The sequence below is a fragment of the Podarcis cretensis genome, assembly GCF_951804945.1.
Source record: "Podarcis cretensis genome assembly, chromosome: 18".
NCBI classification, from domain to species: domain Eukaryota; kingdom Metazoa; phylum Chordata; class Lepidosauria; order Squamata; family Lacertidae; genus Podarcis; species Podarcis cretensis.
The window spans coordinates 14060287-14121695 of record NC_137188.1 but is presented as its reverse complement, the minus strand read 5'-3'; the positions used below and the strand labels follow the sequence as shown (position 1 = coordinate 14121695).

At 53.0% G+C, this 61409-nt stretch overlaps 2 protein-coding genes across 2 annotated transcripts; one reads left to right on the top strand and one right to left on the bottom strand.

Moving 5' to 3' along the window:
• The first annotated feature begins 875 nt into the window (after nucleotides 1–875).
• On the top strand, nucleotides 876–53347 carry ARHGEF18 (Rho/Rac guanine nucleotide exchange factor 18). The gene is made up of 31 exons (XM_079960419.1): nucleotides 876–980; nucleotides 8060–8199; nucleotides 8627–9120; nucleotides 11287–11491; nucleotides 11760–11877; nucleotides 12921–12978; nucleotides 13804–13848; nucleotides 14084–14164; nucleotides 14282–14387; nucleotides 15191–15347; nucleotides 25594–25661; nucleotides 26865–26928; nucleotides 30878–31016; nucleotides 33186–33298; nucleotides 33634–33774; nucleotides 34590–34840; nucleotides 35220–35345; nucleotides 35967–36084; nucleotides 37074–37322; nucleotides 38537–38613; nucleotides 42283–42461; nucleotides 42962–43053; nucleotides 43280–43468; nucleotides 43613–43759; nucleotides 44393–44499; nucleotides 45416–45469; nucleotides 46234–46281; nucleotides 47578–48042; nucleotides 49680–50010; nucleotides 51800–51919; nucleotides 52002–53347. The coding sequence occupies exons 1-31, from the start codon at nucleotides 905–907 to the stop codon at nucleotides 52127–52129; spliced, it is 4686 nt and encodes a 1561-aa protein (XP_079816545.1). The 5' UTR covers nucleotides 876–904; the 3' UTR covers nucleotides 52130–53347.
• A 347-nt stretch (nucleotides 53348–53694) lies between these two features.
• PEX11G (peroxisomal biogenesis factor 11 gamma) lies at nucleotides 53695–60620 on the bottom strand. Its single transcript, XM_079960973.1, has 5 exons — nucleotides 60525–60620; nucleotides 57544–57735; nucleotides 54963–55141; nucleotides 54736–54786; nucleotides 53695–54109 (listed from the first exon to the last, which is right to left on the bottom strand). The coding sequence occupies exons 1-5, from the start codon at nucleotides 60597–60599 to the stop codon at nucleotides 53902–53904; spliced, it is 705 nt and encodes a 234-aa protein (XP_079817099.1). The 5' UTR covers nucleotides 60600–60620; the 3' UTR covers nucleotides 53695–53901.
• Nucleotides 60621–61409: the final 789 nt, after the last annotated feature.

Here is a 61409-nt window from a genome sequence, read left to right as displayed (position 1 = left end):
GGAAGTCCATAAAACCCCCAAACCCAAGTTTTGGAAGAGGGAGGGAGGGAGGGAGGCTCTATTCCACAAGGCAGAACAACATCCCCACTGGGTGGTAGCCTGGCGCCGGGGGGGGGTGTGGGGTGTCAGTCGCTCAGTCTCTGCCTGACCTTCCTCACAGGGTTGTTGGGGGGATAAAATGGGAAGGAGGGGAATTGCGTAGGCAGCCTTGAGCTCCAGGGAAGGAAAACGGCGGGGCACGAATTGAACAAATGGATGAAATGGGTGATGAGAGCCCTGCCCCTTCTGTGCCCCAGAGTCGTCTCCTGACCCCTCCGGCCCCGCTTCCAAAGTGACAGCGACACCGACACCCTCTGGCCCCCTTTAAGTGGGGCAGTTGCTACAAAGCCTGCCTTTTATTTAGGCTCGAGGTGTGTGCGTCGTGTGTGTGTGTGTGTTCAGGTATTTCTTGTGCTGTGCGCTGATCCCCGAGGCTTCGCCAAGTCGCTCTGAGCCACTTTCATGCCAGGAGGAAAACGGGGGTTCCGAGTTAAGGCTGGAGATCCCATCCTCACAATGCCATGGCCGTGCACAAAGGGCGAAAGACGCAGGATTTCACTGGAGGGAGTTAAGCAAAATGCCAAGGCAGCGGGCGTCCCGATTTGCCTCTCCAGAGCTGCCTGTGCGCTCCGGTGGGCGCGCCCGAGCAGGTGCCAAGGCGGCCGGCTTGCCTCTACTCCTGTGCTCCTCCTCTTCCATCATCAGCTGATGCCTTTGACAAAGTCCTTGCCTGTCTCCTCTCTCCCAGTCCTCCTCGCTGGCTTCCCCGGGAAGAAGCTGCCTCCCTCTTTCTTTTCCTTTCTTTCTTTCTTTCTTTCTTCCTTTCTTTCTTTCACAGCTTCTCCCCTGCAAAGCCCCCCCCCCCATGGCCGACTCCCTCCTCAACCACTCCTGGCCGTCTTTCTCCAGGCGATGGATGAAAAGGTGGTCCTTCAAGCGAGGTAACCTGGCCAAAGGGCAGCGCCAAGCGGGGTGGGGTGGGGGGTGGAGGCTGCCTTTGCAAAGGGTGGCAGAGTGGGGCAGGCGTGTGTGTGCGCGCTAGGATTTGCTTTGACCCCCGCCAGCACCCGGGGCTTCCTGCTTCCAGGGAGGAGAAAGGGGCGGCACAGCGAGGGTCCTCCGGCCTCAGGAGACTTCTCTTTGAAGTGGGTTCCGTTGAATAAATCGATGCAACCCCATTAATCAACTGTTGACCTGCTCTGCTATTTCTGCCTGCACGGTTTTAATTAGGGGCGAGGTTGGTTCGACATGCATGCTGCGTGGTTTTTACATTGTGCCCGGAGTTCTACAGTATGCCGTAACCCCGGGGGTAGCAGGTTTGGTATTTCAGGCTGGAAATTGCAATAATAAATAGCCGGTGCATAAAATGTGGGTTGGATGTAGCTGGCAGGATTGGGCTGTGCCTGTTGAACCTCCACCTGCCCTGTTCAATGGACCAGCTGCTTCTGAGGCAGGAGCCAACCTCTCCAGGTAGCCAGGAACCCCTCCTGTGCCTCAACTCCTTTTCCTGGACCCCGTTTTACTCCATTGCCCCCAAATCTTGACTCTGTCTTTTGCAAAGGGAGGTGTTGTAGCTCAAGACTCTCTCCCTGGAGAGCCCTGGTGCTGCCAGTCAGTGTTGGCGGCCCTGCGCTCTGGCACCGGTTCAGGGCAGCTTCCTCTGTTCCTGAGCAAACCGATCCTTTTGTCGCAGCCGTAGGGGCTGAAACCTCCAAGGACAGGCCCATCGCTGGCTGGCAAGAGGCGCTGTTTTTCAGGAAGAAGGTCCCAGGCTCAGTTTCTGATGGCGGCATCTCCACCCCCTGCCTGACCCTCTGCTGCCAGTCAGTGCAGACTAAGCCTCTGACTCCACAGGAGGCAGCTCCCCATGGCCCTATTTAAACCAGCACCTTTTTCACGGGTGTCCCCTGCCCAAAATCCTGGAGAGCTGCTACCCGGTGCCTGGGCCCTGGGGCAGAGGCCGTTCTGCTTCCGTGCTGCAGCCATAGCCTTTTATGGTTCACCGTTGGAGATGGGCAATTTGCAGGATCTGTTTCATGTCCCCAGGAGCTTATTAAGAACATCGGAAGCGTCCTGAAGCAGGATGTTTGTCATGCCAAAAGGGGCCCATGGGGTCCGGCCTGCTGTCCTCGTGATGGCCAGACATGAGTCCCCAGGGGAAGAATGTCCCCAAGGAGGACTGAGCGCAGCAGCAGCAACTCACTGCTTGCGATTCCAGTCTTATCCTCTGTGAATTTCTCTAATACCTTTTTAAGGCCATGCTTCCGAAAAGCCCTGCGGCTGGATCAGGCCACGGGGGCCCCTGCCTAGTCCAGCACCCTGTCCTCACATGCCCCCAAAGGGAAGCCCCGGTAAGCCAGGGCCTGAGAGCAACAGCCTCTTCCCACTCTGGTTCTCCACTGTTCTAAGGTAGGCTGGCTCTGCCCATGGAGGCTCCGTGGAGGAATCAGAATCACAGCAATGCAGGAATCTCAGTTAATGCATCCATGACTGCTGACCGTCCAACCCACAACCTCTCGAGGGAGACCGTTCCCCCGTCCAACAGCTCTGACTGTCAGAAAGTCCTTCCTGATGTTTAGTTGGAATCTCCTTCCTCGTCACTTGAAGCCATGGGTTCGAGTTCTACTCTCTGGAGCAGGGGAAAACAGCCCTTCAGATATTGGAAGATGGCTCTCCTATCTCCTCTCAGCCTCCTCTTTTCCATGCTAAACATACCCAGCTCCTTCAACCCTTCCTCGTCAGGTTTCCAGACCCTTGATCCTCTTGGTCGCCGTCCTCCTTAAATTGTGGCGCCCAGAAATGGTCTTCCTAGAAGAAACTAGGAAGAGTCCTTCAGCAGCTGGGTCAGGCCAGGGGGGGGGGGCTTGGTTCAGCACCCCGTTCTCACAGTGGCCGACCAGGTGTCCCAATGGGAAGCAGCCCTCAAGCAAGGCCTGAATACAGCAGCAGGGACCCTCCTTTTGAGGTTCCCTGCAGCCTTTTGCTCAGAGTCATGAGAACTTGCTTCATTGTAAAGGGGAGGACCATGTCTCAGTCGCATGCTTCTCCTGGGTTCAGTCCTCTCTGGGTAGGCTAGACTGAAGAGCTGCTGCCAGCCAGTGTGGACAGTACAAAGCTGGGTGGGGCTGGTGGTTAGAGGACCACAACTCCTTCAGGGAGAAGCCATCTGGCCTGTCCCTTTCGCCTTCTCGATTCACACGCCCCGCTTCTCTAGGTGCCCTGATAGATTTGCACCCCACATTTTCCTCCAAAGGGGCCTCTCCCCTCCCCCCCCCCCGTTAGTTTTCTTCTCACAACAGACCTGTGAAGGAAGGCCAGGCTGAGGAGAGGGGCTGAACATTGTTCACTGGGGCTCCTGGCTGAATTCAAACGCTGACCTGAGCATGCACACCCATCCCCAGCCCACTGCTGAATTGGGTTGTGGATGGGAGGAGAGTGGGCCCTATTCTAGTCTGTGGGCTGCATTCCCTTTCTGGGGGCCGCACAGAGAGCCTTGGAGGGCCACATTCTGCCTCGGGGTGCATGTGCTGAGGATCCCCTCCTGCCCTTTTGAGACTGTCCTTTTTCCAAGAAGGCTTCAATAGCCGAGGCTCTCGTCCTGGTTTCTATCTGGTTCAGGTTGTTTTTATGCCTGGTTTTATACTGTTGATATAGATGCATCTGTTGTTAAGGTTTTTTATTGCTAATTGCTTTAGGATGTCTTTTATGGGAAGTGACTCATAAACCGAAGTAAACCAAGGAGAGGGCCTGGGAGGGTGTTGTTTTCCTGGGAGGGAGAGCTTTCCCCGGTGCTTGTATCTCGGCCAGGAGGGCGGCCCTCTTGGAAGCCTGGAGACAAGGTGGCAGGAATCTGGGAAAGAGGGAGAACTCCCCATTGAGAGGGGAGGTGGGCAGAGGCCCCTTGCGTCTCCCATCTTCTTCTCTCCCCTCCAGATCCTCTGCGTTCTGCATTGTCTCACTGATGCAATAACTGTGGGACGTCCACACAGCTGTTCCGCTTTGTGAGTTTGCTTCCCCAAGGTTGCCACCCTATTGCTATCTGGGGAGGGGTCAACTCTTGTGCTACACAGCAAAGGAAGCGGGGCACAAAATTAAATTCAGGTTAACTGGAACTCTTGTGGCGTGGGAAGTTTCAGGAAGTCAGCAGCTATAGGGAATGAAAGTCAGAAGAGCACGCGGGATCAGGCCAAATGCCCCCCCACTCTCTTGGCCCCCCCCCCAAAAAAAATTTAAAGGGAAAAAAGACTGGATGTACATTTCCAAAATATAAGATAAAAAACAAATGAAATAAAACCTACATCCAGCAACCGTGTTTTGTGTTGTGTAGGCTCCAAGGATGTGAGTCCTGGGCCCCGCCTGCTCCCTCAAATATCCCTGCTTTGCTCCTTTCTATATATAGGGTGCCGACATTCTGCAGGGACTGGTTGAACGGCAACATGTGCAAATGGCTTGAGATACTTAGTAGGTCCATAAATTACCGTATAGCATATGTTCAACACAAAAAACAGTGACAATTTGTTGTTGACAAAGGACAGCTGGACATTTAAAGGGCCCCGTTACCTTCAGGAACTTAGGGCCTCATCCAGCCTAAATCCGGCCCTGGTCAACATGGTACTGAAAGTGGGGTGGGAAGGGCTGCCTTATGGGGTGCTGCGCACTTCTGTTAATAGGCTGCTGAGCAGGATTTGTTTTCAGGGCGATGTCCACTCGTTTAAGGAGTGTCCCCCTGCCTCCCATTGTTTTATGGGGAACTTAGAGGACGCAACGGAGAGGCGAGATGACGGGGCGGTGGCTGCTGCAAGGCAAGCGATGCCCCGGAGCAACTTCCCCACCGCCCTCCTCGTCACAACCCCCACCCTCCGAAGGACCTTTGGAGGAAGTGGGTTTTCGCTGCGCAAGGCACCCCCCCCCCCGTCACCCCTGATTGCACAACCTGAGCTTGCTGCTGGCCTGTGAAGCGAAAGATCCAATAAGGGCCTCCTCCCGTGTCTGGTCTTGATCCAGCATTTGTTGTTGTCCTTATTTTTACCAACGTTGCCATTTATTACCTGCCCTCCATCCTAATGCCCTGCAGGCTGTGGCTGGCTTGCGGGAGGGGTCACCAGACAGGAGCATTTCATCCTGGTTGCCTTGCAGGCTGCCTAGAGCTCTTCCTGTTGATCTGCCGGACGCTTTTCGATGCATTTACTCCCCTGTCGCTTTCTCAGCTGCAAGGGCTCTGCTTCTCTTTGTGCACGCCTGTTTTTAAACAGAGCGGATCTGATGCCACAATCTGCTGGAAATGTTCAGCCCCGAGGTTCTGGTTTCCTCCTGACTCCCTCCTGAGAAACAACAGCAATCTGGAGCAGGAACTGCGGTGGGCACTCTTATGCAGTGGCTCTGCTCCTTCCTCCTGGGCCGTGTCCAGAAAGTGGTGTTGGAAGATGAGTGTTCAGACCCCTGGGCTCTCACTTGTGGGGTGCTTCAGGGCTCCATCCTCTCCCCCATGCTTTTTAACATCTCTATGAAGCCGCTGGGAGAGATCATCAGGGGGTTTGGGCTGGGTGTTCATCAGTATGCAGATGATACACAGCTCTACATCTCTTGTAAATCGGAACCAGTGAAGGCGGTGAAGATCCGGTGTGAGTATCTGGAGGCAATTGAAGGATGGATGGCAACTTAATGGATTGAGGTTGAATCCTGACAAGACAGAAGTACTGCTTAGGGGAACAGGGGTGGGGGACTCCCTGGTCCTGAAAGGGGTAACTGCGCCCTAAAGGACGAGGTGTACAGCCTGGGGGTCATTATGGACTCACAGCTGTCCATGGAGGTGCAGGTCAATTCTGTGTCCAGAGCGGCTGTCTACCAGCTCCATTTGAGACCCCACCTGCCTGCTCCCTGTCTAGCCAGGGTGGTACGTATTCTGGTTATCTCCTGCTTGGAGTACTGCCATGTGCTCTACATGGGGCTATCCTTGAAGGTGACTTGGAAACGACAGCTAATCCAGAACGTGGCTGCCAGACTGGTGACTGGGAGTGGCTGCCGGGACCACACAACACCGGTCCTGAAGGATCTTCACTGGCTCCCAGTGCTTTTCCAAGAACGATTTAAAGTGTTGGTGCTGACACTGAAAGCCCTAAATGGACTTAGCCCTGTATCCCTGAAGGAGCGTCTCCATCCTGGACACCGGGGTCCAGCTCCAAGGGCCTTCTGGCAGTTCTCTTCACTTGCAAAAAGTGAAGCTACAGGGAACCAGGCAGAGGGTCTTCTCGGTGATGGTGTCTCCTAGAGCCATTCGAAAGTGGAACAGGCTCCCTCGGAAGGTGGTGGGGTCTGCTTCTTGGAGGTTTTTAAGAGGCTGGGGTGGCCACCTGTCAAAGGATGCTTTAGCTGTGAATCCTGCCTTGCCAGGGGTTGGACCCGATGACCCTTGGCGGCTCCCTTTCAACTCTACAGTCCTGTGATTCTACAAAACGGTTTGCCAAAAAAAAGGTGCTTATTGGGAGAATTTAGCACTAAAATGCTAATGCATCTTCACAAGGATTTTGTTGCAGAAATGTGGAAAAGGGAAAAGCTGGAGTTTGACAGCTCCTTCCTCCACCTGGGCTGGAGGGACGGGTGAGGCCAGAGGTGACCTGCCTGGCCTTCCTTGATGGAGGGGGGGGTGTCTCCCCATCCCCTCCTGCCTCTGGTGCTCCTTCACTGCCTCTCTCCATGGTACTAACTAGGGATTGCCAAGCAGACCAGACGCGCAGAGGGCCTTGTGTCTGTTGTTGGTGCTGCGTGTGAGAGCGAGCCAACGAGAGCGCCTGGTGTTCTCATCCATGGCAGCCCGCACATTGCCTAAAATGGTCTCCCTGCAGCCTCGGGCGCTTCCTCTCCCCTCGAAGCAGCCGCCCCTCCTGCGCACGGCATGTCCCGGAGCCCACAGGGCCTGATTTATCGCCTGTTGAGGCTGGAGCATCTCCCATCTCTCGGGTGGCGGGGGGGAGAGGTTCGGGTTTATGGATCAATGTTAGAGAGGCCCTGGGTGAGCCTAGGACAGCACATCTGGGGCTGCAAAACAGCCGGGTGTTTCTCTTCTCCCCACCTCTCACTTGAAACAGCAGCAGTTGCAAGCACAGCTGCTCTTCTGTGAAGAGAGTAGAGCTGTGGAACTCCCTCCCACAGGAAGCTCTAAAGAGGAGAGGGCAAATTCACGGTGGATCTCATGCCCTGTACCTTCCTGCTGAAATCCAGCAACTTCCCACGCCGCAAGAGTTCCGGGGTGGTGGTTCTTGCCCCCGTTTCTGTTTCCTCTCTACTGCGAGTCGCGGGGGACAAGGGCTGTCAATGGCTACTGCCAACGGATAGTAGGGGAGAAGGGTTCAGGTCCTGCCTACAGTTAGTGCCGCACCTTGTTTCTCCAAAGGCCTCAGTTCAGACAAGAGCTGTTTGCCCCTCTTCTCAGGTGGGCAGAGGGGAAGAGGATGGCCAGAAGGTTCCCTGTAAGTGGGAAAGCAATAGAGCCCCTTGGAGGCTCGCTAGTTGGGGAGGAAGCCGGACAGAGAGGAGGGGGTGTAGGGAAGAGGTTGGCACTGGGAAGCTGCCCCTCTGCAGCGGAGAACGTGGCCCTCGGCCCTGCCTCCTCTCATGCCTGCTTGGCACGGCAATGGAGTACAGTTGAAGCTCAGAAAGAAGAAAATATGGAGAGAGAGAGATAGTCTGGAACAAAGGTTCTGGAGTCTTAATCTTTGTGACTTGGAGTTTGCGACCACACTTTGTAGGATGTATGAACTGCCATGCTTTTCTTAATCCAGGGGTGGCAAACATCAGTTACAGGGGCTGAATGCGGCCCCCAGGCTCCTCTTTCTGGCCCACAGAACCTTCCTGAGGCCACACACCCTTCCCCCATCTTCCTGGACTGTTTCTGTCCAGTTGGAAAGTGCCCTTGAATATCGAGAATGTCTCTTTCTGGCCCAGATGGAGGACACAAACTCCTCACTCGGTTGGGAGATTCTTTTTCATGGGGGCCGCAGTTAACTCCCTCCTTCCTCTTCAGGGTCTGAGTGCAAGCCGGCAGCGCAGGATTTCCACGGCAGCCGGACCATCCCGGCCTCAGGTTGCAGCAGCCCAGACGCCTTGTCCCCGTCCTTGACCGCTGAGGATGAGGTCTTCTTCGGCAGCATGGCGGAAGAGAGGGTAAGGAAGCACCATGGGATCCATCCCAGCAGTGGGCTGGTTGCATGGGTGAGGAGTCTTGGGCCAGGGAGCGGGATGCGGCCCACAAAACCCCCTCTGCCGGACCCTTCGGCCTCCATGCCTCTTGCCAGCCCTCCTTGAGAGTTTCTGCCTCTGGGCTCCAGGGATGCCTCTCATTTGTCCGGACGGAGGGCAGAGAGCAGCCTGCAGTCAACATCATGGACTGGTTGCAGGCAGAGGAATGATGAGAGGCACCAGCTGGGGAACTCCCAAGTGAAGAAGGAGGCAAATGAATGTAATAAATATAATATTTACTGTGCCCCAGTCTCTGTTGCCTTTCTGTCCCTCTAGGGAGCACCCTCACAGCACCCCTGCGAGGTAGGCTAGGCCTTTTGCCACTCTGACCCCTCCCTCCCTCTCTCGGCAGGAGGACGCCTCCTCTCCAGAACAGGACGCCTCCCCGGGCACGATCCACAGCAGTGCGGAGGACCTCCTCTCGATAGACTCGGCTCTGCAGGGCTCAGAGTATTACAAGGACTTGGGACTCTCCTGGCCGCCCATGGAGGCTGCTGTGGCTGGCGGTGTGGCTTCCGCAGCAGCCTTGTCCCTCGAACAGACATCCCCGGGGGCCGCCGGCTGTTGCACATTGGCTGAGAGGCCCAGGGGCCACGGTGGGGTGCTTCCCCAGACCCCTTGCCCCTGTGGCCCCGAGGGGCAGGCCAGCTTGGACGCGACACCTCACTACCTGGATGCGGACTGTGCCTGCTCGTGTGGAGCCGGGGGCCGGGGGGCCTTCTCCGGGGAGGAGTCGGGAGCCGCCTTGGAGGGCACGGAAGCATTTCCCATTTTGGCCCGGTCCATGTCCACCTCTCGGAGGCACAGCTGGGAGGCGCCCTTGTCTCCGACGGACGGCCAGCGCAGGTGAGTCTGGCTAGGGTCATTCCAAAGAGCCCCTTCTCCATACCAGCTGGTGAGGCCTTGCTGGGGGTGGTTGACTTGCAACAGGGCCTTTTTGGTAGTGGCTCCCCAAGTGTGAAATTGTCCTCTGCAGTGAGGCCTGAAGGAGCCATTCAACGGGTCGGAAGAGTTGGGGGAAAGCCACCCCTACTGGAGCCTTCTGCTCAGGGACACACTTTGCGTGTGTTCAGATGAATAGGCTTGCCTGGGCCGAGCCTTTGGCTCTGTCGGGTGTTTCTTTTTTCCATGAGATTTTCTGGGGCAGCCTTGACAAAGGAGACGGTCTCTGTTCTTTCTCTCTCTCTCTCCCCAACTCTCTCTGACCTGCTGTCAAGTTGCTGCTTCTCATCACCCTTAAGAGCTTTGCGGACGCTGTGCGGTTGTGGGAAAATAGCTCCACTCAGACAAAAAATAAACAGTGGAAGGGGGGCGGGAAGAAGCCTCCTCCTTCCATGGTTTTGCATCTATTTGGAAACAGGCCCGCTGAAGTTAATGGGCCTAAGTTAGTCATCTCTCCATGGAAGTCAATGGCTTTTTAAAAAGGATGGGACAAATTCCTGGAGGAGGAGAGGGCTAGCGATGGCTGCTAGCCAGGACGGCTCTGAATATCAGCTGGAGGGGAGAGCTGCTCTTGCGCTTTAGCTGGGAATGGGGGCATCTGGTCAGCCATTGTGGGCTAGAGGGGCCCCTGGCCCGATCCAGCAGCTTCCCTGATGCTCCAGTTGGCCACCCCTGCCTATGCCGTTACTCAGCTCTTGCCTTGCCACGGAATGTGCCCTTGATTCAGCTGCCTTGGGTGAATGCCTGAATATTCTGCCAAGTGCCCCCAGTTTGCTCCGGTGACCCCAGGCCTCGCAAAGCCGGCTTGGCTCCTGTTTCTCGTTCCCAAAGTGACGCCGCTCAAAAGCCATCTCATTTAGGGTGCCAAGCACCAGCGACAGAGACAGAGACAGCTTTTGGGCTTTAAACCTGCCCTGCCACTTCTGCAGAGTGGAAACGTTGGCAGGGCCTGCAAAGGAGAATTAAAAATACATTTTGTTCCGCGGGGCTAGGGAACTGATGCCAGGCGGCCACCCTTTTTAAGGCTGCGGCTGAGCAGATCTCTCGCGGGGAGATTGCCCTCCCCTGCGGCTCCGAAGGGGCACTATTGATCGGCCAGGAGAGAGAGGGGCTATTTTTAACTCTCCCCTCCTTATAAGGTGCCAGGGCAGGGTGGGGGTGGGGAAAACAATCTCCGTTGGCGATCTTGGCAGGTCTCTTGTCGAAAAGGAGCAGGAGCTGCGCTGCTTGTGTCTGAGGCCTGGCAGACGGGGCAACACTGGTGGCAACCTGAGCCAAACTTGCACATAGATGATTTTTTGATTATTTTTTTGCAAAGGGGCTGGAACCCCTCCCTGCCCCACATCTGACCAGCCCTCACCAGCGAGCACAAAGGGGTAGAAGTATCTGTACATTTCCTTCTGTCAGTTTCTGTCAAGCTCCCTGCATTTCTTTATAAATTCTTTATAAATCCTCATTTTAGGGCAAATTCTGCCAATACGCACTTTCTTTGGTGACTGTACAAGCAATCCCTCTTCCTCTAATGAATTGTTGTGTATTATTTTCCACGAACAACATATTCATTTCCATGCCCGCTTCCCTCTCCAATATGCCCGTTTTCCACAAAAGGTTCTCTGCTTGGAAAACGGCCTCGCAGGTTTCAGAGGAGCGTGGACTGTGGAGGGAGTCCTGCATTTCGGTCCTCACGGTGTCCTGGAAAGAGTGGATTTGATCAGCCCGGCTTTAAATGTGAACCGGTTCGAATTCCTCCCCCATCCCTCACCACCACTTCCTCTCCAGCATTAGAGAACGACTGAAATTGACCATGCCCATTGATTTCAAAGAGGGCTTTGCCTCCCTGGCTGTCGAGTCTGAAATTTCGAGGGGGAAACTTGAGCAAGGAGCTGTAAGGGGTGGGGAGAGTCAGGGCCTGTTTTGTCTTAGGACTCGTCACTTCCTCCAGGGAACCTCTGACTAGGATGGCTTCAGAAACAGATGATGAGACGAACCCAAGGAGGACATTGGTGACTCCTAACTGCAGAGTTTCTCTCATTGCCGCCAAAGCTCTCCTTCCTTCCCCAAAACAACCAGGTTCAGCCTGGACGCCTCCGAAATGGGAAGCGACGCGGAGCAGGACGACGACGAAAAGGAGAAGCCACCTCCTGATCCACCACACGCACCTCTAACAGGACTAGCAGCTTGGAGCGGCGTCGGCAGCAGCAGCAGCACAGTGATCAAAGTGGAGATCGAGCCCTTGCGCCTGGACCTGGGCCTCGTCCAGAAGCCTGGCAAAGACGTGAGTCGCCTTAGGTGGTAGCGATAACACAGAGACTCATCTGGCGTACGAGATGAGATTCCGGGTATTAAATAAGAATAATAACACTATTTTGCAGCACAAAGTTTTCTATGGAAAGGGATTCCACCAGATTTGTGGTTTGGGGATGGTTTTGGAATAGGATTCAAAGCCCTACAGGGCCCTTCATGCTAACAGAATCTCCTTCCTTCCTTCCTTCCTTCCTTCCTTCCTTCCTTCCTTCCTCCTCCTCTTCCTTTGCTTTTCCCAGGGTTTCAGCAGTGCTGGAGGGAAGCGGCTGAGGTCCAAGTCTGTCCCAGCCCCCTGCGATGGCGCCTCCTCCTTGCGCATGTCCCGCAGCCTGGAGGTCTCGCTTCCGGTCACCATGGGTCAGTGGTCCTCGTGGGACATGGTCTTTATTGCATGCAGGCACAGTGACCGGAGTGGGAGAGGGCTTCTTGTCCAGCCCCAAATTTGGTGGGACTCATTTATGTCCCAGGCTGATGGGTCCAGACCCAAAGAAAAGGGAACTCTCCGTTTTTCCTTAGAAGTTGTTTTTGGGAGAGAGGTTCTCCCAGGCTTCTCCCTACGGCAAAACCATCCCAGGGAGTCTATAGGCCTTGAGCTGGAATTCTTGGGCCCTTCTGGAGACTGCTGCTATTTCATTCCATTCATTTCATTTATATAATGCACCTCTATCCAAGGGCCACAGGGCGGTTTCCAGTATGAAAACACCAAACCGTGTTTGTGGATGGGGATGCAAATCACACAGCGGCAAATTTGGCTTGCTTGAGCAAAGCTGCTTTGGCCATCTGGCGCAATGACCCCATTCCCACACCTATCCCACCCCAAAAATATATCAGCCTCCCTTTCTCTTTTGCCAAGAAGATGCACAAGAAAACGTGGGGGTGATAGCACTTTGCTCTGGTGCCGTGTTGTTTTAACTTCCCTGTGCAAGTAAGTCGGAACAGATGCTCGAGAAGCGCGAGACGTCGTCTAATCCACATGTCTCCCTACCACCCCCGCCGCAAACTTTCATGCAGACAAATCAGGATGTGGGGCTGTTGTGGTTTTGTTTTTTTAAAACACAAAGGCTGATCGCTTTACAATGTGATCAATTTATCCATCTTTTCAAATAATAAGCACCGTACTTTTCCATGTACAAGACTAGGTTTTTTTCTTTAAAAACGAAACTAAAAAGTGGGGGTCATCTTATACGTGGATAGTGCATAGGGTGGATAATTAATTGGCTGCTGCCACGGCTGTAAGCAGCTATTGGGCGTGTTAGTGGCAGCTTCTGCTGGCAAGGGGACAGACGAGAGGCGGATTTTTTAACACGTGCGGGTGAGTGATTTTCAGCAAACCCCCCCCCCCCAATATACATGGAAAAGTACAGTGAACAAATGTTGCTGCTTCTGGTGTTGCATTTCAGGGATAGCGCCCCCGGTGCTGGAGCTGATTGAAAAGGACCAGGTAGCCCCGGAGCAAGTGTAAGTGGCCTCTGCCCTTTGCCCCCAGTTCACACACCCCACAGACTCTGAGGATGCCCCCCAAACGCTTCCACCACCGTCTGCTCTGAAGCGCTGCGTAGTGCAGAACTGGAGAGCCCCCTCCCGCAAGGACCCAGGTCCGTTTGAAACGGAGCTGTGAGGAATCTCCCACCGGGAAAATTGGCCTGATGTATTTTCTTTAGGGACGCAGGTGGCGCTGTGGGTTAAACCACAGAGCCTAGCAGTTGCTGATCAGAAGGTCGGCAGTTCAAATCCCCGCAACGTGGTGAGCTCCCGTTGCTCAGTCCCTGCTCCTGCCAACCTAGCAGTTCAAAAGCACAAAGTGCAAGTAGATAAATAGGTACCGCTCCGGCAGGAAGGTAAACGACGTTTCTGTGCGCTGCTCTGGTTCGCCAAAGCGGCTTAGTCCTGCTGGCCACATGACCTGGAAGCTGTACATCGGCTCCCTTGGCCAGTAAAGCGAGATGAGCGCCGCAACCCTAGAGTCGGCCACGACTGGACCTAAGGGTCAGCTGGGTATTTTCTTTACACGATAGAATTGCAGAGTTGAAAAGGGACCATGGGGGTCATTTAATACAACCCCCTGCAGTGCAGGGATCTTCTTTTGCACTTGAACCCACGACCCTGAGATGAAGGGTCTTGTGCTCTACCAACTGAGCTGCCCATGGGTCCCAGGAAAAGATCCAGGGCTGTGGACATAGCTGTACCCCTGACGATGGCGGGGAGGGGGGCAGATGGACATGACACGGGCATCAATTCTCGCCTCAGCCCCGTCTCTGACGTTATCCCTTCTCTCAATAACAGGCTGATGGTGCAACAGGTGCTGAAGGAGCTGACTCAGTACCACGGGTGAGTCTTGGTGGTTGTGGGAATGAATCATCATCTCAGAGTGGGACAGGGGGGAGGCTGGAAAATGGTGGCGGCAGAGCATGTGCTTTGAATGCAGAAGGCCCCAGCTTCTGAGCACCAGGGCTGAGCCTGTTCCCTGAAGCATCTCTGTTTTGTAGCCACCATTTTGACGCTCAGCTCAGAGGAGCCACACCCCCCCCTCCTGACATATTTCCACGCCTGGTTCCCGTTCCAGGGCAAAGCACGGGCTGTGCGCCCCCGAAGGCAACGGCGAAGCCCCGCAGAACCTGACCTGGTTCGAGTTCCTGTCTAACGAGTGAGTGATCCACTCTTGCGGGGGGGGGGAGCGTGCTCCGAAGGTGTAAGAAATGAATTTAATAAAGCTTCACACGAGCCCCCTGAACCACCCTCCGCCCTTTCTTTCCCGACCCAGGACTGAAGACAGTGGGAAGAGCGACAAGGCCGAGAGAGGGACCAAGGTGAGGCGCCGCTTGAGCAACCTCCGCAACCGGGTCACCGGATCGTGGCAGAAGGAGAAGGTGAGGGGCAGAGCCGGGCAGAGGTTTGGGTGGTCTTTGCTGGTTGGCTCGGGAGGGAGAGCTCTCTCCTGCTCCACCCCAACCAATGGAGGTGGGTGCCCACGGGAGATGTGCGGGGTGGGAAGCAGGGAGCCTGGAAAGGAGGCGGAGCCAGAGGCAGGGAGAGGCGGAGCTAAGGCTTCCCAAAAAGGCAGTGGCGGCTGGTGCCCAGAAAGGAGGCGGAGCCAGAGGCAGGGAGAGGCGGAGCTAAGGCTTCCCAAAAAGGCAGTGGCACCTGGTGCCCATAAAGGAGGCGGAGCCAGAGGCAGGGAGAGGCAGAGCCAAGACTTCCCCAAAGGGCAGTGGTGGTTGGTGCCCATTGGAGCCCATGAAGGAGGCAGAGCCAGAGGCAAGGAGAGGCAGAGCTAAGGCTTCCCTGAAAGGCAGTGGTGGCAGGTGCCCACTGGGAAAGCAGGGAGCTCCAAAGGGAGGCGGAGCTAGAAACAACAAGAAGTGGAGCTAAGGCTTTCCCAAAGGGCAGTGGCGGCTGGTGCCCACTGGAGCCCGGGAAGGAGGCAGAGCCAGAGGCAATGAAAGGTGGAGCCAACTAGTTCTAGCTTTGACCCCCCCTTCTTGAGTTCTGCAAGGGGCAGCAATGAGCTGGAGGAGGAGGGTCACCCCCTTGACCGGTTGTAAGCAAGGAGGCGGGCAGGTGGGGGGCAGGCTGAGAGGTGCGGAGGGCCACCTCCGGCCCCTGGACCTGAGCTTGCCTGCATTTGGCCCTGGTGGTTCCCACGGTCTGAATTTTCTGCTCTTCTTTTCAGGGTAAGAGCAAAGGCCGCGAGAAGGAGGCGGTGGAGGTGAAGGAGCAGCTGCGGGCACTGCATGGGCATGAGCTGACGCCGGGCGCCTTCTCGGCCACTGCCTGCTGCTCCCTCTGTGGCAAGAGCTTGTGGAACAAAGCAGGGCTGCAGTGCTTGAGTGAGTAGTGCCCCCCCCCGAGGTCACCGGGGGCTCCCCTGGCCCATGCACGCCTGCTTGGCGGGGCGGGTGGGTCCCGGGCACCGTTGCACCCTGGCTTGGCACCTGCTCCCTGCAAACTCCTCTCCCTCTTCACATGCGATTCCCAGCCACGGGCAGAACTGCTTTCGGACAAAGCTGCAAGTTTTGTGGCCAATCGGAAATAGGTTCGGTTTGGGCATCGATTGCTCAGTTTTGCGGGATGGCACGGAAAGCGGCACAAAACAGCGCCAAACCCAGCACACACAACCCTGGCACTGGTTTGGGGTCAGGTTGGGTTCGGGGGCCATTTGCTTGTGGACCCAGTTTGAGTGTCGATCGCTCGGTTTTTGGTGGGGAGGTGGCACAAAACATAGGGTTGGCAGTACAAAACCGGCACAAAAATTTGGCGCCTGTTTGGAGTCCATCAGAGGACCGGCATTAATTAACTTGTGACCCCGATTTGCTGCGCCAACTTCTCCACTTGGAGGGGAGGCACGAGAAATGCAAGGTTTTCAGCACAAAACAAGCGCATTTCGGGGTCGCCCGTTAACGGAGCTGGCAGCCGTTGAAATATTGCCTTACCATCAGGGTGGATTTGATTTGATTCACGATTTAAAGCACTAGTTAGTAAGAGTTGATTCAAATCACTTTTTTTACAGAAAAACTCAGCCTTGCTGGTATAATCTTAATATTTACAACCAGATGCAGGTTTCATTTTTGGAATAATAAATTTTCAGAGTAGTTTTTACAGTTGTATCAAAAATTGCAGATTTGGTTATACTTTTAGAAATACACTGACAGATAATTATGAAATTACGGTGAGTTTTAATAAGTTAACTGTTTATATTTGGACAACTTTTCTGCTGTACTTTATTTCCTTAGTAACAATTCAAACATGTTGTATCCATTTTTGTTAACTGTATCCATGTTTGTTAACTGATGTGGTTAAATGGATTTTTTTTTTTTTAAAAAAAAAGCTTAGACTGAGTTTTAGCGCACATGAAAAACTTAAAACAAATCATCATTTCCTGATGAATAGCCTTTGGTCTATAATGTAACTTAAATAGAAAAGATTTTTCCTCCGAAAGCATTTTATTTTTAAAATCTGATTTAAATGAAAAAACCCCAGATTTAACCCAGAAAAAAACCTGAATTTTAAATTATTCTTTAAAAAAATCATTGATTTTTATTCACCCTACTTACCATCCACCAGGAATCCACATCTTAAAGCCTTTCTGTTGGTATCTGTCCTTCATCCGAGCGACTTCTAGGCGTGGGAACGGCAGCTAGGGAGACAAATAAGAGCAAATAAATGGAATGACTGAGCGCAGAATTCTATTTTGGAATTGGAATAGGGTTGGGAGAAAGGGACCCCTGTGGGTCATCTAGTCCAGCCCGCCAACATTGCGACACATAAAAAATATTATTTGTTTGTTTGCCCGAAGGTTGCAGCATTGGAAACAATTTGAAACAGCTCAATGAGCTTATTTATGCAGCTTATTTACGCAGTGTAAAAAAGATGACATAAAATGATGACTAAAAGATTGTTTTATTTTGTTTTATTTTTGTTTGTGAAAAATTTAATAAAAAGCCATTTTTCTAAAAAAAATGGAACAGCTGAATGAAACCAATGGCTGTAAACATATATTTTGAATGCAAATTAACAGTGATTTAAATAAAAATTAAAAGAATATTATTATTTTTGTAAACATTTACAACTAAGAAAACAAGAGTAAAGGTTAATAAATAACAATCTGGGAATTAATTAAATGCAAGATGTAATTGGAAGAAAATTGGGTATAAAAATGGTAAGAAGATAAGAGCATTAAGTTTAAAGATGGAAAATAAGACAAAAGTTAAGCAGAAGTAGCAAATAGTTAAAGAACCAGAAGGGGAAGCCGAGGGACGTTATGGGGTGGGGGAGTTGTGCTTTATTTTTCTCTTTATTTTTCTCTTTTATATGTTAAATGTGTCGAATATTAAATTGCAAAATCTAATTTAAAAATAAAATTAATAATATTAAAAAAACATTATTAGTTTTCAATTACCATCCAATAATATCCTCATTATAACAATACCAATTTATAATACATTAATACTGATTAAAATATTAATAGAAAAATCAAATATTTGTTAGCCAAGCCAGACATTTTTTTTTTAATTGAGCGGGTTTTTTAAATGTTTGATCAGACTTTGTGAACCGAACAGTTCAAGCAGAAAACACCTAACGTTGTAGAATTTAATTTAAATCCAAGGGGAAATAGGTTTTATACTCAGAGCAATGAAAGATCATGACTATTAATTTCAGAGTAGAATTGAGGTGGATCTGCTAAAACGCTAATTTATTTCCTCAGGACTTTGATGGACAAAGACGCCAGCCAAAGGCGGACATTCAATTCAAATTTTATTACATTAAGTTTAAAGGCGCTTTGACTTTAAAGCTGAGGTGATTTTAATGTTCAAACACTAAAACATTAAAATAACCTCAGCTTAAGGGTTTCAAGGCAGCCTGTCAAACGGCCTTTAATCAATGTAATAAAATTTGAATTTTGTGTGGTTAAAAATGATTTTGCGTATATTAAATTGATATAAAACACGTCTGCATTCTCCTCCTCCTTTGTTAAAACCAAGCTCTGTGTGGGGTGTTTTTTTAATATATAAATTTCATAAAATTTAGACACGGCCTGATTGTTAAAAATGATAATAAAAAATCCCTCAAAGCATTTTGTGAGGAGATAAAAAGACGACACTGAGGAAAATTCGCAAAACTGCTTTAAAATTACCTCAGCTTTTCTTTTTTTCTCAAAGGCAGCCTCTCAAACTGCCTTTAACTTTAATATTAAATAGTGAATTATCACAGTCCACGAATTCCCACGAATTACAAAGGGGCGGTGTGAGGAAATAATAAAAATTGAAGGAGATATATATAAATTCAATAAATAAATAAATAGTCGGCTGAAACTAGAAAATCGAATTAAAATACAAATAAATGAAATTGAAATTGAAATAAATTGAAATTGAAACACAAATAAATGAAACGTATTCCCCCCCCCCCTTATTTTGCACTGACGGAAAAAAATGCGAATTAATTAAAATAAAATAAAATAAAATAAAATGAAGGGGGAAATGTAAAAAAACCCTATAAAGTAGTGAGAAAAAGGAGCGTGTGTTGTTTTATCACGATATTATGACTATTATTATGTGATTTGCCGGTATTCTTTTCCCCGCCAAAATAATAAGACCTCGAAAGGCCGACGCGGTTGCCATAGCGACCAACCGTCGCGAGAGGGAGGAGCAGAGGCGAAGTCTCGCGATACCTTGAGCCGCCGCCTCTGCTCCTCTCTCTACCGAGCCGCGGGAGCTTTCGAAAGGACAGCCGTGGGATCTCGCGAGATCCCGGGTGGGGGGGGGCGGGGCCGACCTATCCCTGCTCTCCGTGGCCTGAGGGGAGGCGCGCCTCGCGAGAGCCTGCGGGAATGGGCGGGGAAGTCTCGCGAGATGGAGGGCCGAGGGGGAAGTGGCTTAGCGAGGAGGAGGAGGAGGAGGAGGAGGAGGAAGAAGAGGAGGCTGCGCCGGTCGGGCTTCCTCGGGGCGCCAGGAGAACCCGCCGCCGCCGCCGCCGCCGAGAGAGAGCCGGGTAGGCGACGCGGGCCCCTCCCGATGACGTCTGGCTCCTTCTGATGACGTCAGAGGTCAGTGGTTGCCAACCTGTTATGCCAAAGCGAGGGGGGGGTGTTGTTCTGTGTGTGTAGAGCTGCATGGAGCTGGGTGTCTTGAACGTCAAGTTGCTAGTCCTCATGCATCTAAAGTGAGGATTGGAAAGCCTGTGGCCCTCCCAGATGGGGAAAGTCAAGTTGCTAGTCCTCTTGAGGAAACAAGCTCCTAGTCCTCCTGCATCTAAAACGAGGAGGGGGAGCCTGTGGCCCTCCCAGATGGGGAAACTCAAGTTCCTAGTCCTCTTGCAGAAAATCAAGTTGCTAGTCCTCTTGTATCTAAAATGAGGGTGAGGTGCCTGTGGCCCTCCCAAATGCAGAAGGTCAAGTTGCTAGTCCTCTTGCAGAAAATCCTAGTCCTCGTGCGTCTAAAACGAGGAGGGGGAGCCTGTGGCTCTCACAGAGGTGGGAAGTCAAGATCCTAGTCCTCTTGAGGAAACAAGCTCCTAGTCCTCCTGCATCTAAAACGAGGAGGGGGAGCCTGTGGGCCCTCCCAGATGGGAAAAGTCGTTCCTAGTCCTTTTGTACCTAAAACGAGGGTGGGGGGAGACTGTGGCTCTTGCAGAGGTGGGAAGTCACGATCCTAGTCCTCTTGTATCTAAAATGAGGATGGGGGAGTCTATGGCCCTCCCAAATGCAGAAAGTCAAGTTCCTAGTCCTCTTGCAGAAAATCAAGTTGCTAGTCCTCATGCATCTGAAACGAGGATTGGAAAGCCTATGGCTCTCCCAGATGGGGAAAGTCAAGTTGCTAATCCTCTTGAGGAAACAAGCTCCTAGTCCTCCTGCATCTAAAACGAGGAGGGGGAGCCTGTTGCTCTTGCAGAGGTGGGAAGTCAAGTTCCTAGTCCTCTTGAGGAAACAAGTTCCTAGTCCTCTTACATCTGAAATGAGGAGGGGGAGCCTGTGGCTCTTGCAGAGGTGGGAAGTCAAGATTCTAGTCCTCTTGAGGAAACAAATTCCTAGTCTTCCTGCATCTAAAACAAGGAGGGGGAGCCTATGGCCCTCCCAGATGCAGAAAGTCTAGTTCCTAGTCCTCTTGCAGAAAATCAAGTTTCTAGTCCTCATGCAAGATCAACGCCCCTTCTGTAGTTTGCAGCAACCAGTGGGGGGGGGGGAGTTCCACCGTTTAACACCGTGCTGCATGAAGGACCCTCCCACTGTCTCTGACCGCTGGCTGGGTTGCCTGAGACGGCCGCCTCTTTTGACTGGGGCGAGCAAAGCCCTGCCTCTCCCTAGGTGTGGTTTGGCATCTTGCCTCTGACCAATTCCCTCCGGCCGCTTCTGGTTACCTTTCAACGGATGTTTTGGCCGAGAGCGTTTTGGGCGAAGGGGAAGAAGGGAGCGAACGCCAACCTTGCGAAGGAGAAACGCAGCGGACGGTTTGCAGTTCTGCTCCAAAGTCTAAAGTCCTCGCTGGCGCATCCGAGTTTGTGGCTGAGGGCCGTGTCGCCCAGAGGCTTCTGCAAATACCAGCCCAAACCACCTGCCGTAATAATAATAGTAGTAGTAATAATAATAATAATAATAATAATAATAATAATAATAATTTTATTATTTGCACCTCGCCTATCTGGATGGTTCGCCCCAGCCACTCTGGGTGGCTTCCAACAACCAACTGAGCTCTCTAGGCATCAGATTTAGATTATTCCTACAGTTTTAATTTTGGACACAATGTGGTACATTATCGGCATGACAGTGCTATAATATAACAATTGTAATAGGTTAAAGGAAAGCAACAATTTATCAGTTTTAGAGTTAGGCCCGTAACTAGTTGCAGTTGTCATGACTTTACTGTTCCCTGCAGGTTCACCCAACGCCTTAATTATATAGTTTCCTTTGTGTGTTTAAGACACACCTCTTTTAACTTGGACTTTTGACACATTAGGAGCCACCCTATAAGAACACTTATTAAAACTGCCTTTTAAAATGGCTCTATCCTGCCAGTGGACCTTAAAGGGGGATAATAATAATAATAATTGCCAGGAGGACTGGAATTCTCTTGTTTTGCGGGCTTGCGGTGTTCGTGAGCCGAAACGGATGAGTACCAAGGTACGGCAGCCAAGGTACGACTGTATCACTACACACAAGGCGGTTTAGGGCAACAAAATATATGACGAACATGCACCTTATAATAAATTCCAATACTAAAAGTCACAAGGAAGCAGAACTTCAAAACAGAACGGCTTGTATCAAATAAAGTAATATTCAGTGATCTGTTAGAATATAATAGTACACAATAAAATTAACTCTCAGGTCATCAGCAAACAGATAAATTCCTGTCCGTGGTCGCCCTCCCTTCGCCACCTCCCTCTGGCAGGGAAATTTGGGGCTCTGTTAATCCCTTTTCCTAAACACACCTTGCCTCACTTTTATATGCCAAGGGGTTGGAGGAATCCCAGGAAGGCCTTGGCAGGAGTGGGACGGCCTTGCTGGGGGTCCAAGAGCTATACAAAGTTTGCGCAGGTGTTGAAGAGAAGCCTCTCCTCTTAGCCTCCTCTGTTCCAGGCGAAACATACCCAGCTCCTTCAACTGCTCCCCATAAGGCCTGGCTTCCAGACTCTTGGTCACCCTTCTCTGTTAAAATTCAAATTCTTACTATCTTCTCATTTTCATAGCTCCATTAGAATGCATGGTTCTTTATTAAGCAGCATAAAGATTAGGTCCCTGGCCCCAGGGGCCATACATGCATGCATGTGGCAAAATGCAAATTTTTTAAATTTATGATAATCCCATTTATCATCCTTATCGTCTCATTGACATCCCCAGCAAAACTCCTAATTCTAATGTATTGTATGCATTATTTTTAATCAAAGTAAACATAATGGTTATAATAATAAAATGGGAGGATGGAATTGTCAAGGTGGAAGGGAGACTGTTTGAATCAAACCCAAAACCTTGGCGTTACCAGCGCCACGCTGGAGGAAAGAGCTTCCTGCTGTGTATCTCTGGCTGCGCATTTCCCCCGCTCTTGGAGTTTTCTTCCGCAAGCAAGGCATGGCCAGAGGTGCCCTGACCAGCAGCTCATGTTGTTCCTTCCAGATGCTCCTGCACTCCAAGCTCAGCCCTGTGATGCAGCAGCAAGCAAGGCCGATGCAGTTCCTGGCTGCATCCACGGAATTCTAGCGTCCAGGTCAAGGGGAACTAGGCAGGGCCATATATCGATATATCGCCCCAAACCAGTTTAAAGTCTGGGGGAAATAGATTGGTATATGCTTAGCTGATGATGCATCACGATGCTGAAAACCAGATATTGCCCTAGTAGAAACCAGCCGTTGAAGAAGCAGAGCATGCTTAGCCTGACGCAATAGCCATCTTCAAATATTGGAAGGGCTGTCACATTTTTATACATATTTTCATTTTTGCCGCTCCAGTGAAACCTGGAAGTAAATGATTCGGTTTTCGGAAGCTGAACGTGCCTTGTGGCTTCCGTTTTGAGTTTCCCTGTTGTGCTGAGGCTTCCACTTTCAGTTTTCAAATGTTTTGTTTGTTTGTTTTCAATTTTTTTTATTTATTTTCCAAAAATTTAAACCAAACATACATACATCCTGTTTGAATCTTGGTAACATTATTAAGTGACTTCCTCAAATCCCCTTGGTTGGATTTCATTATATATCATTTTAAGTTTTCCAAAATCAATTTTCACAAAAAAAATAACTTGATCACTTAACATCTTTCATTCTTTCTAATTTAGCTTTAAGCATCTTAAATCCTATCCTTACATATTTAAATCCTAAGCCTATCTGATATTTGCAAGCTTTTCCAATTAAGTTATCTTAACATATTTAGCTAAATAGTCTTTAAATTTCATCCATTCTTCCTGGTACTCCTCCTGTTGAGGCTTCCGCTTTCAGTTTTTGAATGTTTTGGAAGCCGAACAGTCTTCCGGAACGGATTACGTTCGAAAACCGAGGTCCCACTGTAGCAGGAAGCTGTTTCTGAGTGTTAAGAGGGGTTTCAACAGGGGGCTGGACTCCCCCAGTAGGTGAACTCTCCTCTGTTGGAGGTTTTCAAACAGATATTGGGGGCCAAGGATTCCTCTGCTGTGACTTCTGCCTTGCAGAGGGTCCCTTCTGCACCTGCAGGCCTCAGCCGGGTCTCGCTTTCTTTGCCCCACCTGTCCGGACACGTGTCCTGGGGCCGGTCCCCTCCCCACCCCAAGCCACTAACTGCACTCCATGAATCCTCCCCAGATTTTGCCCCCAAGAGCCCCTGCAGGAGTTTGTGTTTTTAAACAAGGCAGGCAGGAGGGGATCTCTGGAGCCCGGCCTGTTCGGTTTCTGTTTATTTTTGCCCTTTCCCACTTCCTAGATGCTCGGAATACCTTTCGGGGTGAGGTCATGCTAGGCATGGGAGTTCCTGGTTTCCTTCACCCTTTCCTTGCTGCTTAAAAAAAAAACCCCGTTCTGATATAGCTGGTTTTGGGGCTGAAACGTGTTTCACCTTGGGACTGTCGGCCTTGAGGCGAAGGATCCTTTGCAGGTAGAAAGAGATGCCTTTTTGTGGAGTGGGGGCCATTTAGAGATTAGCTCAGTGGCTCTCATCTGCCTCCCCCTCGCTCTTTCCAGATCCCATCCCCTTTTAGCAACATGTATAAAACAGAGCAGTTATAACGGATGAAAATTAAAAGGTGGGAAACATCTGGTCCGCTCGGTCGGTAGAGCACGAGACCCTTTAATTCTCTGGGTTGCGAGTTCGAGCTTCCCGGTTGGGCAAAGTTTTCCTGCATTGCAGGGGATCGGACTACGTGGCCTTTAGGGTTATGAGCGCTGCTGCCAGGCCCATAAACAGCCGCTCCCCTGTGGCGAGCGGAGATCTTCTCCAGGCAAATAGGCTTGGGGATGAACAGAAGGCTCCCATTTCCTGGGCCCCGAGTGCCCAGGCACACATGGAAGTTCTGTTTTTATCTCCCAAGGGGGCTTAATTCCCTGGTGCGCATGGGTTTGCAAAGCCAGTTACCCCCTGACTACGCACCTCTGGCATTTGGGGTTGTTTTTAGGGGCCTTTGAAGCAGACAACCCCACACACTGCTTTCTAAGCAGCTCTGAACGTTCGTTGCCCTCATTCTCATGTGGGGCGGTTGCCCCACCCAGTCTGCAGAAGGGTCAGACTGGGAACACCCTGCTGTGGGCTCCCCACCCCCTTCCCACCGGCCTCTGTCTTGCGTGAATTGCTGAAGCCGGTTCAGCTTGTCTTGGAGACGGCGGCCTCCGATTCCTGACGTCTTCTGTGCTTCTGGCAGTGGCAGGACGAAGGCAGCAACGAAACTGGTGGTTGCTGGTTCAGAAAGAGCTTACAAGGGTGGGTGTGTTTTAAGCAAGAGCCTCTTTATCGGAGGAACCTTGTCGGAGCAGCCAAACTGTCTCTGGAGGTTCCCAGGGTCATCCTCTGCTACCTGCAGACCTATTTGGCATCTCGGCCTGAGAGCCAGACTGAGCACAGGCCTGGATGATGGACCCGTGGCTTAGCTTTTAAAGTTTTCAACGTTCTGTTGGGGCTGCCCAGGGTGACCAGGGAAACCCAGCGGGGTATAAATAATAATAAAAAGGTCAAGGCCCCGTGGGCGGTTAAGTCCTGTACAAGGCGATTCTGGGGTTGCGGCGCTCATCTCGCTTTCAGGCCGAGGGAGCCGGGGTTTGTCCACATACAGCTTTTCCGGGTCATGCGGCCGGCAGGACTAAACCGCTTCTGGAGCAACGGGACACCGTGACGGAAGCCAGAGCTCACGGAAACGCCGTTTACCTTCCCGCCACAGCTGTACCTATTTATCTACTTCCGCTGGTGTGCTTTCGAATTGCTAGGTTGGCAGGAGCTGGGACAGAGCAACGGCAGCTTATTCCATTGTGGGGATTCAAACCGCCCACCTTCCGATCGGCAAGCCCAAGAGGCTCAGTGGTTTAGACCACAGCGCCACCCCTCTCCCTCTTTACGAACAAGAAATATTATTATTAGCATGGGATCATAGAATCATAGCTTTTTGGAGTGGGAAGGGATCCTGAGGGTCATCTAGCCCAACCCACAGCAACGCAGAAATATTTTGCTCACCATGTGCTCGAACCCACAACCCCGAGATGAAGAGTCGCGTGCTCCACTGAGCTATCCCAGCAATCAGAAACTCAGATATACAAGCCAGGCGCCAAATGGCTCCATAAACCAAGGTTGCAGTTCCCACAATGGAATGTCCAGTTGCCATTTATTTATTAAAAAGTCTTTAATTTTCAAAGGATGGACTTGCCGTGATTGATTCTCATTGAAAGATCTGGCTAGTTCAGCGGAGCTTGAGCTGTGTTCAGAGTTTTGAGAACTTAAAAGAAAAGTCCCTTTCTCCTGGGACAGTTTGGCAGTTGCTGTTCCCTCCTGCGACAGGGAGTTCCACAGGTGAACCACAGGGCTTTCTGCAGGTTGGGCTGAGCGCTGCATGTCATCTCTGTGGCACTTGGCGTCGGCTTGTGACTTGTGGGATCGGCCTGGCGCGAAGGAAGACCCACGCTTCTTTTTTTTCTTCCTCTCCTTAGATTGTGCAGTAAACGTCCACAAAAACTGCAAGGCCCTCTTGCCTGAATGCAGTGGGGCCAAGCCCAAGGTAAGCCACCTTCCTCCCTTTAAATCTCGGGCCGGGGGAGGGCGGGGAGACACAGAAGGAGCTCTTGGCCTCCCTTCATCGCCAGCTAAACATTGTGATACAGCAATGATAGATCATGGCATCTGAAATAAGGACCAGGCTATGCAAAGGCGTCGGCTGGCTTCGTGGTTTTCCCCGCACCCTGATTTTTGCCTTGCCTGTTCTTGCTTGTAAAGGTAAAGGTACCCCTGACCATTAGGTCCAGTCGTGGCCGACTCTGGGGCTGCGGCGCTCATCTCGCTCTATGGGCCGAGGGAGCCGGCATTTGTCCGCAGACAGCTTCTGGGTCATGTGGCCAGCAGGACTAAGCCGCTTCTGGCGAACCAGAGCAGCGCATGGAAACACCGTTTACCTTCCCGCCGGAGCGGTTCCTATTTATCTACTTGCACTTTGACATGCTTTCGAACTTGTAGGTTGGCAGGAGCAGGGACCAAGCAACGGGAGCTCACCCCGTCATTGCGGGGATTCAAACCGCCAACCTTCTTATCAGCAAGTCCTAGGCTCTTTGGTTTAACCCACAGCGCCACCCACGTCCCTCTGTTCTTGCTTAGGGAAGTTTTTAACGTGTGATGTTTTATCACTTTTTTATCATCATTCTTATTAATATTCTGTTGGGAGCTGCCCAGAGTGGCTGGGGAAACCCAGCCAGATGGGTGTGGTATAAATAAATTATTATTATTATTATTATTATTATTATTATTATTATTATTGAAATTCGCTGAGCCGGCTGAGTTAACAGGAGCTGCAGGAATCGAGAGAAGCTTTGGCCATCTTCGTGCTTTTCCCCAAACAGTGGTACCTCGGAAGTCGAATGGAACCCGTTCCATAAGTCCATTCGACTTCCAAAACATTCAGAAACCGAGGCACGGCTTCCTATTGGCTGCAGGAAGCCCCTGCAGCCAATCAGAAGCTGCGTCGAACGTTCGTCTTCCAAAGAACGTTCGCAAACCTGAACACTCACTTCAAGGTTTGCGGCGTTTGGGAGCTGAAACATTCGACCCGCAAGGTGTTCGGAATCTAAGGTACAACTGTATTGTGATTTTTGCATAGCACGCAAATGTCACGATTCATGATATCTTCCCACTTTGAAGCCCTTCAAGTCCAGTCTCCTGTTCTCATTGTGTTTTGTCTCTCCTGCCTCCCCTCCCCTTTTCTATCTTGCAGCAAAGAGATTTGTTCCTCCGCCCTCCGAGCTCTCCACCCAGTTCGCTCCGGAGCTACAGCCCAGGTTCGTAACCCCAAAGTAATCTGTTCCTGCGGCTCTGGCTTTCCTTGCAGACGGGGCTGTGGCTTTTCCCCCTACCAGGAAAGGCGGCAGCGTTTGGGCCTTTTCAGTTCAGAGGAGAGGCAAGGAAGAGGCCACCTGGTTGAAGTAAAATCACGCCTGGCGCATAGCAAGTGGGCACAGGAGCTCGCAGGCACCCAAATGTTGGAAGACCTGGAACCGACAGGAGGAAATATTGCCTGCAGCACATGGCTAGACTGTGGAACTCCCTGCCACAGTGACGGCCACCAACTTTTTAAAAAGAAACTGGACAGCTTGGTGGAGGAGAATTGGGCTATGATGGCTGTGCCCTTTTGCATCTATCCAGGAATTCTTCTGAATCCCAGTTTCTGGAAACCACTGGAACCAGTAGAGAGAAGGTCTCTTGTGCTCACCTCCTGCTTGCAGGTATCCCATAATAGGCAGCTGGTCGGCTGCTGTGAGGTCAGGAATGCTACTAGATGGTCCATTGGCCTGATGGAATGCTACAAAAGTGGGGGGTGCTCGGCAGCCCAGAAAGCGGCTCCCCCTTTTCCTCACTCGGGAAAGCTCTAGAACGCTCCTGAGTGGCCTAAAATCGCCCTATGTGCGCCTTTTAATGCTTCTCTCCCCCCCCCCCTTCATCTCACCTCATTGTGAAACCTCGACAAAAAAAGGGAACGAAAAATATCACAGAGCCCTGAGAAAATCGATAAGCTGTTTTCCCCCCATCGATTGCTTGCTTGGCAGCTGTGAAACGGGGAAAAATAGATATCTATCTATATTATCAGGTTGGCTGGTTGTGCAGGCGTGTTAAATTGTGCCGGTTTTCTTGGCTCCCGGCACTGAGTGGGGCTAAAAAAGAAGAAGAAGGAGCTGGGTAAGGGATTGGAGGCGGGTTGGGGGGGGGGGGAGAGCAGGCCTTTTTACCTCTCTGCCTAGCGGTTGAAACATCTCTGCGGTGCGCAGTCTGGTCTGTCAAGAGAAGCAGCCGGGGAATCAATGTCTTTTCTCGGCAGCCTGCAGGCTGTGCTAATTGAACTCAGAAAACGGCTTGCTTGCTTTTCGGGGAGCCTGGCTTGTGGGGGGCAGAGGGGGGGGAGAGAGCTGGCCGGACGAGAAACCGTTTCGGGGGCCGGCGGTTCTCCCACTCACCTCGTGGCCCCCCCAAGCCAGCGGAGGGCAGAAAATAAGATGGAGGGGGGCATCCGTTGGACGGCTCCAGGGCTGTGGAGTTTGCATGGCTTTCAGCTTGGAATGGGGGATGAAAGCGCCCGGGGGGACGACTTCGTTTCGGCAGCCCCCTCTGCGTGGCCGTGGGCCTGCGTGGCGAGAATCGTTTCCGTGACGGACGTGGGAAGAGCCTGCCTTATCAGGCCCCACCAGGCCAGCTTCCTCGTCTCACGGCGGAGAAATATCCCCGAGAACCCAGGAACCGAGGTAGACTGCCCCCGAGATGGAGGCTCTATAAAAACTCAAGCCGAGTCCGGCTGCCGCAGCATTGGACCAGCCCAGCCTCCCCACAGTGGCCAACCGGACGACTCAATGGGAAACCCGCAAGCCAGATTTGAGTGCGAGAACCCTCTGTCCTCCTGTGGTTCGTAGCAACCGGGATTCAGAAGCCAAGCCGCTGTGGCCGGCAGCCTTCGGCAGCCCTCTCCTCCTCCAAGGATTTGTCTCTTTGAAAGCCGTCTAAGGTCAGTGTCTGCCGTGGCCGCCTGCAGCAGTGCGTTCCGCAGTTCAGATCTTGCACCACGCGAGCAAGCCCTTCCCTTTTGCTACTTAAAGCTGCTTTCCTCCTTCCGGTTTTTTTGCCCGGAAGAGCAAAAACATAAGCTCCCCACATGCAGATAAAACCTGTGTGGATCTTCCCAGCGTCTGGTTTGGGAGAAAAGGTTGGCAGAGCTTCTACCCTGGCCTGATCCGCACCGCATTCTGCCTGCCGCTTTTCCCATAGCACCTCCAGGCTGCTGTGCGGACGAGAACGGCCTGTTCTTCCACGCTGGGCGACTGAAGCGATGTTGGTTCCTGGGAGAGATTTTTCCCCTCCTCCTGCCCCTTGTGGTTTCCCTAGAGCTCCATTCCAGCAAAACAGGCTTGTCAGGAGTAAACAGACCCCCATGGGGAGAGGCCGGACAGCCTTGCTGTCTTCTTAAAGCCCAATATTCCCAGAAGCCCAATATCCTCAGTGTCACCAGCACTGTCTGGCAGCAGCTGTTCTCGGGGCTTCAGCTGGGAGTCTGCAGGCAAGGGCATCGCTTCTCTGCTCAGCTGCGGTGCTTGCCGTACGAATGAAGCAAACCCCCCACCCCCCAAAGCCCTTGCAATTCCTAGTTAGGTCCTTGGTCTCTTGAGCGTGGAATTGCCTGCATGGACTCGGCGGCAGCTCCACAAGGTTTCAGAGCCAGCTCTGCCTCCCGTGTTCGAAATTCGCCCAGCACATTTTGCACCTGGCTTTGAACCTCTGGGAATCCTTGGGTCATTCCTGTTTCCACACGCTCAGACCCCATCCTGTTGAATTCTATCCGTGGTGTTTCATCTGTACAACGGGAATGAAATTTGGGGACCCAAATTCTTTTTCTGGGTAGCCCAAGCAGCAGCAGCAGACGACGTTATAGCGGATTGTCTGCCTCTTGTCTTTGTCTTAAAAAGAGATGAGAATAGACCAGGCTTCCTCCTCAACCTCGGCCCTCCAGATGTTTTTGGCCTACAACTCCCATGATCCCTAGCTAGCAGGACCAGTGGTCAGGGGTGATGGGAATTGTAGTCTCAAAACATCTGGAGGGCCGAGGTTGAGGAAGCCTGGAATAGACCAATATATCGGTGGAGTGTCCCTGGATCAAGGGACTTTCCTTTTAGTTCTCAGAGCTCTTAACCTGGTTCAAGGTAGTCCTTTGAACTAGCCAGGTGAGAATCCATCCCAGTCAGTCCATCCTTTGGAAAATCAGACTTTAGAGCTGTCTTGCCCAAAAATGGCACCTGGGCGTTCCGTTTTGACAACTTCTACCTTGGTTTAAGGGGCTGTTCGGCAGCCAGCTTATATATTGTGAGTTTCTAACGCTGTCTAGCTCTGACCCTTCCCCTCCTGGCTGTGTGTGTGTTTGTGTGTCTTCTCGCATGTGTGTTTGTGTACCTTCTCTCCTCCTTTTCTTGGCCACAGCAGTGTGCAATTCTTAATTCGATTCCTCCTCCCCCCCCTTAATTGCCAATGTCTCCAGCCGACGAAACATGGCCTCCCCCTAATTATATTTCTTTTACACTGGGCCGTTTTGTGCTTCAAACGCCACGGAGGGCGAATGTGCCTTGTCCGTTTGCTGACTCGGCTCGTCTTCCAGCTCCTCGGAGTCTCAGTTTGGTGGGGCGGCCGTGAGCCACTCACCATTTCCCCCCCCCTTCCCTCCCTCCCTCGCGGTTGTAAGATAATTCTATTCTTTGACACATGGGAGCATGTTCTGCCTTTGGGAGCCGAGGTGTAAATAATTGCGGGCTCCGGCCGCCAAACGAGGGACTTAGCAATTTCCAGAGCACGCAGTGGGGGCCCAATTTCCTCCCCTCCCCTCCAGACTTGCCTGCTGGTTCTGCCAATACGCCCCCTGCTGCTGAGCGGCCGCGCTTGCCTCTCTGGACACTTCTAGAAGGGCCGGCCGGGCGGCATAAAAGCGTGTCGTGCCCCCCGGGCCACTCTGCCGCTTCGCAGGCATGGGCAATGCCACGTCCAAGGGTGGCAGCGGCGCCGCTGCGCCCTCCGAGCTCCTCTTCTGCGGCTCCTTCTCCAACCGCTGGAACGAGAGCGTCTTCCTGGAGAACGAGCTGCTGACCTCCCGGATCCTCTCCGTCCTCCGGCCCCACTCAGACGGCCGGGGGCTCCTGCGGGCGGCCGGACCGCCCTTCGCCGCCCGCTTTCTGAGCACCAACTCTGCCTTTGCCTCCGTAGCCTCCGCCTTCCGGGAGCACCCTCACGGATCCCTCCTGGGCCCGGATGGCGGCGCCCTCGGGATGACGATTGCGCAGAGGGGGAGCTCGCCCACGCCGCTGGCCGACGCACCTTCCGTCAGGGCTGCCGCTAAGCCCGGGTGAGTAGGCAAGCCTGCCCTGGGGGCTCCTGGGGGAGGCAGCGGGAAAGAGCACCCCCTCCTTTGGCACAGCCCTCCTGTCTTTCTCTCCTCCTGCGATACGATCATCTTTACTGTCGTTGTCCCATGCAGAACAACGAAATTGAAAAATCTACATAAGGCATTCAAAACCCAACAAGCCTGCTATCCCAGCTGTCCCAACCTGGTTAGCCTCCCTTTTGCAGAAACGAGGAGACTCTCCCCCCCAAACCCCGGACGTGTGACAGATGCAAGCATGATTTTAAATTGGAATATTTCTGGTTCATTTGGGGGGGGGGAATACAGCTTCAGGAGATTGCCGTCTGGTGTTTTATAGCACGAGGCTGCTGTCAATACGAAATCCTTCCTTCCTTGGTTTTATTTCTTCGCTCAGAACGTGACTCAGGTCCGTGGGTTCGAGCCCCACGTAGGGCAAAAAGATCCTTGCACTGCCGGGGTTGGGCTGGATGACCCTCGGAGGTCCCTTCTGACTGAACAACTGTATGATTCTTTAGTTCTGATCCCTGCATTGCATGGGATTGGACTAGAGCACCCTCGGGGTAACATAGAGAACATTTAGAACAACAGGTGGAGATCAGATGGGAAGCAAAACTGTCCGACAGGCATGTAGGCTGAGTCCAGTTGCACGGGGGTTAAAACCGCAGAGCCCGGTTGAAGAATATTAGCCATATCTCGTTATCGAGTCTAGTTCAATATTTTCCCCCGGCTCAGGATGAGAGTTGCCTTGAAAATGCACGTGCAATAGAGGAACTCCAAGTCGTATAGAAAGCGCTTGGAGGTCCTTGTCAGAATCTCAAGTTGTGCATCCTTTGTTCCGGGGGGGGGGGGGAAACCAAGCGCCCCTCGTCCGGTTCAGGGCTGCTTCCCATTGAGCTGGTGTGGGGTCTTGGTCCCCCTCTGCTCTGCTTTCCGAGCGAAGGAACGGCTCTCCCTTTGGGCTTGCAAACGTCTCCTGATGCCGGCAGGCTGAGGGCCAGCCCTCCAGTGTGGGGAGTGAGATTTCCGGGGGGCTGGAATTTGCAAGAATTTGCGAGGGAGAGGGGTGGGTGAGGGCAGGGATCAGCCCGAGTCGGGGACAGCAAGGAGGGTGGGCAGAGGTATTGTCACTGGAGGGAGCGAGGGGGCACAGAAAGGAGGTTTATTACATAACCGAAACGCCAGCTCTTCAAAACTCATTGGCACACAGCAAAATCTGCTCTCGACATGCTAGCAAATCTCGGCACGCAGATTTCGAACGGATGGTTTTCTCTGTCCTGTTTTTGTAAACCTTTCTGCTGGGACGGGCTTGCGGGCTCCCACCCCGTCCCACCCCCTTACAGCCCCAGAGAGCTTTTCTTAATTTTTGGTTTAGAGAAAAGGCGAGCTGGACAGTGGGGAAGATTTTCCCCTGTCCCCTGCAACAGATAAAAGAAGGCCCTCCTTCGCTCGGCATGGAGTTAATCTGCGGAACTCCCTTCCACAAGAGGCAGGGAGGGGGGCCCCAACTTGGATGGCTTTGCAAGAGGAGGGGGCTTTCAAGGGCTCCTAGCCCAGGACAGCTCTGCCTCTGCCTCCACCGTCTGAGGAAGCGATGCTTCTGAGTTCTGCTTGCTGGAAACCGCAGGAGGGCTCTTGGGTTCAAATCCTGATTGCCAGTTTGCCACTGAGGCTTCTGGCTGGCCAGTGAGAACAGGATGCTGGAGCAGACATTGGCCAGATCCAGCAAACGCGCCTTAAGTCATTGAGCTCTGGACCTGCTTCAGGCCTCCAGCGACATGTGGTTTTCCCACCTTTCAGAGTTTTCTTTTGCTTTTTGCAGCACTGAATGTTCTCCCCAGACTTGGTGTTTTTAGATCCCTTCCTCGATGCTCTTAAACTGAAGCAGCCCCCTACCTCCCCCAGTTCTTACAGTTAGTGGAGCATGTGACTCTTCATCTCTGGGCTGTGGGTCTGAGCCCCCCCCCCGGGGGGGTTGGACTAGATGGCCCTCCGACTCTACAATCCTACAATGCTGCTTCTTCCTCTTCCGTGACCTCCGCCGTCCCATTCCTAAAGGTGTGAGGGCCCCCCCATACCGTGTGACACCTGGCTTGGCGGTCAAACGGGGGTGGCAGCTCCTCTGACACCAGCTCTGCATTTTCCCCTGTTCAGGCTCACGGGGGCAGAGATGGACGAGGGGGATTCGGGTTTCCTGAAGCCCAAAGCGGCCTCCGAGGACGTTGTCTCCGTGGCCCCCTCCACGGCGGAATCGGTCTTTGTGGAAGGTAAGTGGGGGCCTAATCCTGTGCTGTAGATGTGGGGGTTGTGGTGACAGTGTGCTGGGACAGGGGGTGTTCATGTGTTTGCGAGAGAGAGAGCGTGCGTGTGTGTTTGCGCGTGGAGAATCAGAATTGTGTAGTCAGAAAAAAGCCCCCAGATATCTAGTCCATCCCCCTGCAGCCACAGTTAGAGACAAGTGAGCGGCAGAATTGGCAGGGTTTTGCTTTCTGGTCGCAAAAAGGCCTTTCTGTGGCCAGAGTTCTACGTCAGACGGCGGGGGGGGGGGGGGAGGAACAACCCGTTGAGCACTTTCTCTGCAGCAGCCTCTTCCTCCCCACAGATGCTCAGTACACCTCTTTGCGAAATGAGCTGGAGACGGACGCCCGGGAGTTTGAGGCCCCGTCGTGGAGCCTCGCGGTGGAGCCAGCTTACGCCAAGCAGCAGGAGAGGGAGGTCGCCAAGAGGCAAGACGTCATCTACGGTGAGGAGCCCGGAATCGCCTCCGCGGGGCCTTCTCTGTGGCGGCTCTGGCCGGGGCCCCTTGTGCTCGGATGGGGGGAAAGCAGGGAGCCCGACAGCAGGGGGCGCCAGAGGCAGGGAGGAGTCCCAGCTTTGTCTCTGCCTTCTGCCTGCCTGTGTGGAGTTCTGCAAGGGGAACAACAGAGACACGAGGAGGCAGCTGGCAGGCAGGACCCCTGACTCCAGACCCCTAAGCTAGCTGGGAGGGCAGGTCCCCATTCACACAAATGGAGCTGCCTAATACAGTTATAAAAGGGGGAAACCGGTGAAATAGAATATTAGTAGAAATAAGTATATCAAGAAGATTTGGTCTCTGGGAAGCTCACCTAACAATGCTTAGGAAAAAAAAGGATAAGGCAAGAAATTGTTTGTATTGTTTGTATTTCTGTGTGTATTGTTTATTTGTGTTATAAAATGAATAAAAAATTTTGAAGAAAAAAAAGAGGATCAAAAAGATCAGTTAAAAGAGGCGTGGGAAAAGGAGACAACAGGGGAGATAGTCAAAGCTAGGGGGAAACGGGAGAATCGTGCGTTGAAACTGTCATCTATAAAAAGAATAAAAGAAAATTACTATAAGTTAGCTTGGAGATGGTACTTAACACCAGTCAGATTAAATCAAATAAGGAAAGGATATTCGGAGTTATGTTGGAGGGTGTGCCAGGAAACCGGGAATTACATTCCCACGTGGTGGGGGTGTAAATAAATGTACAATTTTGGGTGAGTCGAGAGGGATGTAAAGTCGGGAATCAAACGAGGGTGATGTGCTTCCCCCTGCAGAGCTGATGCAGACCGAGATGCACCACGTCCGGACGCTGAAGATCATGCTGAAGGTCTACTCGCGAGCCATGCGGGAGGAGCTGCAGTTTGGCCAGGCCACCATCCTCCGCCTCTTCCCCTGCGCAGACGAGCTGCTGGAGCTGCACGGAGCCTTCCTCTCGCAGCTGAAGGAGCTGCGGCAGGAGGCGCTGGAGGAAGGCAGCGAGAGGAACTATGTCGTCCAGCGGATCGGGGCCCTCCTGGTGCAGCAGGTGGGTCCGGGGGGGGCACCTCTCTCCCCTCACCCCCGCCTGCAGAGCAACAACCCAATAGCCCACCCCAAATTAAAAAAAACACATTAAAAAAGGGCATAGGATGTCAACCAAAGGCCTGGTTAAAAAGGAATGTTTTTGCCTGGCGCCTAAAGATGTATAGTGAACTACCCTGGGGAGAACATTCCCACAGACGGAGAGCCACTGCAGAGAAGGCCCCGCTCTCGCGTTGCCACCCTCCGCACCTCTCGAGGAGGAGGCACACGAAGGAGGGCCTCGGAAGATGATCTCAGGGTCCGGGTGGGTTCATATGTCAAGAGGTATTGCGGTCCTGAGATGCAATCCCCCCCCCCTTTTCTCCTGCCTCCCCGGTTTCCAGTTCTCGGGGGAGACGGGCGAGCTGGTCAAGGAGAAGTACGGTGTCTTCTGCAGCAGCCACGGAGAGGCGGTCGCCCACTACAAAGAGCTCCTGCAACAGAGCAAAAAGTTCCAGAACCTGATCAAGGTAAGGGGGCCAGGAAAGGAGAGCTCGGTGGGGGGCGGGGGAGACCTTCAGCCAGCAGGGCATAACGGTGAAGAACAGATTATGACCTTGGGAGACCTGGGTTCGAATCCCCACTTGCCCCTGAAGCTCCTTGCAGGGTCGTTGTGAGGATGGAAAAAGGGGGGGGGGGAGAGGAGGAGAACCTTGGAAGAAAAAAAGGAGTGTATAAATAAAAGAATAAAAGGAAATTACAGGGGTACCTAGGTTCCCCAACGGCTTGGCTCCGAACAAATCGGCTCCTGAACACCGCAAACCCGGAAGTGAGTGTTCCAGTTTGTGAACGTTTTTCGGAAGCCGGACGTCCAACACGGCTTCTGATTGGCTGCAGGAAGCTCCCGCTGCCAATCAGAAGCCGCGACTTGGTTTTCGAACCGTTCCGAGAGTCGACTCCCGGAATGGATTAAGTGCGAGAACCCAGGTTCCACTCTGTGTGTGTATATAACCAAGCCTCTGCGTTCAGTGGCAGTCTGTCTCGGGAGAGAGAGATTTGGGGGTCTGAACTGGGCAGGTTGGGGGCCACAAAGCCTTTCCCACAAAGCGAAGCCCTCCCCGCCCAGATCTCTCGTCTCCCTTGCCCTCTAGAGAATCAGCAACTCTTCCATCGTGCGGCGGCTCGGGGTCCAGGAGTGCAACCTGCTGGTGACGCAGCGCATCATGAAATACCCTGTCCTGGTGGAGCGCATCATTCAGAACACGGAAGGTGCGGCTTGCGGGGCGTGGGTGGGATAGAGGACCTCTAGAGGTCCCTCCCGGCTCGATGGCTCTATCCCTTTCCCCCTCTTGACTGAACTTTGAGGTCCATTCGGGTGGGGGGAGAACCCTTTCCAGCCTCAGGGGGGGCTGCCTTGTTGGGGGCCCCCCCTGCATTTAGGTGGTGGGTGTTGCTAAAGGGGAAAGTGGGGGGAGCGATGGCTTTGATTCCTCCCCGTGGGTCCTGGAAGCTAAAAAAGTTGCAAGGTTTCCACCAGGGTGCATTTGATTTAAATTAAATTGATTTAAATCACTAGTCAGTAAGGCTTGATTAAAATCACTTTTTTTTTACAGAAAGACTCATTATCGCGGGTATACTCTTAATATTTACAACCAGATGAAGGTTTCGGTTTTGGAATAATAAATTTCCAGAGTAGTTTTTACAGCTATATCAAGAATTACCAATTTGGTTCTGCTAGTAGAAATACATAAGACAGATAATTATGAAATTATCGTGAGGTTTAATAAGTTAACTGTTTATACTTGGACAACTTTTTCTGCTGTGCTTTATTGGAAGGAGGAAAACAGTCATTTCCTTAATAACAATTTAAACAATTTATTTAACTAAAACAATGACATTGTAGCGTATCTATCCTTGTTTGTTAACTGATGTGGTTAAACAATAAAAAAAAAAACTTTTAGCACACATGAAAAACTTAAAACAAATCCTTATTTCCTGATTAATAGCCTTTGGACTGTAACGTAACTTAAATAGAAAATCCTGAGAAGCTTGGGGGCTTCCCTGCGGCGGGGGGGGGGGGGGCCCTGTTTGCCCACTTTGAGGAAAGGATGCCAGCCCAGAAGGGCCCCCCCGATGGCCTAATCCTGCAGCTAAGCTCTCCTTAGCTTCTTGCAGTCCCTGAATGGACAGAGCCCCCGCCTTCCTTAGAACGAGGAGCGAATTCCTTCCTCCATCGTCCCCCGCTTTTTTCCCCGCAGCCGGCACCCAGGAGTACGAGGACCTGACACGGGCGCTGGCGCTGATCAAGGAGGTCATCACGGCCGTCGACGCCAAGGTCAACGAGAACGAGAAGGGGCAGCGCCTGCGCGAGATGGCGACCAAGATGGAGGTGAAGTCTTCGGGGAAGTTCAAGAACGGCCTGGTCTTCCGCAAGGAGGACATGCTCCAAAGGCGGCTCCTGGTGGACGGCGTTCTGTGCTGGAAGGCGGCCTCCGGGCGCCTCAAAGGTGGGTCCTTTCGGCTTCCCCCCAAAATTTGCTGGGACATAGGACGGGATTTGCAGGCAAGCAGGATGCGGCTGGCGCTGTGGGTTAAACCACAGAGCCTACAACTTGCCAATCAGAAGGTCAGCAGTTCGAATCCCCGCGACGGGGAGAGCTCCCGTTGCTCGATCCCTGCTCCTGCCAACCTAGCAGTGCGAAAGCATGTCAAAGTGCAAGTAGATCAATAGGTACCACTCCGGCAGGAAGGTAAACGGCATTTCCGTGCGCTGCTCTGGTTTGCCAGAAGCGGCTTAGTCCTGCTGGCCACATGACCCGGAAGCTGTACACCGGCTCCCTTGGCCAATAAAGCGAGATGAGTGCCGCAACCCCAGAGTCGGTCACTACTGGACCTAACGGTCAGGGGTCCTTTTACCTTTTTTAGTGCAGCTTCCCCGGGTGCCGGGAGTCAGCCGGCGACAAACCACTCTCTTTTATTCGCAAGATCTTTTCTGGCAAGGCTGCTCAGGCCTGCTTAGAGTCGGAAGGGACCCCAAGGGAACCCTCATTTCTTTATTTATTAAATAATTTTTTAAAACACATGACACAAATCCAGTGTTCGAAAAAACACACAAAACATTTTGACTCCCATCCGGCCCCTTTTGCAGTTTCATGCATTATTTCTAACACCGCATATTCTTCATTATTAATTAAGGTAAAGGTAAAGAGACCCCTGACCGTTAGGTCCAGTCGTGGCCGACTCTGGGATTGTGGGCGCTCATCTCGCTTTACTGGCCGAGGGAGCTGGCGTACAGCTTCCGGGTCATGTGGCCAGCAGGACTAAGCCACTTCTGGTGAACCAGAGCAGCGCACGGAAACGCCGTTTACCTTCCCGCCGGAGTGCTACCTATTTATCTACTTGCACTGGTGTGCTTTCGAACTGCTAGGTTGGCAGGAGCAGGGACCGAGCAACGGGAGCTCACCCCGTTATTGCGGGGATTCGAACCGCCAACCTTCTGATCAGCAAGCCCAAGAAGCTTGGTGGTTTAACCCACAGCGCCACCCGCATCCCCATTATTAATTAGTTTCCCCGTAAAACACATTTTGACGGTTTGGTTTTAAGCCGACCCTGCTGAATGAACTTGTACGGGAGCGGGGATTTTTCAATCCACCCACAGATTTCCCCCCAATCTCTGCTAAAGCATCTTGGTCTCACTCCCGTTTCTGTCGACTTTTGGCAGAGATCCTGGCCGTGCTGCTGACCGACGTGCTGTTGCTGCTGCAGGAGAAAGACCAGAAGTACACATTTGCCTCTGTGGTACGTGGCCCAGCCCACCGCCAGGCATCGGGGCTGGGCGATACCTGCTTCCCCATATATATTGCCAGCTAAACCTCACGATAACCTGATTATGAGGGAGGGAGGAGGCAGTTGAGGCAGATGAGCAGCGCCACTATTTGCAGTATCTGTGATTTTATTGGTGTTAGCTGCCCTGAGCCTGGGGAGGGCAGGGTATACATAATTTTATTATTATTATTATTATTATTATTATTATTATTATTATTATTATTATTATTATTCTGTTGCCACCTAGTTTCTTTTTTATAATATTTTTTATTAATTTTAACACATAGATTATAAAATATACCACAAAACCTATCACTTATACAATCTTTTTAGACTTCCATCAGCACCTCTGTGGATCCACCATTTTAACCACTTCTTGTGCATTTCTTAACTTTATATCGCCTTTACCTCTCTTAACAAATCATCCTCCCCCTTGTCCATTTTTACAATACGTCTAATAATACACCTCACAAAACTTCTTGTAACCCTACAAACGTCGTCTGTTCTTCACAAATACTTTTCAAATAGTCCGCAAATTTACTCCAGTCTTCCGTGAATTTCTGGTCTCGCCGCTTTCGAATCCTTCCTGTTAGTTTATCATCATCATCTTCTTCTTCTTCTTCTTCTTCTTCTTCTTCTTATTTATTATTATTATCTGCCGTTTCCTGGCGAGGCTGGGCGTGTGGCACGCATGGCACAGCAAACGCGGAGCCCCAGGGTCGCCGGCCGCTGGCTCATCCCGACAATAGCCAGGTGCCATACAAACTCAAAACCACCACAATGCCTATATATAGGGCCATGAAGGGATCTGATTTCTTTCCGCAGGGCCTGTAAGACAGAGTTGTTCCGCCTGGCCTTTGGCTTGGAGCCAGTTTGATTCCCTCCTCCTCTTTCTTTTTTCCTTTCTCCTTCTGTGTTGGAACTCCTATTTGGGGATTCCCCTCGCTTTTTTCTGGCCCATGTAGGACCAGTCTGGATAATTAGCCTTGGTGAAGACTCGACGTTTTTATCCCCAAAAAGGTTTTTGATTGAGTTTCCACTGAAATGAGGCTGCATTTTAATGTTTTAATGTTGTATTTTAATCTTGTTTTTAAAGCTGTATTTCAAACAGTTGTTTTTATATTTGGTGGTAGCCGCTTGGCTGGGGAGGGCAGGGTATAAATAAAATTATTATTCTATTATGCAAATCCCAGTTGCTAAAGCACGTGAACATAATAGGCTGTATGATAACAATCACAAAGTTATGTACCAGAAACGACTTCTCAAGATTTAGATGCAGCTTCTCATAGTGTCAAAATCAACAAGGTGACATAATATATTAAAGTGTAGCTCATTTGGTTGACCACTAAGTCCAGTATGTACAAAATACAAATCCTATTTTGTCAGTGCTGTAGAAACATTGGTTTCTAATTTCTTCATCTTCTCTTGTGTTCTTCTGTCTGGCATATTCCTTAGAAGAGTGACAATAATAATAATAATAATAGCAATAATAATAATAATAATAATAATAATAATATTTTTTTATTTACACCCTGCCCTCCCCAGCCAAGGCCGGGCTCAGAGCGGCTTACAAGCAATAATAAAAACAAGATGAATGATTACAACTTAAAAACAAAAATAAAATACAACATTAAAATAATGGAACATTAAAATATTAAAATGTAGCCTCATCGCAGGAGGAGAAGGAAAAGAAAAAAGAGAGGGAGAGAGAGAGAGGGAGGGAGGGAATCAAATTGGCTCCAAGCCAAAGGCCAGGCGGAACAACTCTGTCTCACAGGCCCTGCGGAAAGAAATCAGATCCTGCAGGGCCCTGGTCTCATGAGGCAGAGAGTTCCACTAGACCGGAGCCAGAGTTGAAAAGGCCCTGGCTCTGGTCGAAGCCAATCTAACTTCCTTAGGGCCAGAGACCACTAGGGTGTTGCTATTTATGGACCTTGAGGCTCTCCGTGGGGCAGACCGGGAGAGGCGGTCCCGTAGGTCCGAGGGTCCTAGGCCGTGAAGGGCTTGAAAGGTCAAAAGCAGCACCTTAAACCTGACCCTGTACTCCACCGGGAGCCAGTGCAGCTTGAAAAGCACTGGGTGAATATGCTCCCATGGCAGAGACCCCGTGAGGAGCCTCGCTGCAGCATTCTGCACCCGCTGGAGTTTCTGGGACAGCTTCAAGGGCAGCTCCGCGTAGAGCGAATTACAGTAGTGAAGCCTGGAGATGACCGTCACATGGATCACTGTGGCCAAGTCAGGGCGGGAAAGGGAAGGGACCAACTGCTTGATGCGGCGAAGGTGGAAAAAAGTCGCCTTGGCTGTTGTTGTAACCTGCGCCTCCATGGAAAGGGAGGCGTCAAGGATTACACCCAAACTCTTAACAGAAGGCAATGGCACTAATTGGGCCCCCACAAGAGAAGGGAGTTGGTCCCTCATCCCCATGCCATCCCGACCCAGCCATAGGACCTCTGTCTTCGAAGGATTTAGTTTCAATCGGCTCCCACGAAACCATCCAGCCACAGCTTCCAAGCATCTGGTCAGTGTGTTCGGGGCCGAGTCGGTGTGGCCATCCATCAGCAGACAGAGCTGAGTGTCATCAGCATATTGGTGACAGCCCAGCCCAAAGCTCCAGATAATCTGGGCAAGGGGGCGCATAAAGATGTTAAAAAGCATCGGGGAGAGAATTGCGCCTTGCGGCACTCCACACACCAAGGAGTGGCGCGACGACATTTCCCTCCCTAGTGCCACCCTCTGTCCCCGACCAGAGATAAAAGAGCACAACCAGTTACGGGCTATGCCCTGTATTCCCACGTCGGCGAGGCGGTGGTCCAGAAGATCATGATCGACCATGTCAAAGGCTGCTGACAAATCTAAAAGGATCAGCAGTCCTGACCCACCTCGATCCAGTTGTCTACGGAGATCGTCTGTTAGGGCAACCAGAGCCGTCTCGGTCCCAAAACCAGGACGGAACCCGGACTGAAATGGATCTAATGCCGATGTTTCCTCCAGAAACCTACCAAGCTGTTCAGCAACCGCTCTCTCAATTACCTTACCCAGGGTATGGAAGATTTGAAACTGGGCGGTAATTGGATAGGTCTAAGGGATCTAATGAAGTTTTCTTTAAGAGTGGACACACCACTGCTTCCTTCAGTTCCCCTGGGAATGTCCCTGTGTCAAGGGACAAATTGATAATTTCAACCAGGGGGTCCGCACAACATCTGGACACTCCCTAATCAGCCAAGACGGGCACGGATCAAGGAGGCAGGTGGAGGAATCTATCCATGAAATAATCGAAGTGCCATACAAGGCTCCCTGGGCTCCCTCTTCTAAGAACGCTTCAGAAATAATAATAATGAGAATAATAGTATTTTTTTTATTGCTACACCGCCCATCTGGCTGGGTTTCCCCAGCCACTCTGGGCGGCTTACAACACACACAAAATCGTAAAACATTAGGCATTGAAAATTTGTAAAGAGGGATTTTCAGCAGGTGTGTAAAAGGGCGTTTTGAGGCTTGCAGAGGTTGCCTGCGAAAGATTCTTACGGGGTTTTTCCCAGAGGCCTTTGCTGCCCTGTGGTGTCATGACGGTGGCTGCAGTTTTCGCCAGATGGGCAGGATATAAATAATAAAATTGTCGTTGTTGTTGTTACTGCTCCGCAGGACGCAAAGCCACCGGTGATCTCTCTGCAGAAGCTGATTGTCCGGGAAGTGGCCAACGAAGAGAAGGCCATGTTTCTGATCAGCGCTTCCCTTAAGGGGCCAGAGATGTACGAGATTCACACCGCCTCCAAGGAGGAGAGGAATTCCTGGATGGCACAGATCCGCCGGGCGGTGGAGAGGTGAGCGGGGGGGAGCTCCCTTGCCCTGACTTCTGCTGGGAATGCAATATTAATAACTTATTATTTGTACCCCGCACATCTGACTAGGCTCCCCCAGCCACTCTGGACAACTCCCAACAGAGAACAAAAAACAGAATAAAACATTAAAAACTTCCCTGAACACGGCTGCCCTCAGATGTCTTCTAAAAGTCAGATAGTTGTTTATTTCCTTGACATCTGGTGGGAGGGCGCCACCACCAAGAAGGCCCTCTGCCTGGTTCCCTGTAGCCTCACTTTTTGCAGTGAGGATACCGCCAGAAGACCTTTGGGAGAGGGACCCCGGTGTCCGGGGTGGAGACGCTCCTCCAGGTCTATTGGGCCTTGGAGGCCGTTTAGGGCTTTCAAGGCCAGCCACAACCCTTTGAATTGTGCTTGGAAACGTCCTGGGAACCAATGCATGTCTTAGGAAACAAAGCCGTCCTAAAGAGGTTTTTTTGGGCGCTTCTGTCTTTTCCGCTCAGCTGTCCCGACGAGGAGGAGGAGCTTCTTGCTGACCCTGAAGAGGAGCGGAGGCAGGCCGAGGCGAGGGCAGTGAAGCTGAAGGAATTCCAAGGTAGGAAGGCTTAGCCTAGATGGTCCTTCGGCAGGGGGGAGGCCTGGCCTGATTCCTACGTCCGAGCTCTTCAGGGGCTGCAAGGAAGGTCGCCCAGAAGGGAGAAATTCCTGTCTCCCCAGGAAGGGGAGGTGGCCCTATGCTCTCTGTTTTTCCTGCTGTTCTTGGCTTGGCTGCCCCCACCACTGGGTGCTGCGCTGCCCTGAACTCTGCCTCCCGCCTCTAGACCGCCTGAGCCAGAAGGACGAGCAGATCTTGCAGAGCCTGAGCGACAAGCAACAGATCTACCTAGAGATGGCGGAGATGAATGGCTTCGAGGACCCGGCTCCCAGCTCCCGGCCCCGGCTCATCGGCAGGGCGGACTCCCCGGAGAGCCTCCAGGGGGAGGCGATCCTCAAGAAGGCGGTGGCGGAAGGTGGGTGCTGTGTTCACGAGACGCCCCGGGTGCTCGGGACTGTGACTCCCAAGTGCCTGGGGAGCGCCCGGCGGGCAGAGGCTCGGCTGGGCGCTGGCCTCCTCTCCTCCGCCTCCCTGCTGAAACCAGTTTTTGCGTTTGCAGTGGAAGGCCTACAGAGCCTGATCTTCACCCAGCTAGGAGGGTCCGCGGCCCCCACCCGCTCCGAGGACACCACTGGCGGGTCGAGCCTGCTGAGGCGCGCCGAGACCTTTGGGGGGTACGACAGCGCCACGGCCGGCCTGGCCAAAAGTAAGTGGCCCCCTAAAATGGGGAGCGAGGCAGAGGGATGGTGGGAGGAACTAGCTCGGGAACCCCCAGGGGAAGGAGGCCCAGAGCCCAGGAAGTGGGGGTGGGAGGGAGAAACCTGGAAGGAGGAGGTGTTGGAAGCCAAAGAGGCAACAGGGCTTCATGAGTGGGGAGATTCCATGGCAGAGAGAAGTCGAGAATCAGAGGCAGAAGCGGAAGCAGGAGAGAGAAGGGAAGCCAAGAGGCAGAGATGAAGTCACAGGGGTCTCCCCCTTCTGCGACCAGCTCCCTCTCTGCTGGTCTCCCAGAACCAAGAGTGGCATGAAAAGGACAGGGGAGAGGTTGGCTGCCCGCAGGCATAGTCTCCGATTGCTTGGGGAAAACCCTGGAGAGAGGGAAGGGGACTTGGGCAGCTGAGGGCAGGCAAGGATTTCCAGACTTGGCCACTGATTTCGAGAGCTGCCAGAGATGAGTTGCTGTGCTCATCAGGACTGGCGCTCCTGGGCAGATTGTGTTTTTGCCAACGAAGAGTAACCACCTGTTTCTGAACAGTGCTGCTCCTTTGACAGCACCCTTGCCTTGCCGTTCGAAGCGGGGCGCCCCCTCTCACCCCACTCCCTGCCTTCTCTTCCCCAGTGGGCAGTTTCAAGAGGAAGGTCTATGGCGGGGAGCAGCGCCTGCGGGACCGCCGAGCCAACCCGGAGGACCCCCCCTCGGCCGGAGGAGAGGAAGCGCTGCGATTGGTAAGCGGGGGGGGGGCAGACACCCTTGGCAAGACACAAGTAGGGAGGACCAGAGGCCGGAAGAGGCCCGTATTTGGGAACAAAGTCTAAAACAAGCTGGGTTGTTGTTTTTTTAAATTAAATGCCCCCTCTCCTGCCTTTCTTTTTCATCTCCACCAAGCTAAGCAATTGGCTCCTTACCTCTCTCGCCCTGACCTAGCCACTGTGATCCACGCGACGGTCACCTCCAGACTGGATTATTGTAACTCGCTCTACGTGGGGCTGCCCTTGAGACTGACCCAGAAACTCCAGCGGGTGCAGAATGCTGCAGCAAGACTCCTTACGGGGTCTTCGCTGCGAGATCACATTCACCCGGTGCTATACCAGCTGCACTGGCTCCCGGTGGAGTACAGGATCAGGTTCAAGGTGCTGGTTTTAACCTTTCAAGCCCTATACTGCCCAGGACCCTCGTACCTACGGGACCGCCTCTCCTGGTATGCCCCACAGAGGAACTTACGGTCTTCAAACAAAAACATCCTGAAGGTCCCAGGCCACAGAGAGGTTAGGCTGGCCTCAACTAGAGCCAGGGCTTTTTCGGCTGTGGCCCCGATCTGGTGGAACACTCTGCCACAAGAGACCAGGGCCCTGCGGGACTTGACATCTTTCCGCAGGGCCTGCAAGACAGAGCTGTTCCGCCAGGACTTTGGCCAGGGCACAGCCTGACTCCCTCCTTTGGCAATCTTCACAGAACTCTAGCCCAATGGTTGCCATCAATTTGATTTGAATTAATTTTATAATGAAATGATTTTAGAATGTTGTATTATTTTATTGTTGTTAGCCGTCCTGAGCCCAGCTTCAGCTGGGGAGGGCGGGATATAAATAAAATTTATTATTATTAGTAGTAGTAGTATTAGTATTATTATTATTATTTCTGCAGGGTGACAGTGTAAGGCAGGAACGTCCCGGCGGCTCCCTGGAAACGGAGTCGGAGGTAAGCATGCGGGCAGGATCCTGGGCACTGCCCTCCTGCCCTTGGGGCTTCCTAGCCGCTTCCTAGCGCAAGGGCATGTGCAAAGCGGTTTGGGGTCTGGGCGAAGGGTTCAAACAGGAGAGGTAAGCTCTGGTGGGCCTGAACCAGCAAGGAGATTTTCCCCTTGAAAGATAGATCTCCCCAAACCAGTTTGGAAGTCCATATTGTGATACCGGTTTCGTAATTTTTGACCTGGCAATATATCGCGGTGTTTGTGTGCTGTGCAGAAATCACAATGGCGGAAAAACCGGGAAGCCAGCCATGTTTTCTCTCGATTCCTGCAGCCCCTGTTAACTCTGCTGGCTCCGTTTTGCAGGGGGCAGCGAATCGCAAGAGCAGTCGCCAGCAAAAATATCAATACAGGGAAAACTGTGCCTCCCCGTAGCTCCATCCTTGATTCAGACATCGTGATCTATCGGTACAGTGGTGCCTTGCTTCTCAAACTTAATCCGTTCCGGGAGTCCGTTTGACTCCCGAAACGGTTCGGAAACCAAGGCGCAGTTTCTGATTGGTGCAGGCGCCCCGGAAACGATAGCTGACAGCCGCGTCGGACATTCGGCTTCCAAAAAACGTTCACAAACTGGAACACCCACTTCCGGGTTTGCGCCGTTTGAGAGCCAAGCCGTTCCACTGTATATTGCAATCTTTAGCTGGTGATATATTGCGATGTTAAAATTCGGGGATTGCTTAGCACTGCTTGACAGCCTTTTTGTTTCTTCCTTCAGCTCGTCCAAAGGATACAGACCCTCTCCCAGTTGCTTCTCAGCCTCCAGGTAAGGGGACCCCCATTTCTCCCTCTGCGCCCCCCAGATTTAGGGCAGCAGACGGGGTCACAGGGAGCACATTTAGCAGAGTGAAACAAGGCCCTGCAGCTAGAAGCCCACGGAGAAGGATACCCCCTCTTGACTGTTTTCTGTGCATCAGACCCCTCCCTCTGTCTTCGCGGAGTCCCGAGGGACCCTCTCTGTTCTACTCCGTTCAACACCTCTTGCGATGGTTTGACCCCTTTCCCTTTTAACAGCACAGATTCTACAAACAGCATCCTTATCTCATGAAATCATTTCTCCTGCATGCTCCCCGTCTTACCTTAATGGCACACGCTAATTTATCATTAATAGCTATATCCCCCACCTCTTTATACCATTCTTCCATTTTATATTCTGCTTGCCCCTTCCGCTTCCTAGCTACCATAATTCGTGCCGCTGCCAATGAATCTGTGAGCCAGTCCTTCATAGCCTGTGAACCTTCCGCCCCGTCGTAAATCGATAATAACGCTACCTCGGTCAGCTTTGACCCAGTGATTTCTGTCACAGTCGGACCTCGGTTTTCAAACGTAATCCATTCCGGAAGACCGTTCGGCTTCCGAAACATTTGAAAACTGAGTCGCAAAGGGCCGTCTGTGATTCCCATTGAGACAATTGAAGGGAAAAACCTCAGTGGAAGCCGTTGGACTTCTGAGGCACATTCGAAAATGGAAACAATTACTTCTGGGTTTTCGTGATTCAAAAACCGAAATGTTTGGCTTCTGAGAAGCTCGAAAACCGAGGTACCACTGTATCTCCTTAAACACACTTGGCCAGAAAATTTCTTTCTTTCTTTCTTTCTTTCTTTCTTTCTTTCTTTCTTTCTTTCTCACTCACCCCTTTCTCCCACTGGCAGGCCGTCATGGCCCAGCAAGACAGCTGAAATAATAATTATAATGTTATTATTTATACCCCGCCCATCTGGCTGGCTTTCCCCGAACTGTTTGGCTTCCGAGATGTATCTCCTTAAACACACTTTGCCAGAAAATTTCCCCTCCTTCCTTCCTTCCTTCCTTCCTCACTCACCCCTTTCTCCCCCTGGCAGGCCGTCATGGCCCAGCAAGACAGCTGAAATAATAATTATAATATTATTATTTGTATCCCATTATATCAGGCTGGGTTTCCCTAGCTTATCATCATCATCATCCAGCCAGTCCCTGACATCGAGGCCCCCGGCTTTCCTCTCCGTCTCTTGTGTTCTGCTTTGGCGAGTCCCTCTTCCTTTTCCTTCCTTCCTTCTCACTCCCCCCTTTCTCCCCCCGGCAGGCCGTCCTGGCCCAGCAAGACAGCTACCTGGAGGTCCAGCGGAGCGCCCTGCTGGACCGGGAGCGCCAGTTCCGCCTGCAGTCGACACGCGGCAGCCTTCTTCTGGAGCAGGAGCGCCAGCGCAACTTTGAGAAGCAGAGGGAGGAGCTGGCCCACGTCCAGAAACTGCAGGGCCAGCTGAAGGCGGAGCAGCGGCGCTGGGAGCGAGAGCGGGAGCGCCAGCGCAGGGAGGCGGAGGCGGCGGAGGCCCGGCTGCGCCTGCGGGAGGAGGAGGCCCGCCAGCTGAAGGAGCGGCTGGGCCAGGAGCGCCGGGAGCTGGAGCGCCAGCGAGAGGCCTACCAGCACGACCTGGAGCGCCTGCGCGAGGCCCAGCGGGCCGTCGAGAGGGAGAGGGAGCGGCTGGAGCAGCAGCGGAGGCTGAAGAAGCAGAGCGCCAGCACCTTCTCGCCTCCGGAGGCAGGGCAGGTGAGCGCCGCGCTCCTGGGCGGGTGGGTGGGTGAGATGCCTCGACTGCTGCCGACAGTGGCAGGGGCACAAAGTGGGGCAGACCGGTTGCATGCAGAGGAATTGGGCGGGCGGGCGGGAATAATAATACCTTGGACCTTAAGGGACGCAGGTGGCACTGTGCGTTAAACCACAGAGCCCAGGGCTTGCTGATCAGAAGGTTGGCGGTTCGAATCCCCGCAATGACGGGGTGAGCTCCCGTTGCTCGGTCCCTGCTCCTGCCAACCTAGCAGTTCGAAAGCATGCCAGTGCAAGTAGATAAATAGGAACCGCTCCGGCGGGAAGGTAAACAGCGTTTCCGTGCACTGCTCTGGTTCGCCAGAAGCGTCTTAGTCCTGCTGGCCACATGACCCGGAAGCTGTACGCCAGCTCCCTTGGCCAGTAAAGCAAGATGAGCGCCGCAACTCCAGAGTCGGCCACCACTGGACCTAATGGTCAGGGGTCCCTTTACCTTTACCCTTACCTTGGGTTACAGACGCTTCAGGTTACAGACTCCGCTAACCCAGAAATAGTACCTCAGGTTAAGAACTTTGCTTCAGAATGAGAACAGAAATCATGCTCTGGCAGTAGCAGGAGGCCCCATTAGCTAAAGTGGTGCTTCAGGTTAAGAACAGTTTCAGGTTAAGAATGGACCTCCGGAATGAATTAAGTTCTTAACCCAAGGTACCACTGTAATAATTGCATTATTTATTATTTAGACCCTGCCCATCTGGCTGGGTTTCCCCAGCCACTCTGGGCAGCTCCCAACAAAATATTAAGAACACGATAAAAACACCACACATTAAAAGCTTCCCTGAACAGAGCTGCCACCACCAAGAAGGCCCTCTGCCTGGTTCCCTGGAAGCTCGCAGGGAGGGAACCACCAGAAGGCCCTTGGGAGAGGGACCCCGGTGTCCGGGTTGGAGATGCTCCTTCAGGTCTACTGGGCCATTTAGGGCTTTCAAGGTCAGCACCAACACTTTGAATTGTGCCTGGAAACGTCCTGGGAGCCAATGGAGGTCTTTCAAGACCGGTGTTAATGTGGTCTTGAGGGCCGCTCCCAGTCCCCAGCCTAGCATTCTGGATTAGTTGCAGTTTCCAGGTCACCTTCAAAGGGAGCCCCACGTAGAGCGCCAGGTCTGTGCAGATGTTCTTGCTCCTAAGGAGTTGAACGGTGGGATGTATTGCCGGCCGACCCCCAAAGGGACTGAACTTCCCAGAATCAGGAGAGGCATGAAAAGGGCAGGGGAGAGGTTGGCTGTGTGTCGTCTCTGATCACTTGGGGAGAAAGCCCTGGAGAGGAGAGGGAGGCGGGGACTTTTAAAATCGGCCAGGGGGCAAGAAGCGAAATACAGTGGTACCTTGGGTTACATACGCTTCAGGTTACAGACTCCGCTAACCCAGAAATAGCGCTTCAGGTTAAGAACTTTGCTTCAGGATGAGAGCAGAAATTGTGCTTCGGCAGTGCAGCGGCAGCAGGAGGCCCCATTAGCTAAAGTGGTGCTTCAGGCTAAGAACAGTTTCAGGTTAAGAACGGACCTCCGGAACGAATTAAGTACTTAAGCCGAGGTACCGCCGTATGGGAGGATCCAGCCTAATCCTTTTTGATGTTTCCGCAGGGCCCCTTGAGCCACTCGGCCAGCTTCAACGGAGAAGGCCTGGAGGGCAAGCCGGGCGGGCGAGGGAGCGTCGTCTCCGCAACGGACTACCTGGAGCGGGGGGAGCTGGCCCGCCGAGACAGCGCCGCCTCGCCCGCCCTGGAGGGCGTCCGCCCGGTGCTGCCCCTCAAGACCGAGGTGCCCCTCCACCTCCTCAGCGCCACCAACCAGATCCAGAAGCCGGCAGCCGTCCAGCAGCAGATCCCCACCAAGCTGGCGGCCTTCACCAAGGGCAGCAAGGAGAAGGCGGGCAAGGGCTCCGCCAAGGCCTCCCACCGGACGGAGAGCTCGGGTGAGTGGCGCGGGGGGTGCAGAAGGGGGCGCGGGGGCCACTGGGGGTGGAGGTTGCCGCCCCAGGATGAACAGGCATCATGGTAAGCAGACAGGGTGAATGAAGATGCAAAATGAGGGTTATAATACCGTGGTGCCTTGGTTCTTAAACTTCATCCGTTCCAAAACCAAGGTGCGCTGCTTTCCCGTAGGAAGTCGTGCAAATTGGATTAATCTGTTCCAGACTTAAACTCAACCCCTAAAACAAGAATTTAACATGAATTTTACTATCTAATGAGAGTACTGAGCCATAAAATGAAAGCAATAAACAATGTACAGTGGTACCTCAGGTTACAGACGCTTCAGGTTACAGACGCTTCAGGTTACAGACGCTTCAGGTTACAGATGCTTCAGGTCACAGACTCCGCTAACCCAGAAATAGTACCTCGGGTTAAGAACTTTGCTTCAGGATGAGAACAGAAATCGCGCGGCGGCAGCGGGAGGCCCCATTAGCTAAAGCGGTGCTTCAGGTTAAGAACAGTTTCAGGTTAGGAACGGACCTCCGGAACGAATTAAGTTCTTAACCAGAGGTACCACGGTACTGCAGTCACACAAGCAATCAGTAGCTGAACTAAGTTCACACAATCACAAAAACAAAACAAAAAGAGCCGCAAAAACAAATTAAACAGCAAAAACAGGCCTCAGCGTAACATTCAAAACGGAGCACATTCGGCTTCCAAAAAAAGTTCGCAAACTGGAACACTTACTCCCGGGTTTTTCTGCATTTGAGAACCAAGGCATTTGAGAACCAAGGTCCCACTGTATGGTTTTTGCTGTATGGATCTCATAGAGACACCCTTGTTATACCACCTAACTGGCACCCCACAAAACCTGCTGACGTTCTGCAGTCCCAGAATGCAGGCGTTTCCCCTGGCTTCTGTTAACGGAGTCACCGTTGGCAGGGACCCTGGGGGTCCTCTCTTGCCCCAGCCCCCTGCAGTGCAGGAACCCAAGAAAGCTCCAAGGACCCGCCGTAATTTTCTCTGAGGGTCTCCTTTCTGTAAGTCATTTTGGACTCGCAGCTGTCCATGGAGGCGCAGGTTAATTCTGTGTCCAGGGCAGCTGTTTACCAGCTCGATCTGGTACGCAGGCTAAGACCCTATCTGCCTGCTCATTGTCTCGCCAGAGTGGTGCATGCTCTGGTTATCTCCCGCTTGGACTACTGCAATGCGCTCTCTGTGGGGCTACCTTTGAACGTGACCCAGAAACTACAGCTAATCCAGAACGCAGCAGCTAGACTGGTGACTGGGGGCGGCTGCCGAGATCATATAACACCGGTCTTGAAAGACCTACATTGGCTCCCAGTACGTTTCCAAGCACAATTCAAAGTGTTGGTGCTGACCTTGAAAGCCCTAAACGGCCTCGGCCCAGTATACCTGAAGGAGCGTCTCCACCCCCATCGTTCAGCCCGGACACCGGGGTCCATCTCCCAAGGGCCTTCTGGCAGTTCCCTCATTGTGAGAAGTGAGGCTACAGGGAACCAGGCAGAGGGCCTTCTCGGTAGTGGCGCCCACCCTGTGGAGCACCCTCCCTTCAGATGTGAAGGAAATAAGTAGCTATCCTATCTTCAAAAGACATCTGAAGGCAGCTCTGTTTAGGGAAGTTTTTAACATTTAACACTGTATTGTTTTTAATACTTGATTGGGAGCCGCCCAGAGTGGCTGGGGAAACTCAGCCAGATGGGCGGGGTATAAATAAATTATTATTATTATTATTATTATTATTATTATTATTATTATTTCTCCTTCCAGCGTCGGTCGACCTGAGGCAGCTCCTTCCCCGGTCGGCCGGCAAGGACGAGCCTCCCTCCCGCAGCCGCAACTCCATGAGCCCCGTCTTTCCCCACAGCCAGAACGTGGCCTTCCTGCCAGGTAAGTTGGGCAGTGGGCGAGAGAGGGGGCCCCCTCCAGCCCGCCATGCGCCTGTGGCCCACTCTCCCTCTTCTCCCCGCAGAGCCGCCTGCTGAGGGCGCCCACCCGGACCCGCTGCCCCCTGCCGCCAACCTCTTCAAGCCCAACAGCGTCCACGCACTCCCGCCAACCCCGGACGATCTGGCCAAGGAGGATGTCATTTTCTTCTGACGCACGCCGGTCGCCCAGCCTCCGAGGGACCGGGCCCCTTTCGCTTGTCAGGACGCTGCGTTTTTGGGGGGAGAAGGCGTCTTTCTCCAGACAGTCGTTCGGCTGCACACGGATGCCCCGATTTCACCCGCCTCGCTCTCTCTCCGGGGCAGTGGCACCGCTATTGTTTTTTAAGCACTTTCCACAGCGGGGCGAGAGAGAGCCGACTTTGCCAACAGAGGTGCCAGCTCAAAGTGGTGGACCCCACTTCCTATGAAGACAGGCCTTGGCGGGCACAGAGAAACTTTGCAGCTATGCCCCTTTGTCTTGGGCAAAGGGGTGCCTTCCTTAATCTGCCGGGAGCCACGCAGGGGCTTTGTGGCAAACGACTCTTGTGTTTCCCCCCAAATCTGGCTTCTCGCAGGCCGGCGTGTTCTGCGTCCAACCCAACGCTCCCCTCGCCGCCAAACCCTCATCCGCTTCCTTTGCAGGAATCCCCCCCTCCTAGATTTTTTTATTTGCCCCAGCTTCAAACCTCTCCACCACCGAGGGATCTCTTCGGAACAGACCATGCCACTCTCTTCCCCTGTTTCCTGCAAATGCTCACCTCCTAAAGGTTGCTTTTCTTAACATTATTTTTTTTGGGGGGGGGAGTTTTGGATTGCAGCCTTGCAGCGATGCGAGATGGGCTCTTTGTTCCTCCCCAGATACCTGTGTTCTCTCAAAAGTTGCGGCTTCTGCGCTCGGTCCTCGGGGGGCGTTGGAAGGGCGAGCCCCCGTGTCACAAGAGGCTCCTGGCCGCTTTTCATTGAGGTGGGGCCGTTTCTCGTAATAACTGCGTATTTCCTCCGCGTTTCTTGAAAGGGAAGCCCTCTTTCTGCACCAAATCGCTGACCTGTCCATGCTCTGCTTGCCTATTAGATTTCTCCCTCGGGGGAGCTCCCTTCGGGGACGGGACCAGTGGCAATTTAAAGGCCCCCCCCCCGCTGCCTTTCACGGGGGGGGGGGGCAGGCACAGTCCACATGCGGCCATGGGCAGGCGACTCGCCAACTGGGGTCAGGGGGAGAAAGTTCCCCAAAAGGCAAACATTTCCCTCTGTCGCCGCTGCCCCCCAGGGGGAAAAATTGCTCTGTGTTTTGAATATTTATTTGTTTACTATGTGTACGCCCTCTTGAGACCCCCTTGAGTGCCAGAGGTGGCCCATGCATAAATAAATGAATAAATATAGATATATATTGCCTTTTGCCTGGTTGCTACGACTTGAGCAGGAAGGGATCGCAGCCAAGGAATCTCCCCCCCCCCCGGGAAGAGGCTGTAGACCCTCTGGAACTCCCCACTGGCTGAAGGGGGGGACCCACAAACCCCTAATCCTGTCCCGGTTCTAGGCATTAAGAGTGCAGGAACGAGATCTTAAGGGGGGTCTTTTGGGGGGATGGAATCCCGACCGAAGGACCTCTTTGCTGCGTCCGGAGTCAGAGCCCTTGCCTGGCTTGCAAAGCCAGCCCCCCAACCCGTGCAGGATCCGTGGGTCAAGGAGGGAGGCGTTTGCGGGGGTCGCAAGCAATAAAGGAGGCTCCCCTCTGACCCCGGTTTGCAGGATACTTCCTCTCTGCATTTTATTAGCTTGCCCGTGACCGGTTTACATGGTGTGCATTGGACGGGCTTCCGATCCGTGTCTGCGAGGGGCTCTTCTTGCCCCATGGCCGTGGGGGGGGGCAGGCTCTGGGTTTCCGAGGGCAGAAAGCTCCCCGTTTCGTGGCACTGGCAGGAATTTCGAGGGGGCTGTCTGGTCTCACGCGGCTCCCCCTGCGTAGGTCTGGTAGACTCCGATGAGGGACGATGTCGTCCCCAGCAGCCCCACCAGCCACGGGGGGAACCTCCCGGCCCACAGCACCCCCGGGGGCAGCCAGTGGATGGCGTTGCAGAGGTCCGCCAGGTTGCCGGCGACGGTCAGGGCTTCGGCCCGGGCTCGCGCCCTCGCCCTCCGAAGGGAGTCCTTGCTGCGGGGAGACGGAAGGAAGGGGGGGTCAGTTGGAAAGGGACCCCCAAAGCCCATCCAGACCAGCCCCTCCAAAGCCTGGAAGTGTAGCACTGCACTTAAGGGGCTTAAGGTTAGCCTGGACTGAGCAGAAGACAGTGCGTGGGTTTTTTTTGGGGGGGGGTATCCCATAACCAGGACGCAGGAGGCGCTGTGGGTTAAACCATAGAGCCTAGGGCTTGCTGATAAGAAGGTCGGCGGTTCGAATCCCTGCGATGACGGGGTGAGCTCCCGTTGCTTGGTCCCTGCTCCTGCCAACCTAGCAGTTCGAAAGCACATCAAAGTGCAAGTAGATAAATAGGTACCACTCCGGCAGGAAGGTAAACGGCGTTTCCGTGCGCTGCTCTGGTTCGCCAGAAGCGGCTTAGTCATGCTGGCCACATGACCCAGAAGCTGTATGCCGGCTCCTTCGGCCAGTAAAGTGAGATGAGCGCCGCAACCCCAGAGTCGGCCACAACTGGACCTAATGGTCAGGGGTCCCTTTACCTTTACCTATCCCATAACCAGGACGGATTGAGGGGGGCCTCTCGCCTGCTGTAGGAATAGGGGGCCGGTTCCGAAATATTTGCCGTGAGAAACAGCTCCTACCTGGCCTGCTTCGGCCGCCGGCTTCTCAGCTGGCACAAAATCCTCAGGGATCTGGAATTGGGAGGGTCGAAAATGAGCCTTTTGCAGAAGGGACCCGAGGGTCATCTAGCCCACCAGCTCTAACCCCCTCGAACCCACTACTTGCAAGGCTCCACCAGCCAGCTGGAGGCAAGGAGCTGTTGCGCCTGGGGTCCCTTCTCTGCCCCCCCCCCCCCGGCGTTTCTTACCGTGCGATTCCCAGCAGCAGGGAGGTCGCCCACAGCAAGGTGCTGAGCGCCCACCACTTTCCCGAGTCGCCCCGGATGACCTTGGCGTCCGCTGCCCAGGCCAGATGCTCGCAGGGGTAGTAGAGCTGGTCAGCCACGTTGCTAGCCACCGAGAGCCAGCGGACGGCGGGGTCCTCCTCCTGGGAAAGGGGGAGAAGGTTGGGTCCCTGGCGAGGAAGAGCGGGGTCAGCGCTGCCCACATGGGCCGGCAGCAGACTTTGGACGTCTTCCCTGGAGATACTATGACGCAAGGTGCTAGTCCCCATTGTGGGCAGCTCCCTGCCTCAGGGAAACAATGGAATTGACCTCCGTGAGCCCAAGCCTGGTCTGGGGTCCTGGGCTGCCCAGACAACCAGACCCCCTCGCTGATGGGGGGGGGGGCAAAGGAAAGCAGAGATCCCTGCATCATAGGGGGTTGGGCTAGATGACCGCGGGGGTCCCAACTCTGTTTTTCTTTTCTTGGCTGCAAGGGTTGCCAGAAGGTGCCACCCAACTGCCTTAGGGACCCCACTCTGGATTTGTGTAGGGTTCTCCCCCGAGCCTGTTCTTTTCCCAAAGTATTCCACCAGGCTTCCCTTCTCCCCGATGGAGTCACTTCCCAGGTGGATGAGCCCCCCCCGGCCCCCACTTCCCTCTCTGGCCTGGGCAAAACCAGCCTTCTTGACCATTGGCCTTGGTCCGCTCCAGCCCTGTCTTCGCCTGCAGGGGAAGCCCCTAACTCCCTTTGGGCTCGAGACCCCTTGGCTCCCCTCGCCCAGTTCAGCCAAAGCTATTCCCAGGATCGGGGCCTCTGTCACAGGCTGGCAGCTTCGAGTCCAAGCGGGAGATAACCAGAGCATGCACCACTCCGGCCAGACAGTCTGCGGGCAGGGAGGGTCTCATCCTGCGTCCCAGATGGAGCTGCCCTGGACACAGAACTGACCTGCGCCTCCATAGACAGCGGTGAGTCCGAAATGACCCCCAGGCTGAGCACCTGGTCCTTTGGGGGCCCAGTTGCCCCATTCAGGACCAGGGAGTCCCCCACACCTGCCTGCCCCCTGCTTCTGTCTTGTCAGGATTCATCCTCTCCCCTCTTGCGACTCCCGGCAGTTCAGAGGCATTGGGTGCCTCTGAGCGCGGGCAGAGTGCCCAGCCGCCCCTGTGAGTCTTTGCCACTTCCAGGAATTGCTGCGATTCCCTTTGGTGGCATCGCCTAGATGGTGTTCCTCGCCCTTGGGTGCCGGCCACCCCTTGCCGCTCTTTCTGGGTGGGGGCGAAGGTTCGCCCTCCAGCTACCCCCCTCGCGCCACGGGTGGTCAAAGGGCGCCGGCCACCCCATGCCTTCTGCAGCTGCAAACACCTTGTTTGTGTGACGCATACTTCAATCCCGTGCTCCTCCCGTGTTTGCGCAACCGAAAAAAGAGGAGTGTTTGCTCTGAAATCACATGGGGAAAGTCACTTTGCTCCTTCTAGGAAGCAGGGGGAACCGGCGTGAGCAGGATCTCTGCGGGGCCAGAGGGCGGGTGTGTTTTTGCTGTCCGAAAATATCCCTCTGATAGGCGATGGGTGGAGCAGTGCAGCTGGCGAAACCCGGTCAGGTGGGCAGGGGTACAAATAATAAAAATATTATTATTATTATTAACAGGCCAGCTGTTCGAATAGAAGTTATTGACACGGATAGAAGTTATTGCAGCAGTTGTAGAATATGGGATTATCATCTTGATTGGAACGTAATGGAAACTAATGAGATTTTTGGAACGCAGGTATAAAGAAAATCATTCTAGCACGCAGGCGGGCCCCACCTAAATTGTCAAACCTGTTCCGGGAGACCGTTTGACAACAAAAAACCGAAAGCTTCAATACAATAGGGAAACTCAAAAACGGAAGCTGTGTGACATGTTCGGCTTCCGAAAATGATTCGGAAACCAGAGCAGTTGCTTCCGGGTTCCGGCCTTCGGGAGCCAAAGCGTTCCAAAATGTTGACTGCATTTGTAAAATTGGTATTGACAGCTGCATTGCAATTTGGCGTTGTCATAACGAGGCTACCACTGGGTTGTAATTGAAAATTACTAAGAATATATATATAAACAGGCCAGCTGTGCCAGAGCTGCCACTCTCCCCAGTATACTGCCTCCGACAGGGGAGGGACAGCATCGCCCTCGGAGGTCGACAGCCTTCCCCAACCATTCCTTCGACCCCCTTTTAACGCTGAGAGCCCTGCAGCAGCAGGGCCAGCAGGAGAATCGTACAGCTGGGAGGGACCCCAAGGGTCATCCAGCCCAACCCCCGGCAATGCGGGAATCTTTTTTTTTTTGACCCCTGAGTTGTGCTCCTTTCTCACAAAAATGAAGTGATATTTCCTGGTGCTTGTGCTTCCGAGCACAGCGCTTGTGCCGAGTCGGGACCCCCAGAGGTCATCCATCCCAACCCGCTGCCGGGGAGGGAAACCATGGCTAGCTCAGTGTCGCTGGCACTGGCTGGCAGCTCTCCTGGGTTTCAAGCTGGGTATCCTTACTCAAATTCAGGCCCTACAACACCTCCCCACTGCCCCAGGGTCACCCACCTTCGGCCCCAGGCCGTACTGGCGGCTGTAGGCGAGCATGGAGAGGTCGTCGAAGAGGCGGAGGACGGTCCGGCAGTGGCTGAGCTGAGCCGATATCGCCAGGAGGCTCTGGCCGAGCGGGGACTCTGTGGGGTGGCTCCTGGCGGCCAAGGCCCCCCCTGTGAGCTGGCAGCCATAACCGAGGGTGCGGACCTGGCGGAAGGGGGGGAGACGAGATGGCGGTTACCTCTGCACTTTGGAACACGGATACGCTGCTTCCATTGTCGCCGGGGGCTTGTTATTCAAAAAACATCACAACTGGGAATAAAAGACGTGTTTAAACAATCCTAGAGTTGGAAGGGGCCCCCCAGGGGTCATCCAGTCTGACCCCTTGCATTGCAGGAATCTCGGCTAAAGCATCCAGGACAAGCTATGCTTCGAAACCTCCAAGGAAAAGATCGAAACCCATCTGGGATTCAGCTGTCAGTTAACGGCCGCTACACTTATGGAAAAGTAAGCGAGGCAATGTCGTTGTGCTCGCTGCAATTCCTGCATTGGGGTGGTGTTTTTTGGAGTGGGTGACTTTTAGGTCCCCCCCTACAATGGACGGACGAACCCAGCTGCTTCTTTAAAAAATAGAATAAAAATTAATTTTTATTAGATTTCCAAAACGCCACGAATTTAAACTCAAATCAAGTCTTCACACGTCTTTGTTTCCTAAACTGACTTTTCCAAACCCATTTTTCCTGCTGCCTCGTATCTCAACCTCCCATCTATCACACAATCACCTCCGATGCAATTACCGTATTTTTTGCTCTATAAGACTCACCTTTCCCCTCCTAAAATGTAAGGGGAAATGTGTGTGCGTCTTATGGAGCAAATGCAGGCTGCACAGCTATCCCAGAAGCCAGAACAGCAAGAGGGATTGTTGCTTTCGCTGCGCAGCGATCCCTCTTGCTGTTCTGGCTTCTGAGATTCAGAATATTTTTTTTCTTGCTTTCCTCCTCCAAAAACTAGGTGCGTCTTATGGTCTGGTGCGTCTTATAGAGCGAAAAATACGGTATTTTTTTGTTTTCCTTCCGGAAACCGGCTTGGATCTGGACTCCCATTCTGCACTTTGTAAGGAATTGACCTTTTTCTCTGTGGCCCGTTGGAACTCCCTGCCAATGGAGTTGCTCCGCTGCTTCCTCTGCCTGCCGAAAAACCTTTCCATCTGGACGAACCTGTCCAGACCTTTCAAATGCTGGCATCGCTGAACTACGGGGCCAAAAGGGACCCAGGGGTCATCCAGCCCAACCCCTGCAAGCCACAAACTTTGCATAGGTTCATCTCTTGCTGCTCATTTCCACCACCCAATTCCAAACAAAATAAACCCAAATGTGTGTAAAAACCCTGGTCCGAATAAATCTACCAATCCAAGCAGCTTGCAGAGATCCCTTCGTGGCGCCTCACTTTCCTGGAAGGTTCACTCATGTTTAGCCAACATCTTTTGCAAATCTGGAGGAGGAAGGCATGGGAGCGCCAGAAATTTGGGTTTCCCCTTCCTCCATCCAGTTTGCTTCGGTTTTAAATAGAACAAAATGTGTCGCTTGCGTTTCTTTTTTTAAGATAAGAAAGGAACAATCGCATTTATTTATTAACAACGATCGCATTCATTTATTTTTAGCAGGCGAGGGACAAGGTCAAAATTTAAAGTCGGACTAGGAAGTGGTGTGTTTTTTTAATGCCCCTTTCAGGTTTTCTCTATGCTCCGTTAAGAAGCAGGGGGGAACGGTTGCCAGTCAGTGCATGCAGCACTGAGGCAGCCGGATTGGCGGTCCGACTCGACACCAGTTAAATCTGAACCATGAGGACTGGGATCTTGATTTATTTCCAAGAGAAGGAGCGTTGCTTTTCTTATTAGGTGATTCTGAAAATCTAGCCTGCTTTCCAGGCCACGCCCACTAACCACTAGGCCACGCCCCTGCCTCTATTAAGCCTCGGCCTGCCTCTCTTAACCGGCTCATCCTTTATCAAGCCCTGCCCACTAACCCTTAAGCCCCGCCCGTATCAGGCTCCTCCCACCTCTATTAAGCCCTGCCCACCCGCTCTTAACAGGCAGCCCAGCCTGCTTTCCAGACCACGCCCATTACCCATTAAGCCACGCCCATATCAGGCTCCTCCCACCTCTATTAAGCTCTGCCCACCCGCTCTTAACAGGCAGCCCAGCCTGCTTTCCAGGCCACACCTGCTATCCATTAAGCCACGCCCATATCAGGCTCCTCCCACCTCTATTAAGCCCTGCCCACCCGCTCTTAACAGGCAGCCCAGCCTGCTTTCCAGACCACGCCCATTACCCATTAAGCCACGCCCATATCAGGCTCCTCCCATCTCTATTAAGCCCTGCCCACCCGCTCTTAACAGGCAGCCCAGCCTGCTTTCCAGACCACGCCCATTACCCATTAAGCCACGCCCATATCAGGCTCCTCCCATCTCTATTAAGCCCTGCCCACCCGCTCTTAACAGGCAGCCCAGCCTGCTTTCCAGACCACGCCCACTATTTATTAAGTTACGCTCACTGCCATTAAGCCCCGCCCATATGAGGCTCCTCCCACTTCCACTTAACTCAGCCCCACTGCTGTTGACAGGCAGCCCAGCCTGCTTTCCAGACCACGCCCATTACCCATTAAGCCACGCCCATACCAGGCTCCTCCCATCTCAATTAAACCCCGCCCCACTGCTCTTGACAGGCAGCCCAGCCTTCTGTCCAGGCCACGCCCAGTTCCCATTAAGCCGCGCCCACATCAGGCTCCTCCCACTTCCACTTAACCCAGCCCCGCTGCTTTTGACAGACAGGCTGCCTGCTTTCCAAGCCACGCCCACATCGGGCTCCTCCCACCTCCGTTTAGCCCAGCCCCTCTGCTCTTGACAGACAGGCTGCCTGCTTTCCGGCCACGCCCATCAGCATTAAGCCCCGCCCCGCCCCTCTTGACAGACAGGCCCCCCTTCCCTCGTCCCCTCACCGCGCGGTCTCTGCCCCGGTGCGTCTCCAGCAGCGCCACCAGCGCGCCCAGCCGGCCCTCCGCTCCCGCCGCCATGGCAACGCTTCCGGGGTCCCCCGCCCCGCCCCCTGAAGCCGTCCAATCACGCGCCGCCAGGAGGAGCGGGGAACTACAAGCCCCAGGAGGCCTTGCGCGGCGGTGGACGGGCAGCCGGAGGGGCCAAAAGAGGGAGCAAGAGGGGAAAGCAAGGTGGATCGGAAGGAGGAAGACTAGATCTCAGGCGGGGAAAGAGGGGCTGCTGGAGCCCAGCTGCTGCCTGGCGGCGGGTTGGGATAGATGACCTTTGGGGGTCCCTTCCCACTCTGCCATTCTGTGCCTCTTTCCGAGCTCCCCTCCTATTGTGAAACTTGGTGAAGCCATTTATCGCCTTTGGTGCAAATATCTGCCGGGCATAATAACTAGCTACAGTATTAAATTAATTTCATTTATCCAGTGCTTTTTTCCTTTTAAAATGTTAAGGGGTACACACTCATTTGGACTCGAGAAAAATCACCATTTTGCGGTTCAAATCCGGAAAAATAAAGGCAGTAAATGGACTGGTTTTGCTGACGGCTTTGCAAGGGGTTGGGCTGGATGAGCACTGGAGGGCCCTCTGGGGTTCCAGGTCCGGTCCTTTGGCTCTTTCGGCAAATGGCGCAAGCCTCCGGGGATCAGAGTCCATTCCTTCCAGCCTTGTCCTCACTTGACAGGCGCCACGAGGGCCCAGAGATTGAAAAGTTGGCAGGAGCCCCTTCCCATGCACGGGCGGAAAGAGAGAAAGCAACCCGGGAGGGCAGAGAGCCACAAGTTTCACATGGCCTCTCCCTGTATTGCAGGGGGTTGGTCTAGATGACCCTCAGGGGTCCC

Bases quoted from the DNA above. Each gene is read 5' to 3' on its own strand.
- ARHGEF18 (XM_079960419.1), top strand. From the start codon at position 905: ATGGCCGACTCCCTCCTCAACCACTCCTGGCCGTCTTTCTCCAGGCGA. The intron at 9,121-11,286 runs GTGAGTCTGGCT...CAAAACAACCAG, and splicing joins CCGACGGACGGCCAGCGCAG to GTTCAGCCTGGACGCCTCCG. The intron at 31,017-33,185 runs GTGAGTAGGCAA...TCCCCTGTTCAG, and splicing joins AGGGCTGCCGCTAAGCCCGG to GCTCACGGGGGCAGAGATGG.
- PEX11G (XM_079960973.1), bottom strand. From the start codon at position 60,599: ATGGCGGCGGGAGCGGAGGGCCGGCTGGGCGCGCTGGTGGCGCTGCTG. The intron at 57,736-60,524 runs GTGAGGGGACGA...CCCTTCCGCCAG, and splicing joins ACCGGGGCAGAGACCGCGCG to GTCCGCACCCTCGGTTATGG. The intron at 54,787-54,962 runs GTAAGAAACGCC...TCCCAATTCCAG, and splicing joins CTGCTGCTGGGAATCGCACG to ATCCCTGAGGATTTTGTGCC.